Source organism: Apodemus sylvaticus, chromosome 13 (genome assembly GCF_947179515.1).
Source record: "Apodemus sylvaticus chromosome 13, mApoSyl1.1, whole genome shotgun sequence".
Classification (NCBI taxonomy): domain Eukaryota; kingdom Metazoa; phylum Chordata; class Mammalia; order Rodentia; family Muridae; genus Apodemus; species Apodemus sylvaticus.
In genome coordinates, this window is record NC_067484.1 from 3709299 (window position 1) to 3781387 (window position 72089).

Below are 72089 nucleotides of genomic sequence, written 5' to 3' on the forward strand. Positions count from 1 at the left end.
TTATAGACAATGTCCCTTGGACAACAGTTGCATAGTATTTGATATAAATGTATTGTTTAACAAAATTTGTCTTACTCTTCTACCTAGTATATTTTTTAATTCATGCTCCATAGAAGCACTCACATTTGTAAATTTTCAAATGGTTGTTTTCTTTATTTACATTTCAAATGTTATCCCCTTTCTACGTTTCCCTTCTACAAACCCCGTGCTCCCTTCCCTTTCCCCTATCTCTATGACAGTACTCCCCCCAAATGAGTCAAAATTTAGTGGTTTTTCGTTTAAGCCACATATTAGTAAGATATCAGATGCTCTCATTATTGAAAGATTGCCAGGGATGTTTTGTCTCTTGGCATCCAAGACTCCAGTAAAGTCCATCATCTCAACATTGAATCTCTATAAAGAACTGACTCAGGAAGTGTCTCAAGTACTTATATGGGGTCACATGAAAATATTGCCTAGGTGTTTGTGACACTACTTCTGTTGGACATATAGACATTTCATTTCATGGTGTATCTGTTGTACAGCAAGGATGGATGACCAGAGAATGTCCTTTACATTTCCTGTTTGGAGAAACCATGGCTCTGATGACCTCCTGAAGAAAGGGCATACATGCACACAAATAGTCAATCAGTCAGAATGTAGGAAGATTATAAAATTAATTCAAAGCTAGTCCTTGAATTCTAACAATCTATTTTTCTATATTTGGCACCAAAGGATGAAGAGAAAGAAAAGAATACAGAGCATGAGGATGACTGTTAAAATCTTTAGAAAGTGGTAGAAAAACTGAAGGCATCATTGTAATGTTCATTGTAATTGTCATAATTAGTCTCTTTGCATATTTCCAACATTAAAGTGGAGTAGATGTAAGCTATACTTAAACAGAATTTAAATTACATTAATGTGCATAGAGATTGGTAACATGAAGCATAACTCTAATTTTTATTTTACACTTGGATTAAGTCCAGTCTTGTATCAATGTTTTCTTGAACTCAATTAAGCATTCATTTTACTGATAAAAATAACTTTTTTAAAAGCACAATTATCAGAAAAGTACACATTTATTTTAATGTTTATCAATTAAATTTAATAAACACTAAATGTTATTTTATTGATTGTTAACATAGAGATTAAATTGAACAATTTTTACTTTTAAAGGCCTGATGTTATAGCTAAAGATGCATGAATTCTTAGTGGCTTTTGGCAAAAAATGTTTGGTCCACGTCCCAGTGTGTCTTTCTATTTCCCACATGTGAAATAAATGTCATTTTATTTTGGCAGGCACTTGTAATTTCTAGGCATTTGTAATGCTCTAGAAAATAAACACATAATGAAAAGAATATAAACGTGTGGGAAATATAAGCTCACACTTGTCTTAGAAAGGGTTTCTACTTATTTTAAAATAAAACTGAATACATGTTATCATATAAAATAATGGGAGGAAATTTAAGTTCCAGTTGGTGCCAGAGAGACATTGAAGTAATAGCATAGTATTAGCCTGATGCCTGCAGTTACATGCTTCCTTATTCTTCATCATCTAGATTTATAAATGAATAAATAACTAATTAAATAATTAAATAGAAAGAAAAGAAAAGAAAAGAAAAAAGAAAAGGAAAATAAAGAAAAGGAAAGAAAAAGAAATTACATATAAAACAGCAACAACAAAGCCCAGACTACTGAATGGTGCCCTACTAATGACAAATATTTGTTTTTGGAATTGCTTTTCATGCTCTAAGTATTTCACCTTTTTGTTTTCCTATAGCCAGTGTGAGGCCCACAGGAGGAAGTCTACGGCTTTCATCTTGATTTATAGAGATGATGATAAAAGTTTAGTCTCACAGCTTGGTGTCCACTGCTCTAGTAAAATGCAGCCTACAGCTTATGTTCAAAGACAGGTTAGCCATAGCTGAATGTAGTTTGATTCTAGTAAACATAGCCTACAGTAGAAACATATTGGATACAGGTTCAATGATAGAAGAAAGAAAACTAAAAAATATTCCAATAAACAGTGTGTTTTCCAATTAATGTTGCACCTTAGATCTTTTTTTTTTCTTGGTAATCCCTAGGAGATTATTCTATACTATGGTTAATGTGTAATTTAAAATAGTGATAGAGTATTTAGCCTGTTCGTACGTTCTCTACATAGTAGTCACTGTATTTGGGTAATCTCTATGCTCTCTCAAGCATTTATTAAACCAATAAACTATTGCAAAAAATAAATATGCAAGTAAAGAAACAGAATTCAATGAGAAAGTGCAGGATCTCCAAAATAACATGGCATAATTACTAAAGACTTCTCTGAGGACATGATATTTCTCTTAAAATTATGAAAGAGGAGAGTCAGCCAAGCTAGAAACAGAAGGAAGGCTGTGCCTGTCAGAAGATGGGGAACTTGAAGACACTTGGCAAAGGGGTGTGGCACTGATCAGAGATGGGAGCCAGATTGGCTAACCTTTGGAAAGTCACTGGCAAAGAAATGACACATTGATTTACATTTTCCCTTTCTCTGCTGCAGATAATGAATGCTCTCTTTTCTTGGCAAGGGTTCCAAACACAGAATCTGATTGAGCATGCACAGTGGCAAAGGAAAGGGAGAGAAGATTATGTATTATTCTGACTGTGGAAGTGAGGAGCATACCATAAAGAATATGCATAAAACTGACTGAAAAATATATTGGGATGTTGCTGTGAGAAACACCTGAGCATGGAGATTTAGAGGATGCTATTTGGTGTCAGTTTCAGAAGTTTCAATCTGAGGTACTGTCTTTGATACTGTTTCTTTAGATCTGTGGCAAGGTTGAACATGTGACTGAAATCCCCATCCTCAAAGTAACCAGGAGCTTAGACAAAGAGAAGGTCCAGGAACAAACTCCAGATGATACTGCAATAATATTCTTCCTTCTGTTAGACCTGCCTCTCAGTAATGGAATACAAATCCATTGAGTTATTACTTCATTGACTACAGCAGATTCATCAGGATACATTTCTTCCAGTAGTTATAAGCAGAACATACAACATATTGGGTATTTCATCTACGGTCCCTCCCTTTGAGTCCTGAGAGTCTTTCACCTCCCAAGTCTCTGGTACATTCTGAAGGTTCCCACCATTTCCTCCCTCCTAAGGTAGCCTCTTTCCATTCTTCTTCTGGCCCCCAGGGCTTCAGTCCTCTTCCCTACACTCAATACCTGATCAAGTTCCCCATCCTGTCCCCTTTCCCATCCAGGTCCCTCCCTCCATACCTGCTCCTGTAATTGCTTTATTCTCCCTCCGAAGTGGGACTGAGGCATCCTCACCTAAGCCCTTCAGCTTGTTAACCTTACTGAGTTCTGTGGATTGTATCTTGAGTCTTCCTTCTCCTTAAACTTCATACGGTTTATGGATCGTATCATGGGCATTCTGAGATTTTAGGCTAATATCCACTTATTAGTGGGTACATACTATGCATTCCTTTTTAGTCAGAGTCACCTCACCCAGGATGATATTTTCTAGTTTCATCCATTTGCCTGCAAAATGCAGGATGTCCTCATTCTTAATAGCTAAATAGTATTCCATTTTGTAAATGAAAGGTAAACATTTTTTATATCTATTCTTCTGTTGTGGGACATCTAGGTGGTTTCCAGCTTCTGGCTAATACAAACAAAGCTGCCATGAGTATAATGGAAAATGGTTACCTGCGGCAAGGTGGAACATCTTTTGGGTATATGCCCAAGAGTGGTATAGCATGGTCTTCAGGTAAATAGATTTCCAATTTTCTTAGGAATCTCCAGATTGATTTCCAGAGTGGTTATACCAGTTTGCAATGCCACCAGCAATGGAGGAATGTTCTTATTTCTCTACATCCTCTCAAATATGTGTTGTTGCCTGAGGTTTTGATCTTAGCCATTCTGATTGGTGTAAGGTAGAATCTCAGGGTCCTTTTGGTTAGCATTTCCATGATCACCAAGAACTTTGAACAGCCATTCAAGATTCTTCTGTTGTGAATTCTTGGTTTAATTCTGTACCCTATTTTTGATTGGGTTGTTTGCTTTTTTGGTTGTTAGTTTCTTGACTTCTTTATATATTATGAATATTAGCCCTCGATCAGATTTGGGGTTAGTGAAAATTTTTTCCCAATCTATAGGTTGGTGATTTGTTCTATTGACTATGTCCTTTCAATCCAAGTATTTGAAGTTTCACAAATTCAAACTGGATAAAGCTTGTCAAATTACCATTTAAAATCCGCTACAATCATTGAGATGAGCCTAACAAATCAACCCACACATTAATACTTCTTGTTTATGACAATTTCCTATGATCTTTATTTTGGAAGCCAACTGTTTCAGGTATTATGTTTTGTTTTTCTGTTTCATGCACTGAGGTCATTTTTTAAAAGTTTTTAATTCTACTAAAGTATTTATTGATAGTTAATCCTATTCTCTCATTTTCCTATATTTTCACTTCCACTATTGAACTGAAGTAGTCTACTTGGCTCCTGCTATTTTATTCTAATATCATGTGTATAGGTGTGTGTGTGTGTGTGTGTGTGTGTGTGTGTGTGTGTGTATGTATGTATGTGTGTGTGTGTATGTGTATACATGGATGTGAATAAGTAGATTTGCACCTATGTGTACTCTTTTGTAGTGATTCTGCAATATGTATAATGTGTAAACAATATATTTGCTATTATAATCAACCTGTTTCTTTGTGTCATTCTTTTGCATTTATCAATTTTAGATTTTTTTGAGACAAGATTTGCCTATATAGCCTTGGTTGGAATTTATCTTACACTTATCCACTTACTTGTCTCTTCCTCCAAAGGGAGGTAACCTTACCAACTTATGAATATCACAGATGACAAGAAAAAATATTTTACTAGAACAAATGCATGTACAATGGCAAAAACTTCCAAAGTATATCATTCAAAATCCAATAAAAATTCCCAAAAGTATAAGAAGCAGAAATCTATAACCTATTATGATTGGGATACTTAACCAATTAAAGTTGAACCAGAAACAACAAATTATAATTTTAGAGAACAAATAATGAACCCGGTGATCATGAAAAAATTCTCATAATGCAAGAAGATATAGAAATATTTATAATTTATTGAATAAACTTATTGCTTATTAAATAAAATTTTCATTAATGAATTTTGTAAATAAAGGATATTAGACTTAAATTGCATATTAAGTTTCCATAAAAAGATTATTTGTATTGAAAAATGGCAGTAGAAAATGTCTACATAGAAAAGATAATAATGCTAGGTAGGTTACTCAGTCAAATGTTTTACATGAAAGCAAAAAGACTTGACTTCAGATGCCCAGCAACCATATTAAAACCAAGGACTGTTAGAACTAGAACACAGAGACAGGGTGATCCCTAGAACTCTCTAACCAACTTGTCATGTAAAGTCTGTGAGTTCCAAGTGCAGTGAAAAATTCTGTTTCAAAAAAAAAAGTGAGATACCTATCAGCAATTTCTCATGGAAAACAATAGAGGAAGACATCTGTATTAATTATTTTTCTGTTGCTTTGATTAAGCTCCATGACCAAGAAAACTTATTGAAGGAAGGGCTATTTGTGCTAATGGTTCCATAGATAAACAGTTCCATTATGATAGTGGCAAACAGAAGGTACAGCAAGAGAAATGTGAAGCTGAGAGAGCCCAGATCTTCAAACACAAGTACTATAAACAAAGAATGAACTAGAAGTAGCATAAAGTTTTAACACTCAAAGCCTTCCTCCACTGATAAACATCCTTTGAACATGCATGAGGAAGGATCCTTGTCAGGAGACCAGAAATAGAAATTTATGTCCTCCAGGTTTTTATTTCCCCGTGTTGTAAATCATCAGGTACTGGCAGGTCTGTATGAAGAGTCTTGTCCCATATTTTCTTTATTATGCTACACATATAGTTCATTATCTTAATTAGCAACACTGTAGCATGTCTTAGGTTAAAAGAATGTACTTCTCACAAATTTAGAGTTCTTATTTTAAATCTTAAATACATTTATTAAGTTCTATGTTAGCTAGTTTTCTATGAAATTTAAAATCATTCAAATGCTTTCCGTTTTATTTCAACAGGATTTGATTGAAAGTGCGTTAAATCTATAATTAATTTTCCAAGAATTGGCCCACCAATTTTGAGCCTCCTGGTGCAGTGAAATGGAACATTGCTCTATTAATTTAGTCAGGGTACTAGAATTGTGAATAGAACTAGGAAGGAAGCCTTTCACCTGGCACTGTGGTCCTCACAGACACAGCTGTGTTCTCGCTCTCAGTTCAGAGTCCTGATTTGAATGCATATTTGTAGCCATTTTCTTGTCAATAGCTTTTAGGGTGATGCAAATTTCCTTTGTATTTGCTAAATTTTCACCATGTAAGTCTTCCTTCTGGGGTTTATGTCTTACCATTTCTTACTCAATTTTTAATGATATTTCCTTCTGACATATTAAATGATTGTTTCTTTGATTTAGTAATTTTACATCATCATCACCATTTATCTTCATCTTCATCTTCATTATCATCATCATGGTCATCATCATATCTTAGATGCTGTCAGTCTATTTTATGGAATGTTCTATTAAGACCTTCAGCTGCAATTACTATAATTACATTTTAGAAAAAAACACATTAATTAAAAAATTTTAGGTCGTTAAAAAGGTTGCTAACCTAATGCCAATAGATTCTCTGCATACAATAAATAATATATTCAAATAAGATAAATGAGTTTCATTTCCATCCATATGGCTTAGAAAACTGTAGACTAGGAATTATCGCTGCTTATCAGTTAGAGATTATCACTAAAAAAATACCACAGATTAAGGAGTTAATTTAATAATAATTCTTTTGTTATTTATACCCTAGAAGTCTGAGGTATTCTTGTATCAACTTGAATTTCCTGTACACATGTGATACCTATTACCTATATTTTCTTTTTGAAGAATATTGCTATTATAGGATGGAGACATTAACTTTAGGACATCATTTAAAATTAATTACCTCTTTAAATACCCCTTTCTCCAAATAGAGTACAATAAGTGTTGTAGGCAGAGGGAAATTCTATAATCTATGATATTAGTATAATACATTATAAAACTAAATAATCAATAAATGAATAAAAATTTATTTAGCCTAAAGGAGAAAATACCAGACTTAGATATGAATTTAAACAGTCAAAACATCAAACCAGTATTTGTCTTTCTCGTTGTGGTTTTAGACAGTTAAAATAGTTCAAAGAAAGCACCTGAAGAAATACTTTACTTCTGCAAACATACAACAAACAAATTAAAATAACAAAAACAAAAAAAACCCACAGCAGTCTACAGGTGCCCATTCTTGTAATAGATTTTCCTCAGTGACATTCCTGCATCAAACCTGTTTAAACTGAGGCTAATATCCACTCTTCACTCTTCAATGTGGCAACATTAATCAAATATGTTGATTTAAGTTTCATTTAAGTAAAACTATATGAAACTAAAACATAGTTCTGCCATTGATCTGGTCAATTGCATTGCTCAGTGGCCTGCAACACAAAACACAATGTATTTTATTAGACTGAAGGAAAGTTGATTCCCCCAACTTGGGGTCCATTCAATGTGCAGACACCAAGTTCTGACATTATTACTGCTGCCATGTTGTGCTTGCAGTCAGGAGCCTAGCATGGCTGACCTCTGAGAGGCTCTACAAGCAGCTGACTAAGACAGATGCAGATACTTTCTGGACTGAGGTAAGGAACCCCTATGGCAGAGTTAGAGGAGGGACTGAAGGAGCTGAAAGGAATTGCAATCCCATAGGAAGAACAAGAGTATCAACTAAACTGGATACCTCAGAGCTCCCAGAGACTAAGTAAACCAACCAAGCAGCACACATGGGCTAGCCCGTGGCCCCCAGCACATATGTTGCAGTGTACTGGCTTGTCTGGATGCCAGGGACCAGGCCCAGTGGGATGTTTCTTCTTTCATGTTGGTTCTTCTTGAGGAAGCAGAAGTCAAGTTAAACTTGCTTTTGCGATTCTGGGTTAAGACTTTGTCTTAGGAGTTTAGTTAGGGTTGCTCTATTATAAAAAAGTTTACTTATTTAAGTCTAAGTTTTACTATGCTATTGTAGCTGACCTGCCTTTTGTGTTCCTCTGGAGCCAGAGACTGCAGTCTCGGGCACTTACCACCTCATCCTAAAACAGCAGAAGATTAAGTAAAGGATTAATTGCCAGAGCCTTTTCCCTATTGTCCAGATGCCTCTTGCTTGTTGGGCTTGGGAGAAGTTTGGAGCAATAAACTTCTATTGAACCAGGAGGAGAGAATAACACTAGCAGGAAGACAAACTTTTACATAGGTGAATATAAATAATCTCACATAAATATAATTACAGCTTCATGCTTGCTCATTTATAAATTTCCATCCAAATCCAGCTGGCCCCACTTGCATGCATTCTCACAATTACATACTTATACACACACATACATATGTATACATTCTCACAATCGCATACTTACACACACATCCATACTTATATATGCACATGGAGCAACAGCCCAAGCATCAGTGCAGAAAGAACTCACTCATTCTGGATGAAAATTGAGCTCCAATTTTTACTGCATAGAGAGGGAAAAGGTTTCCACCCTCTTAATGCTAAATGACTTAAACTCATGTTTGTAAGAAAAAAGCTTTGTTTCTTTTAATAAGACTAAGGCTGCCTTGTCCTTACCATGGGGCATTTTCTGTCCCATGGTAAGGAGAGGCCTGCCTAAGGAATGGGGTCACCCACCCCTCTCAAAAAATTTAACCCAGAATTGTTCTTCTCTAAATGAAAGGCAGAGACAAAAATATTGATGATACCAAGATGTGCTTGCAGACAGGAGCCTAGTATAGCTGTCCTCTGTGAGGCTCTGCCAGGACATGACTAAGACAGATGCAGATACTGATGCTAACAACTGTACTGAGCCTGGGGTCCCCAACGGAAGAGTTAAGGGAGGGATAGAAAGAGCTGGAGGGGATTGCAACTCCATAGGAAGAACAAGAGTATCAAAGGACTAGACCCATCATAGCTCCCAGGGACTAAGCCACCAGAGAACATACATGGTTTTTCTGGAACCAGTGGGAGGGGATGTGCTTGGTCCTTTGGAGGCTTGATGTCCCAGAGAAGAAAGCTAGAGGGATGATGTGGGAGTAAGTGGGTGGGTTAACACACCCTTAGTGCAAAGGGGAGGAGGTGTGGATGTTGGAGGAGACCAGGAGGAGTGACAACATTGGAAATGTAAATAATTAAAATAATTAATGAAATTAATTAGAATATTAAAGAAGTTCAGGACAATGATAAATATATATTTTAAATAATTTTAATTTATCTTCATCAAATCTATTTTTGGTACACATTCATTTTTCCTCCATAATAGTTAACATATGTGTGTATGCATGCAGGCATCATTATCAAACATACAAACATAATGTTATCAACACTTCTTTTTTTTTCTTTTTTTGCTTTGTAAGAGCAGAATAGTGTTAATGTCATGTCTTTCAATGCAAAGGGAAGAGATCCCACACAATCACCCTCAGACTAGAACCTAATATGCTTGTCAACAAATTCAGTTTTCGTGCTGTAGAGATGATTGTATCAACAACATCCAAGCACTACTCACCTCAAAGTGGTAGATTCTAAATAGCCAAGAGTGAAGCTTAAGGAAGAAACACAAAGAATGTTGGGGAAATTATTTCATTAAGAAGACTTTATTGTACTTGAGGTACTAGCTCAGGCAATTAGACAACATAAGGAAGTTAAAGGGATACAAATTGGAAAGGAAGAACTCAAACTATCATTATTTGCAGACGACATGATAGTCTACCTAAGTGACCCAAAAAACTCCACTAGAGAGCTCCTACAGCTGATAAACAACTTCAGCAAAGCGGCAGGTTATAAAATCAACTCAAGCAAATCAGTGGCCTTCCTATACTCAAAGGATAAGCAGGCTGAGAAAGAAATTTGGAAAATGACCCCTTTCACAATAGCCACAAACTGTATAAAGTATCTTGGGGTGACTCTTACCAAACATGTGAAAGATCTGTATGACAAGAACTTCAAGACTCTGAAGAAGGAAATGGAAGAAGACCTCAAAAAATGGGAAAACCTCCCATGCTCATGGATCGGTAGAATCAATATAGTTAAAATGGCCATTTTGCCAAAAGCAATATACAGATTCATTGCAATACCCATCAAAATCCCAACTCAATTCTTCACAGAGTTAGAAAGAGCAATTATCAAATTCATCTGGAACAACAAAAAACCCAGGATAGCTAAAACTATTCTCAGCAACAAAAGAAAATCTGGGGGAATCAGTATCCCTGACCTAAAGCAATACTACAGGGCAATAGTGTTAAGAACTGCATGGTATTTGGTACAGTGACAGGCAGGCAGATCAATGGAACAGGATTGAAGATCCAGAAATGAACCCACACACCTATGGCCACTTGATCCTCGACAAAGAGGCTGAAAACATCCAATGGAAAAAAGAGAGCCTGTTCAACAAATGGTGCTGGTTCAACTGGAGGTCAGCATGCAGAAGAATGCGAATTGATCCATCCTTATCTCCTTGTACTAAGCTCAAATCCAAATGGATCAAGGACCTCCACATAAAGCCAGACACTCTGAAGCTAATAGAAAAGAAACTGGGGAAGACCCTTGAGGACATCGGTACAGGGAGAAAGTTTCTGAACAGAACAACGATAGCGTATGCTCTAAGAGCAAGAATTGACAAATGGGACCTCATAAGGTTACAGAGTTTCTGTAAGGCAAAGGACACCATCAAGAGGACAGATCGGCAACCAACAAATTGGGAAAAGATCTTCACCAATCCTACATCAGATAGAGGGCTAATATCCAATATATATAAAGAACTCAAGAAGTTAGACTCCAGAAAACCGAACAACCCTATTAAAAAATGGGGTACAGAGTTAAACAAAGAATTCTCACCTGAAGAACTTCGGATGGCGGAGAAGCATCTTAAAAAATGCTCAACTTCATTAGTCATTAGGGAAATGCAAATCAAAACAACCCTAAGATTTCATCTTACACCAGTCAGAATGGCTAAGATTAAAAATTCAGGAGACAGCAGGTGTTGGAGAGGGTGCGGAGAAAGAGGAACACTCCTCCACTGCTGGTGGGGTTGCAAATTGGTACAACCACTCTGGAAAGCAGTCTGGCGGTTCCTCCGAAAACTGGGCACCTCACTTCCAGAAGATCCTGCTATACCACTCCTGGGCATATACCCAGAGGATTCCCCACCATGTAATAAGGATACATGCTCTACTATGTTCATAGCAGCCCTATTTATAATTGCCAGATGCTGGAAAGAACCCAGGTATCCCTCAACAGAAGAGTGGATGCAAAAAATGTGGTATATCTACACAATGGAGTACTATTCAGCCATTAGAAACAATGAATTCATGAAATTCTTAGGCAAATGGATGGAGCTAGAGAACATCATACTAAGTGAGGTAACCCAGACTCAAAAGGTGAATCATGGTATGCACTCACTAATAAGTGGTTATTAACCTAGAAAACTGGAATACCCAAAACATAATCCACACATCAAATGAGATACAAGAAGAAAGCAGGAGTGGTCCCTGGTTCTGGAAAGACTCAGTGAAACAGTATTTGGCAAAACCAGAACGGGGAACTGGGAAGGGGTGGGAGGGAGGACAGGGGAAGAGAAGGGGGCTTACGGGACTTTCGGGGAGTGGGGGGGGGCTAGAAAAGGGGAAATCATTTGAAATGTAAATAAATTATATCAAATAAAAAAAAATGTTCAACTTCATTAGTCATTAGGGAAATGCAAATCAAAACAACCCTAAGATTTCATCTTACACCAGTCAGAATGGCTAAGATTAAAAATTCAGGAGACAGCAGGTGTTGGAGAGGGTGTGGAGAAACAGGAACACTCCTCCACTGCTGGTGGGGTTGCAAATTGGTACAACCACTCTGGAAATCAGTCTGGCGGTTCCTCAGAAACCTGGGCACCTCACTTCCAGAAGATCCTGCTATACCACTCCTGGGCATATATCCAGAGGATTCCCCACCATGTAATAAGGATACATGCTCTACTATGTTCATAGCAGCCCTATTTATAATTGCCAGATGCTGGAAAGAACCCAGGTATCCCTCAACAGAAGAGTGGATGCAAAAAATGTGGTATATCTACACAATGGAGTACTATTCAGCCATTAGAAACAATGAATTCATGAAATTCTTAGGCAAATGGATGGAGCTAGAGAACATCATACTAAGTGAGGTAACCCAGACTCAAAAAGTGAATCATGGTATGCACTCACTAATAAGTGGTTATTAACCTAGAAAACTGGAATACCCAAAACATAATCCATACATCAAATGAGGTACAAGAAGAAAGGAGGAGTGGCTCCTGGTTCTGGAAAGACTCAGTGAAACAGTATTCGGCAAAACCAGAAAGGGGAACTGGGAAGGGGTGGGAGGGAGGACAGGGGAAGAGAAGGGGGCTTACGGGACTTTCGGGGAGGGGGGGCTAGAAAAGGGGAAATCATTTGAAATGTAAATAAATTATATCGAATAAAAAAAATTTTAAAAAAAGAATAAAAAAAATAATGAAGTCATGAGGAAGCTTTTAGTACCAGAAATGGATTACAGCTAATTGTTTTGTTGGCCAAAGGGGTCCCAAGAGAATCTCCAAACAACCCAGACTGTTGCTAAGAGTACAGGTTGTTCTCCACAAACTGACGGCAAGGCCCCATTGCTTACAACCCCACGTACCTAACTCTTTGAACATGGAGAAGCCCAGCTAGTGCCTACATGGAGCCCTCACCCCTGCATTCTAGTGTCTTTGATACAGGATGGTATTCTGCAAGCTATCAGGAGAGAAACATAAGCATCAACCCAGCCACAAACCCTCCCATTCACCATGGTGTCCTGCCTGCCACACATAGTACAATGGTGGCACACAGCTTGTAGGCGTAACCACCTAATATCTGATTTGCCTGAAGGCCCACTCCATGAGATGGAACCCATATTCAACACTGCTGGGGTGACCATGAACCTGAGACTAGATAGCCCAGAAACCTAGGGCAACAATAAATTAATACTGGCCAAAAAAAAAAAAAAAAAAAAAAAAAAAAAAAAAAAAAAAAAAAAAAGCAAACACAAGCACAGCATAGGAACAGCTAGAGACCCCAAGCCAGACATTATTCAGAGAATGGACCTTGTTACAGTCAGCCACAGATGAGATATTTCCATCAAATCCCTCCCCCGAGGGCTCAGGAAACCCTGTGGAAGGGGAGGTAGAGAGAGTGGCCAATGGGGACAGAGGACACCAAGGAAAGAAAGCCTTCTAAACACAGCAGGACTGAGGAACCTATGAACTCAGAGACTGAAGCAGCACAGGGCCTTCACAGGTCTGCACCAGATATGGTCCTAGTGCTGAAGGAAGTGTACTCATGCCCCATCCCTAACCTGGAAGCTGTCACCAATGGAGAACCACTTGCAAATGAACATTTAGTTTTATTCAAGGGAGTCTCACTGAGGAAACAAACTTCTCTCAAGGGTAGGCTGCATGCCTAGCAGAAAGTGGCCCAGAAAACAAATTCAGTGGCACCTTGGGAGGTTCCTTGGCTCATAAAGTCATGCCAGGGCTTCTCTTTCCATATTGTTTAAAATTTATATATATTTATATTTATATATTTATATATATTTCTCTATATGCCCTACAGGTCCTTTGCATATATATCAGCTCAGTGTTTTCATGGGATTTCTGACGGTGCCAACGACTGGGTCTCTGTGTCCATATCTGTGTCTTGCACCTTTCCTTGGGCTCTTTTCTTTCTGTTTGTGCTGCCTTATTCCAATGTGTTAGTCTTTCTTTTACTTCATTATTATCCCTTAGAAGCCTGCTTGTCTTTAAACGAGAGACACAAAGGGAGTGGACATGGATGGGAAGAGGAGAGAGAGATGGTGTAGAAGTAGTAGGGGGAGGGGAGAATGTAATTAAGATGTATTATGGAGGCCGGAGCTATTTTTAACCAAAGAGGGGAAAAATATTAAAAAACTGCTGCCTAGAGGATACTATCCAGGATCTTGCCGCCTACCCCAACTCCGGTGCCTGTGAACAGAATGGATGAATACGTGTGTGTGTGTGTGTGTGTGTGTGACTCTGTGTGTGCTGGGGAGGAAACCAGTGACTGAACCAACTACACACAAGCTGACAACCTGTTTTCAGAAGTCCGTTCTGAAGATAAGACATAGTATCTGTGCTCCGTGAGTTATGAAAAGGGGTGGGGACAAGCGTGCACATGAAAATGCCACCCACATAAAATTAGCCTGGTCATGGAACAGAGCACAGAAACTTCCAGAAGTCTTTCTGCTTCATAGTCCTTTTCAAAAGAAGCCACTCTTCTACTACAGATGGTGACCATTTCAAGCTTACTTTGAACCCTTCGTTATGTTTTAAACCTGTTTATTGGCTTAGAGTTATTGATAATATGCATTCATTTTTCCAAGCTAGGAAAAAGCATGCTGTAATATTTATATGTATCCTAATCCCTTAAACATTTGTCTGTCTGACATGTCTGTCTGCCTGCTGATCTACCTACCTTCGTACCTACCTATCTACCTACCTCTGAGGCATGGCAGAGTGTGGTGTGTGTGGAGGACAGAAGACACCTTGTACGAGTCAGTTCTTTTTAGGATGTGGTTCTGGGAATGGAACTCAGTGGCAGGCATCTTTACCAGCTGAGCCATTTGCCAGCCCACCATTTTTGGCTAAATGAATAAATGAGTTTCAGAAGTAAAAAAAAAAAATAAATGGTAATAAGTAATAGGAGATGCTATGTGCTATGAAAGGACCTTATTGCAGGAAGGATAAGTGGACTACCCTTCCTCCACAGCACACATTTACTAGTGACACCCTAACCGGATGCGCAGGAATGAGGTATTCCTATTGGCCATGCAGGGGGCTTTTTATTCATTTCCATATTTTCTGTCTTTTACTGAAGTTTTATTTGTACTTTTCACACTCCAGAAAAGGACTGTATCTATTTGACAAGACTGGAATTAATACTATTAAAAAAATAACAGTGGTTAACAAATAATTTTACACTAAGTCAAAATGCAGAATGCATTCATCTCATTGGTCATAGTAAATTAGGATAAACATGTTAATTTACACAGATAGCTAGCATGACTAAGGCTAAGTGTGGCTTTGATGGGGACAGAGCAACATGGTTCCTGTCCCAAGAACAGGGCTCCAGTGTAAGCCTCCATGAGTGTGGATGGTGGCTGTGGGCATAAGGCTTGTTTGTAGAACAATGTACATATTTTTTTTGGAACCAGTACTAGCAGCAGAGGACTTTTTCCTTTCAAGGAATGTCCTCCAGGTTACTGTCAGTGACTCTAGAATAATTAGAAACAGTAGTTCAGGAGTTGAGGGTCTGGCTGTGTCTCAGGAGAAGAGCAAACACTTGTACCTCCAGGACAACCTTAAGGTTATGGAAAAGAACTCTAAATACATGAGTTCAAAAATGTGTAATTTCTCAACTATGCAATACACAAGGATGCAATGTGAATTATATGAGGGGCTTCATGAATCTCAAGCAACAAAAGCTTCTGCACTGTGAGCCAACTTGTTAAAAAAAATTGCTAAAGAAGGAGATAAAGAGATTTAGGGAGTTGTGAGATGAACAAAAGATCTATCCAGCTAAGTTTTTTGTTTATGCTTATAAAGATAGATAGATTCCTGAGTTCAGGATCAGCCTAGGACAGAGAAAGGTTAGGCTCAGGCATGGTGAAAATGGTGATTTCAGGGCAGGGTCCCACACAACTACTTCATATTCTGTGTTTAACAAAGGCAGACAGACCTCGGATTTCTTTTGCAGTGTTATGAAAAAAAAGTATATGCTTGCTGTCTTGCTGTCTCTTTAGAATCAAAGGGTTTGGGTCAAGGGATGCTGACTCATAATCAAAAGGAAAGCTGGGGTAAATAACTGCATTGATATGTAAAATAAAATTCTAGACCTGTGTTCTGCAGGAGATGAGCTATCCAGAGAATTTTTTAGGATAAAAACAGAGAACTTCTTGGATCTCTCTCTCTCTCTCTCTCTCTCTCTCTCTCTCTCTCTCTTGCATACACACACACACACACACACACACACACACACACATGCACACAAAGAGCAAGTAGGATTTGGAGAGAGAACACTAGCTTTCAGCTGAATCCATGATTTGACTCCAAGTCTTCTTTTCAAACCTCCCAGATACCCCTTCTCTCATAACCCCTCTCCATGCCAAAGTTGGTCTTTGGCAAGTTACCACATAAAACCTTATACTGGCAACTATGAGTTGTGGTTTTGAACAAAATGGACTACCAATAAGAACTTTAGCAAAAGAGCCAGAGGCGGTGGATGAGTATAATGAAGAGGGTTTTCCAAACACAACAGAGAAACTGCAAATGTGGACACAGAGAGGTTGTGACAGCATATCAAGACCTTTGAAATCTTGAGACAAATATATTTTCAGAATGGAGGAGGTGGATACGAGAGCTAGTTGAAGAACTGAGAAGTTAATGGAAATTGATAGTTACTTAATGAGAGAAAAGAGAAGAACAAAGGGAGAGAGAAGAAAGACATACTCACACACACACACACACACACACACACACACACACACAAACACACACACACACAGACAGAGAGAGAGAGAGAGAGAGAGAGAGCACTTTTTAAGGCTATAAGCCCCAAAAGATCCAATATGTTCTAGCATACCACCCTTCAACCAAGAGTATATAGGCCATACTGACGGTACTCAATGAATTTCTTTTTAAATGAATAAAGTCTCTGTGCGATGGATGCCCTTAATCTTAGCACTTGGGAGGCAGAAGAAGATGGATCTATGAGTTTGAGGCCAGCCTTGTCTATAGAGTGAGTTTCAGGATAACCAAAGCTATACATAGAAACGCTGTCTTTAGAATGAGGCACGTGAAACTTGAGGAAGATAGTGATGACAAATGAACATGACCAAAATACAATGCATGAAATTCTCAAATAATTTTTATTTGTGTTTTAACAGTAGTGTGTGGTTTTGTGTGAGGTCTGTGGGTAATCTAGCCTCTGGTTTTTGGTTACTCATACAGTGTTGAATTTGTGCTTCTTCTCATAGAGTGGACTTATGTCAAATCAGACACTGGTTGGCCACTCCCACAAGTTCTGTGCCACCATTGCCCTAGCATAATTTGCATGCAGGACAGATTGCAGGTTGAATGTTTTGTGGCAAGCTTATAGCCTGTAAAGTAGCCTCCTAGATGAAAAATGTCTATTTATCTAAGGCTTCATGTAGGTAGCAACTCAACTTCTTCAGTGTGTTGTCTGGGTGCTTTCCGAGGCAATGGGGTCCTGATTTCACTTTGTGGAAAGCAACCCTTTGTCCAGGCAAAAGTGTGGAATGTTAGGAAATTCCCATGGAACCCCCTTGGTCAACCACTCAATTGAAGGTAACCTTGTCCCACCCCTGGAAGTCTTGCCTGGGAACAAATGATGGCCAGCTGAGATGATTAAAATAGTTATTATTGGTATTGTGCTATACTCATAGATCAGCAATGTTATCCAGTAATTTACAGAAAAGGCCTCCTCTCATAGCAGATGTGAGCAGATGTAGAGGCCCACAGTCAGAAATTAGTAAAGAGTGTTTAAATGGGTTATTTTAATCAAAGCCCTTCCCTCAGAATTCAGAAAATGACCAAGCCATCTCAATTAATCAACAGGGTCTCAAGCTAGAGAGTGAGCATTGAAAAAGAAAAATGGTTATACAAAATTATTACATGACTCAAGATCATACTGAGGCTTGAAGCAGCTTTATTTCTATTCTGTCTGCTTCTATATCTTTCTAGGTATATCCAAAAAACATGATCAGTTCTTAGATCAAAGACAAAATAATCAAGCGAAGTAGTAAAAAATAAAATCATATAAAATAGGAATTAAGTAAAGTAGTAAGCAAAAGGATCACACAAGGTAATAATTAAGTAAAGTAGTAAGCAAGAATATCATATAAGATTCAGCAAAATAGTAAGCAAAGCTCCTCCCATGGTCACTGTTTCTAATATTCTTATCTGAGCCTACTTCCTTGTCCGAGTCCGGTAAAAAAAAAATGTCAAACTCTTAGTAGTAGCACCCACAAGAAGACATCATGGAAAAGGAGGCAAAAAGATTGTAAGAGCCAAAGGTGATTGAGAACACCAGGATTCCAAGATCCTCTGAATCAGTTAAGCAATTGCATATAAGCATACAGAGACTGAAGCAGCAAGCAGAAGACAGGTCCTCTGCATATACGTTATAGCTATTAGCTCAGTATTTTTATGGAGCTCCTGACTGTGAGAACAAGTGGGTCCCTGATTCCTTTGCCTGCTTTTGGAACTGTCCTCCTCTTGTTGGGTTGCCATGTCCAACTATGATATAGTTTTTGCCTTGTTCATTTACATTTTATTTTGTCATGTTTCATTGTTATCTCTTAGAAGCCAATTCTTTTCTAAGGAGAGTCCAAAAGGGAGGTACATCCTGAGAAGAGTGGAGGTGGGGAGCAATTGGGAAGAGCAGAGGGAAGGAAAACTGGAATGAAGATTTATTGGATGATAAAAAGAATCTATTTTCAATAAAGGGGGAAATAGATAAAATGAAAGAAAAAATCTTAAAGAGTTAACAAAAACTTATTGAGCAAAACAAAGTTTTATCATTTTAATGAGAAGAAAGATGAGGGGAAAGCTCTGTAGATAACTTTGATATGATTTAAAATAAATGTTTGATTTCTCTAGATTTGGCAGACTGACTGTTGTCTTCTTTTTGGAGTGATGTGCCCTAGAAATGCCATCAACTTTCCTAAATTGTAAAGACGATTACACAACAAAAATAGTAAAGATAATAGGAAACATAGCAATGAGTGATAGTTTCTTACTCTAACTTACATCCAAGTCAACAATGTAACAGGATTACAGCATGTTAAAGTATGATATCCCAAGTGAATGGACAAATGCCAGACCTTATTAGAAATTCCATAATTATATCTCATACTGTAGCTGTAGTCTCTAAAACTGTTGCTGGAAGTGCATTGACATGTCTTTTAATGAACTTCATAGAATTTACACAAAGCCGAATGGTTCACTGCTAATGGACTGGCACCTTTAACACATATAATAACTTGTCTTTAAATTTGTTTCAAATGTGTGTGTGTGTGTGTGTGTGATTTATACGTGTTCATTATTATCAATGCCTGCAGAGATCAGAAAAAGGTATCAGATTCCCCTAGATCTAGAGTTATCAGCATTTGGGAGTGCCTGGTATATGTGCAGATTCCAAACTCTAGTTCCCTGAAGAAAAAAAAAAAAAACAAGCGCCTGAAACTGCTGAGCCATCTCTCCAGCTGCCCTTTCTATGCATATTTTAAAATCTCAATCATTTACTTCCATTAGTCATACAACAACAAAAAGATAATCATGATAGATAATTTCAAAAGTGTTGATTTTTCACTTAAACTGGAAACATTAAGAAATTTAAGTGTCTTCAGTGGATGGCCAAATACCAGTTTTTAAAGAAATAGTTGTTTAATGGTGTTGATGGATAAGAGCGATTACTCTGAAATTGACCGTACAATTGAATATTAGAAATATTTGTACAGTCCAGGGACTAAGTGTACTGCTGCAACCACTCCTCTTTATTCCCCGTGTGAGCCACTAAGTGTCATCTCTTTAGAGCACCATTGATTAACCAATTAAGCCATCTGGTTTTTTAAAAGACCGAGTGTGATGCCCCTGTGAAATTAATTGATTTTTTCCTAGTAACTCAGACAAATAGAAGCTCATAAAAACATACGCTATACATGCATACATTTGAGTTGATGTTTACCTTTCTTGTACCATTCGTATGGATATATGTCTTCCCAAATTCCTGTTCATGAATAAGATGCAGTATATTGCTCTCCTCTTATTAAATAAAAATAGAATTAACAATAAAAGCCATTTTTACATCATAAACAATTCTTTAAAATACCAGAAATATTTTATTAACATGCTATTCTTGGGGAAGTACAAGATATATAAAAATGTTTTCCTAAGAAGCTTATATCAGAGCATCAGAAACGGTGGAGAAAGAAGGCTGGTTGATATATGTGATGAACACTGTCAGGAACAAAATATCTTAAGGATACACAGAATACTTCAAAGGAATGCTATTCCCTATTAATGCTATCCTCCATCTCTAAGGATCTGCAGAGCTATTCTCTGTATACTGTACATTATATAGATGGGATAACTAGCTATTAGAACCTTAGGGGAGGTAATAGCATGTGCACAAAGGGTAGGAGGCCAGTTGTATTTAAACTTCCACCACTGGTAGGGAGCAATGGGGATGGGGGAAATCTCCATTTACATGAAGTACCTATATTTAAGGTGAGTTTTGGTGTGTGTATAGTTTTCTGGCATATAATCAGATCAGAAGTAGGTTGGATGCTCAGGTCAGCTAGTGAGCAGAGAGGAAAACAGACTATAAGTATGCAAGTGTAGACATTTTCAGATGCTTGGTTAAAGTTCAGTCAGTCCTGCTGAAAGGGTAGGATCACAGGGGATGCCAGTGGGGGGTGGAACTCTCGTCATCTTAATAGTCTTAGATTATTACTGTGAAAATGCCCCAAGCCAGGTGTGGTGGTACACGCCTGTAATCTCAGCACTCTAGGAAGCAGAGGCAGGCAGATTTCTGAGTTCAAGGCCAGCCTGGTCTACAGAGAGAGTTTCAGGACAGCCAGGGCTACACAGAGAAACCCTGTCTCAAAAAAAAAAAAAAAAAAAAAAAGAAAAGAAAAAGAAAGAAAGAAAGAAAAAGGAAAAAGAAAAAAGAAAGAAAGAAAGAAAATGCCCCAATGAAGACCAGGTGTGTTTCTTGATACACTTATGACTCTTTCTCCAGACTGCTCTCTTAATTTCCAAATATGCTTGAGTTTTGGTGACAAGATTTAGGCAACCTCATTTCTGTACTTAAGAAAGCTTAATTGAGGAGAAACTACATTTTAGCACACATGCATTCCCAGAAACTTTCCTTAATTGGTATTAGAGAAATTTACATATTTACTAGTTACTGCTTGTGGAATTTCATAATAATATCATTGGATGAATCTGAATCCTTGGGTACCTTTTACAGATATTAAACTATTGCTCCCCAGTGGAAATAAATGGATCAGGACTCATGGTTAAAATAGAAGGGACAGTTTTTGTCTTCCTTAAAGAAGCGAAAGGTACATTGAAGAATTGTAGTAAGCTGGTGAGTTCAAGAAAAGAAATGTGCTCACAACATTCTGAGACTTCTGACACAGAACTATAGGTCAGCGACATAGCATTCATTTTTCTCATGCTTATCTCAGGTTTCTGAGGGTGTGGGATGTTCTATTCTATTTCTTGTATGTAGCCCTAATGGGGAAAGGGATTTTAGTCTACCTTCCAACTCTTTCATATGTTAGTCCTTTGAATTTTCTCCTGTAGTTCCCCTCCTCCACAAGGGCAAAGCTAATTATTGTTGGTGTATTTGTTTTCCAATTTTATTTTATTCTATTCCCTCTACTGACAAACCTTATTGTAACACTTCAACACTAAGAAAGAGAAAGAAGGTTAGAGAGCAAAGGAGGTAGAATTAGGAGCAATGGGTTCCTTGGGGCAATTCCAACCTTCATAGTCAGGATATCTCCAGCTTCTTCTTTTGTCTTTGCCTATAACTACTTGATAAACCACAGCAGCAACCAGGAGCAGCTGCCTCTTCTTCAGAATCCTAGCCACTTTAAGCCCCACCACTACTGGCACCTGGCATTTTTACCAGAATCCTCAGAATTAAAGTATCTTTGGCTGGCAGAATCACACCCCTGCCACACTCAAGAGCAAATAGTTCACTGCTATGGATAATCTGAAGCATTCTCATATCCCACATCTAGGAATAAAACAAAAACATGTTTACATAACATAACTTGGGTTTTTGTTTTGGTTTTTTGTTTTGTTTTGTTTGTTTTGTTTTAAGAAACCCAAACTCTCACCACAACCAGTAGCACATCTTCTTTGTAGGAACGAGATATCAGCAGACACTTAATTCTGAAAAACCACTGAGATGAAGATGCACATCACAGTCTTTGATTTCAGGACTGAAACATTACAGAGGGCAATTCCTTCTTCCAAACTTGTCCCCATCCTTTCTTACCCGAGTGGAAAAGCAGTTCCTTTATTTACTTCTCATTATCTGTTTCCCAAGTTGGGATCAAAATCCATTTAAATTTTTGTAATACTCTGTGCATTTATGAAAACTCATGGTATATCCTGGGTTGGATCCAGTGTCCACTGAAAATGCAAACATTGCATAGTTACCTGGCAGAGCAGGAAAGCTCGCCAAGAAGCTGGGGAATCTCTCAGGCTGCCCAAGCAAGTATTAAATACTGAGTCAGTCAGTAGAGAAGAAATTAGGGAAGGGAAAAAAAAAGTGTGAAGGTTGTGTTGGAACACAGTTGTAAGCAGCATGTAGTAACTGTGAATGGTTGAGAAATCACAGCCATTTAATAGACCTGCTGGGCATATGCAAGGAGAGAAGCATGCTTTTTTCTTTGAATAGAGTTGTTACCTAGGTCTGTCTGCACTGTGGGAGCTGGGGGATAAGACTGAAGACCAAAATAACTATTCCGAGCCTGTTTTGGATGAAAAAGACTGCTACTTTTTATTGTTAGTTTCATCCACAAATAACAATCATAGGACTAACAATAACAAGAAGAAAAATAATTGCCCATAAGCATCATATTACGTAATTTGAGGATGCAGTTCTCTGGGTCTTATTACATATTATTAATAGAAAAGGAAACATGTCACTAAAAAGCACAGAATCCAGAGTAGCTTATCCAAGAGGGAGTATGTATTGCTTTGTGTGAATTAAACACTTCAGATATGGCTCATTCAGGGAGGTTAGTCACTCTCAATAAATATCAACAATGGCTCAGACTTTCTTCTCCTTAGGGTCCCCTGTTTCTTTTCAGCCAAGCAGAAGCTGGAAACTGCTCCAGATCCTAAGAATGTCTGTTTTTGAGTTCTAATCAGAGTTTAATTTGAGTTCTAATCTTTTCCTATTTTTTAAACACCCAAAGAACTTCAGGGACTACTACTACCTTTTATCTACCACCCTCGTTAATTGAAAATAAATTCTTTTCTTATACAGTATATACTGATTTCCCCTTACCATATGCTTCCCAGTTCCTCCCCTCCCCAGACCCTTCCCCAGACCCACTTCAGTTTTTTTATTTCATTACAAAAGAGCAGGCTTCTAAGAGATAACAAAACAAAACAACAACATCACATCAAAATTGGACAAGTCACTCCAACAGAATGAAAATGGCCAATAAGAGAAATCACGAGAATCAGAGACCCACTCCTTCACACATAGAGGAGTCTCATGAAAATACTAAGCTAAAAGTGTGTGTGTGTGTGTGTGTGTGTGTGTGTGTGCAGTGGACCTGCTGCAGACTAGTGAGTATAGGTGCTGTGCTTGCTATTTCAGTCTCTGTGAGTTCATTTGAGCTTGGCTCAGTTGATTTAGAGGGCCTTGTTCTCCTGACATCCTCCATACCTTACAGCTTTTACACAATTAGCAAATATACTTCCTGAAAGTTCCTGATCTCTGAGGGGAAGGAGCTGATGGAGTCACGCCCTTTAAAGTTGAGTGTTCCGATATGGCTATATGCAATGTTTGGCTGTGGCTGTCTGTATTTGTTCCCATCAGCTTCAGGAGGAGGACATTTTGATGATGGCTAAATAAACAAGGCTCTGATCTGTGAATTTAGCAGAGTATCACTTGGAGTCATTTATTTTTACTTTTTGTTTTTAGACCAGAAGTGTAGTCTCTGGTTTTCTTCACTCATGTAGTATTTGGTATGGGTTCCATCTTGTGGATTGGGTCTTAAGTTATATCATATCGGTCACTCCCACAAGCTTTGTGCCACTGTTTCCCTAACTTATTCTGCAGACATCACTTTTCTTAACTCACTTGTGCTGTTTGTCACTGAGATGTGGACAGTTGGACAAGGAAAGCTTGCCTTGTGTGGAATGAGAAGGAGTTGTAGTGTGTCATAGCAGCCTTATTTATAACAGCCAGAAGCTGGGAAAAAAACCTAGATGTCCCTCAACAGAGAAATGGATACAGAAAATGTGGTACATTTATACAATGGAGTACTACTCAGCTATTGAAATCAGTGACTTCATGAAATTTTTGGCAAGTCAATGGAACTTGATAATATCATCCTGAGTGAATTAACCCAGTCACAAAATAAGACACATGGTATATGCTCACTGCTAAGTGGATGTTAGCTCAAAAGCTTAGAATACTCAAGATAAAATTCACAGATTATATGAAGCTCAAGAAGAAGGACAAGAAGTGTGGATGCTTCAGTCCTTCTTGGAAGGGAGAACCAAAACCTCACAGAAGGAAATATGGGTGGCAAAATATGGAGCAGAGACTGAAGAAAAGGCCATCCAGACAATGTCCCACCTGGGGATCCTTCCCATCCAGACACTATTGCTCATGTCAAGAACTGCTTGATAACAGAAGGTTTTAGCTATCCCATGAGAGGTTGTGCCAGAGCCTGACCAACACAAATGTGGATGCATGCACCAACCATCAGACTGAGCATGGGAACTGCAATGGAGAATTTAGGCAAAGGAGTGAAGAAGCTAAAGGGGTTCACAAGCCCAAAGGAAGAGTAATACTATCAACCACCCAGAACTCCAGAGCTCCTAGGGACTAAACCACCAACTAAAGAGTACACATGGAGGGGCCCATGGCTTCAGCTGTTTATGTAGCAGAAGATGGCCTGATCTGGCATCAAAAGGAGGACAGGCCCTTGGTCCTGTGAAGGCTTGATGCCCCAGTATAGGGGAATGCCAGGACAGCGAGGTGGGAGTGGATGGGTGCATGAGGAAGCACCCTCATAGAAGCAGGGGGAGGGGGATGGGATAGAGGTCTCAGGAGGCGGAAACTGGGAAAGTGGACAACATTAGGGAAATGTAAATAAATAAAAATATCAAATAAAAAAAAAGAAGCTGCTCTGTAGGCTCCATGAGTGATGACTAATGCAAATAGATATCCCTAGCTCATTTATATTGGGGGTTGAAAAGGTGGTTTTGCTAAGGTAGAAGTATCTATCTAAAGGACTCTAGCCATGGACAAAGAAATACAGTCAATTAGTGATCAATGAGAGAAGGGATGATAGTCTTTCTTATTGGTGAACCTTATCATTTCTTACCCAATACCAAGTGTTCAGCCTTGAAATCATATTAAAAACAAACAGTGCTAAGCAATCTCAGCACACTGCATTTATATACTTATACATATATATGGAAAAATAACAATCAAAGAAAATGAGGCAATGAATCTAAGAGGCAAGGGGGTTGGAGTGAGAACCAGAGGGGTTAGAGTGAGTAAAGAAAAGAAAATAATATAATAATAGTTTAGATAAATGTTTTCTTTTCTTTTTGATTTAAAAAGAAAAAGATTGAGGCTTCGTCTAGAAGGATGAAAAATCTAAACCAGAACCAAGGCTTTCAATACCAATATGTGAGCAGGTCAACATGTTGTTGTCATAGAGAGCAAAGCTGAAAAACATAATCCCGTAAGAGTTGTATGTTTTATGTGTCATAAACTAATTTAGTGATTTCCACTGGTCTAGAAGGAAAGAAGCATGAACATTTTAGAAGTATATTTATTAAAAAAACCTAAGATAAAATATGAATGCACAAAATATTTTCCACGATTTTGTAAGCAACATCTTCCAGTAGTTCACTGTATGCAGGTTAAGAAGGGAGGTAGGAAAAGAACAGATGTATAATACAGAGTTCTACTTTTTTACCTTATAAATTTATTTTTATTAATTTTGGTTACCATAAAAAAATCAGGTTTCACTGTGAAATGTTCAGACATATATAACATATCTGATACCCAACCAACCCCATCCTGCCGTTGCCTCTCTTTTCTGCTTGCTACATAGACCTTATACTCATTTCAGAGGTAAAAGACCTCATCATGGGAGAAGCAACATATGGTCCCTAATGTCCTATGAAAGAACAGGAATTAGATTTCAGGTTTACCTTTTCTAAAGGAATTTCTAGACGAGAACCAGCCACTGCCATTCACTGATACTGGATAGTAAGAAAGAGATGAGTAAAGACATTACATTAAACATAGATGGTTCCTAATGTCATTTTTATTCTTTTATTTTCCATTAAAAAAAAAAAAACTGTCAAGAGGATGTTACCAGAGTCAGGCACCTAACATGTTGATCAATGTACACTGCTCATGAAGATGTAGTTCAGGCAAAGATATCATCAGTTTGTAGTCTAAAGAGACTAAAACTACTAGCTGACAGTTAGGGATATGTTTACATTTGTACAAACTAACATATTGGTAGAAAGAAGAAGAAATGCAAGGTTTTTTAACAGTTTTCATATGGAAGATGACCAATTTTCCTCCACATATTGCCTCAAGTGCTATACACTGAGTAGTTAATGTGAACCCTGACGAGTGGCTGTTTAGGAAAAGCCAGCAATACAATTGTTCAGAAGGTGAATGTGCTGCCTTGTATTGCTCTATATTCAACATCGCTTCTCTCCCCACTTTTTTTGTGACTAATGTGAATGAACATGTCAAATAAGAAAAATAACCTTATTTTTCTACCCTTGACAGTGCAACCATATGGCTCCAGCATTTGATTCCATCCTTCCCACCTTCCTACTATTTACTTATTTTAATCACACTTTATAAGTGGTTTAAAGGAGCTTTTGGAAGGTTGATTCCTGGCTCATTCTCACTCACAGCTTGGACTCAGATCATTCAGTTTCTACTCTCGGCAAGGGTCTGCCATTTTTAAGGGAGCACAGTGTTGTTCATCTATCGAATGAAATAGTTACAAATGATATAGTTTCTTTTACTTTTAAGAGGATTCCTATTATTGGCATTTTTTTTCCTCATAAAGTTCCAGAACCATCTGTGCTTTCCCATTCATGGCCAAGACTTTTTTTTTCCTTCAAGTTCCAAATTTGCTTAGAACTGACAAAACCCAAAACATCTGGAAATCATCTGGATTTCAATTCAAGAAGGAGGGCTCATTTGAAAGCTTTTTTAATGCCCCTGGACCACAATGAGATCAAACTGAAGAAGAGTTTTTATGAACTGAGTGCAAATGAATTAGAAGCATGTGGATTAAATTTCTCTTAAATCTCCAAGGGAATTTAAATATTAAGGAAAAGTGCTTTGTGAATGGCTTCATGGCTCCTGACAAAGTCAGAACACTTGGGAAAAAAAGAAGGGGTGGGGGTGGTGGCGTTAACTCTCACATCCAAAATGTGCTCAGGCTTCTTTTTTCACAAAGGAAAGGGACATTTTGATCTTTGCATTAAAAAAAAAAAAAGATTAGAAATAGGGCTTGCATGTGGCTTAAGAGGATTCCTATTATTGGCATTTTTTTCCATTTTTTTCTGCTTTTAATTCGAAAATAAACATGCTTGTAGATTTGAGTCTTTCTTTTTATAAGAGGATGTTGCTGTTTGGTCAGGAGTAGTTAAAAATATTTACGAGGAGGACATGATGGATTACATAATGCAACCCCCTAGTCATTGCATGTATTATATTTTAGATATCAGAGAAAGTGATTAATACATATTGATTTTACACTTTTAATGTATGTCCATTGTCAATCTTAGTTTTGCTTCAATTTAAAAAGTTTTTGTGACAAATGAAACTCCATACCTCCACATCTCAATATAAATGATACAGATTTCAAGACCAGTAGTATCCAAACATTCATGAATGTGTGTGAGTGTGGGGGGGGGAGGGGTGTTATGGAAGCATATAGCAGACATCCAAAAGTGAAATATAGTATTAATTCTTCAGCTCAGTATATCTGACTTTGAGGGTTCTATGCACATTAAGTAATCCTACTTATCTACATAAGTAAGTCTACTATGACTGTAGACCCCAGGACAGTCCCTGCGGATGACAACCCTAAAGAAGACAGGCAAGGTCAACAGTCACCAATGCACGAGCTACAATTTCACCAGGTGCCTGAGCTGGCAACAACTTCCAGTGATCTCTGCTGGTAACCACAAATGTTAGCGGTGACAAGGAGCAATTCCTTTTTTCTTTCCATTGTTTCCTCTGAGAGCCTTGATCTATGCTTATCCTGAGGGTAACCAATGTCTCGACATGTCTGCACCCTTCCTTATCATCATTGCTAATAACTGACTCCTGCCTGGAGACAGAGCTTCAGGGACAATTTTTAAATAGTCTCTTCTGGCACAAAATGATTTAGTGAAGCAGCCCCCACAGTTCAGGCAAATACTTGCAAATGTCATAGCAATAACTCCAGAAGTGACTTGATATACATGTAAAATGTTATTAGTGACAAGTTTCCTGCCCACCCCTGCTCCATCTTGCATTGTAACACTATACCTTCAGATTCATTCTTCTATTACCACTGAGAATTACGCTAAAATGCAGCTTTTTAATCCAAGTGAAAAAAATCACTCCTATTCTCTGAGAGTAGAAGGAGGGTAGCTGTGGCTAGTTGAAGAGAAATGAGTGAGCAAGCCAGTCACAAATTGGAGGAAGAAGAGGGTGATATCCTCAGAATATAGAGAGTTAATTTTCTTCACAACAATATTGATATTAGATATCCTTCGATAAAAGACTAGTCTTACATAATGAATGTTTCCACTGGGAAATAAGACAAAATCTCTAAAGGAGACAAAAATTCTCATCCTCTCAGTTGGCTAGAACACATTGGAATAAATGCTTACTAGAGTGAGCCAATCCAAATGGTGTACCATGTGACAGGTCTCCTAATTCTCTGAGACATCAGAAGCAGGCATATGTCAAGAAAACAGTTTCGCAGGGAATTATGTCACTATATAGAACCAAGCAAGTGAAAACACACCACTCTTGGGTAGAAAAACTCATTGTCATAATAACTTGCTAAAAGTTCATGTTAAAGCATAAATTATTAATGAATAGAATAACATCTCATACTTTATTTCTCTAGGATATTTCCACATCTCTACAAACTGATGGGTGATGTGTTATTTCTCAGCTGGTGAAATTAGTCAATTCAAGATAGATTTGAGTATCTAAAAGCAGGTTTATTGGAAAGCCACTCTCCGGCAGGTTCACTGGTCCTAAAAATGAGGAGAGGGATGTCACCATGGGGAGGAAGACAGAGGAGAGCTAGAAGAGAAAGAGAAAGTGGGAACACTGAGAGAGAAGAAAGAAGGGAGAGACCAAATTGTCTGTATTATATAGAAAAGTGCCTCCAGAGGAGGGGAATCATAGCTCTTAGGCTGCAAAATTCAGGATGGAGGTCAGAGTGCACCAGGTAGGGACTGACTGATGCTGAAAGAATCTGGAGGCCAGGTCTACTATGTTATGCTAAGTATGCGCCTCATTTGTCACTGATCTAAATACCAGCAATGGGCAGCCATTATTTCCTAAGAGGCTATTCCTCTCTTCAAGGTTCTATATGCGTCTTCATTTCTCTTTACTTTCTTTTTCAATTTAACAAACTAGTAAGTCATGAAATCTCATACCCTGATTGTTAAGCATTATGAATTCATAGTCTTAGTAAATGTCTGAATATGTTGTGAACAGTTCCTAAAATGTCACATTGGTTGGAGAGACAAAAAGAAGAGCAAAATTGGTTAAACGAAAAAAAAAATACACAGCTAATATTTGTTTATCATATTCTACCTGTGTGCTGGTTAGCATTTCCAACTAAAAGGATTTAGAATAAAAAGCTTCCAGGAACACCTGTGAGGGATAAATTAGTCTCTAGGTATGCCCTAAAGAACTGCCTTGATTATGGTAATTTAGGTGAGAAGATTCATCTGTTGTACATGTCAGGATTCCCTGGACTGGCATCCTGGAATACATATATCAAAATGCAGTGAGCACAGGGATTAATTGTTCTATTCTTCCTGATTACAGATGTCTTGTCACCGACTGCTTCATAATTCTCCTGCCTTTACTATGTCTTGAACTATGAACTGAGGTCAACCTCCTGCCTTTATGTTGCTTCTATCAGAGCATTTTTTTCCAGCAGCAGAAATGTAACTAAGACTGCCTGACAAACATTGAGACATCTGATATTCAAGGATTATCTTTTCCTACTGTTCTAACACTGCTTTGTAGGAAACATATTTATTCTACACAGGAAGAATAGAAGACCTATAAAAAGAGACTGAATGACTTGCTTAAGATAGGCTCTCGCTTCAGAAGCCATAAGTCTCATGTGAAGCAAAGGAGTCTAAATCCCAACCACTGGATGTTTTCTGGCTGGCACCTTGTAGCAGGAATGGTAGGGCACCTCTGTGCAAATCCTGGGGGGTGGGGCACTCAGCCACAACAGCATCTTCTTTAGGAGGACCAAACAAGGACTGCCTGAGAGACCAAGGAGTTTTGGTACAGAGAATGCCATCCAATCAGGAACTGCTGTTTAGAAGAGACACTTTCTTGGAAGAAATGGGGTATGAGTAGAGGGTAATTATACAGCAGAGAGCTTGCTGCAGCATTTCTTACCTGTTCTCAGAGTCTGAATCTTTGATTTTGAGCCACTGAACCTCCAAATCCCAAGGACAGGTAGGGTGAGGTGGCAAGTAAGCCACACGCTCTTTTTTTTTTTTTTTTTTTGTCTAAACTTAATGGACAGGCTTAAATAAACCAAAGATAAGGTTCACCCACAAAGATATTTTTTAAATAACAAAAATGTGAAGAAGACAGTTATGACTGAACAAACACAAACCAGAATATAGACTTCCTAGTGGAGAGATGAAGTCATCAACAATATCTCTTCTCTACACCTATTCTCATCATAAAGTTTTACAGCAAGGGTTATACTAATGTCTGACCCAAAGCCAAGTGAGACATGGGGACAATACCCAGAAGGTCACAATATTTGCTACATCCTCGAGCTATAGCTGGACTCTACAATATACTAATCATGAACACAAATGAATATTAACTTTCAAATAATACTAAAATTGAAATCAGTTATTCTCCTTTGGCACATTGTAAGTACTTAATCATTAAATTGAGCTAGTGACTCACAGAAAGACAATAGACATGGTGATTTTTGCATTGTAGAAATCTGTAATGGTACCGTTGCTATAAAAACATTTAAACAGAGAGATAAGATTTAAAATCCAAATCTTGAATGGAATGCAGAGCCTTATTATATATCTGCGGCATAGTATCTCTCTATATAAACAAAATATTATTATAGCTCTTTTTTTTTTAACTTTTTTTTTTATTATAGCTCTTATCTTTTAGAGTCACTGAAAAGATTAGGTAGTCAAAACATCATGACTACCTGATTGGTTCAGATTTTTTTTTCTGAGACAGGGTTTCTCTGTATAGCCCTGGCTGTCCTGGAGCTCACGCTGTAGACCAGGCTGGACTCGAACTCAAAAATCCACCTGTCTCTGCCTCCCAGAGTGCTGGGATTATAGCCATGTGCCACCACCGCCCAGCTAATATTGGTTGATTTTAAAGTTAATAAATATATATTACAACTGAAATTATTTAAATATTATAAAATTCAGGATTTGCTATGATATAAAGGGCTTTATCACTGATGCATTCTCAACTATATTTACCACTTAATGTTCTAGTTACAAACAGCACATAAACTTGAGGTTATACAAATATCTGTAATAAATTCTCCTTTCTGGCAGACTCCAGAAAAAGAGATAATGCATACTGTAGGGTCTTTGATAAAGTTTTGTAGAGGCAGAATCCTTTTATCAATGTAAAAGGATTCATAGGTAATTCATTAAGTAAAGTTGTGGGAATCTTGAAAACAATAATATAAATCGAAAAATTAGAATTCGCTTAGGGATAGAGAAAAGTGGTGAGGTATTGCACTGAGTTGTAATTTAAAAACTGAAATACCATAAATTTTCTAATAACAGTTATTTTACCTTCATAAACTATTCAAGTATTAACACTAAATATATGCAATCTTGTAACTTATAGCAATAAGAGTAATCATGAAGCGCTGTATACACGTTCTTTCCCAAGCATTTTCAACTTATAAGTACTTGTAATATTAGTATGTTACAAAGTTTCAGTTTCAACATTTGAGATATTAATTCACCATGAACCCAAGTTTGAGACCTCCAGGGATTACATAGGAAATTAAAGAGCAGCCTAACACATTTAGCAAGAATCTATCTCAAAATACTGATACAAATAAAAACAAAACAAAACACGGTATAAAACCAGTATATCAACTTGATTCTGCTACTTGTCAATATGGCTAGAGTACTAGTATAAATTTTTCTTAATATGCTTATATTAGAAGTGTGTGCTCTCCCATTTTTATTTTCCAGCAGTGAATAAATAAAATGAATAACATGTTAAGTGAAAAAAGTAAAGAAGTTAAAATGAAAAGCTATCAAAATGATACCAATCAAAGTTTTTAAATATTTAATACTTAAATACTTTTTAAGTATTTGCTTAGGTCTATAAGATCTTGTTCTACCTTTAACACAGTTCTAAACATGTTTATGACCCAATATTAAAAACATTTTAATTTTTTTAAATAAATAAAGGGTAAATGGAAAATTTTCTGTTTCTGAGCTTAAATTTTCTTTTGTATTTGAATCTGAGCCTTTAGCTTCTACAGCTGTATCCAAGCGTTTTCATCACTCTTTTGTTTTTAACCCATTAATCTTGCCACAATGAGCATACCTAACATGTACTGCTTTAGCCATCCAGAGCCTATGTCAGCTCTTAACTTGTGATGTTTTGCCCTACTACAAGCAAACTCCATTCTACTCAGGGGGTGGGGGGGAAACCTTAGAGTTGTTTAACTTTTTCTTTTATGCTCCACATTGAATTGCTCAATGCTATCTGTCAGTTCTAGAGTCAGGGTATCTGATATTTTTTAACTGATTTCCAGTCTTCTCCATTTCTTTCCTTCACTTATTCTATCACTTTATTTAATCTATTAATGTAGCCAGAGTCACTTTACCACCCTTGGAACAAAACAAGCCAAAGTTCTTAGAATAATTGCACAGTTCTTTATCTTTGAAACATATTCTCATTATTTTATCTATGTCTTCCAACTGAAGATCTAAGCACTTACAGTCTTTCCAGTATACTCATTTCAATATTCCATCAACATTTCAAGAACAGTTCTTAATAAGAGCCATTCATGGACTGATTCTAGTACAGTTGTAGATAACCCATCCATCTGAGTCTCCAGCACGCTCGAATTTAAAACTTTTCCAAGTATTACTCCACACCTTCTCATTTACTCTTTCTTTGATGTAAATTTTCACCTTCTATACATATATACATTTTTATCCTTCTTTTCCATGTTATTCTTCATAATATGTGAAAATATCCTTTGAAGATAGTACAATACTTGACATGCATTAATATTTATTCTCTACCTGTCTTTGCTGGAATTTAACATTCATGAGACATAAAATTATATCTGCTTTACTAATGATTTTATGTAGAGTAACTGGAACAACGACTCCAATGTATTTGTGTAGCAATTTCTTCTGAATTAAAAATATCATGATTGAGGGAAGTTCATTAAGTTATGGAAATAAATGAGACTCATTAGGCTTAGGAAGCAAGGAACTTACAAATTTCATTAGCTACTGGAAGTTTACAAACTTCACTATGTCTTAAGGTTATATACAAAGTAACAATTACCTTAGCGAGGAGAACCTCCAATCATCAGAGTTGACTGAAATTTGTGCTAGGAGACCTAAAGGTATAGCTGAAATATTATACATCTTGATTATACTACATTGGAGTGTGATAAGACCGTTCATAACCTATTTGTGCATGATTCAAGCACCTCGAGTATCATGTATGCATGATGACCAACGATCATGCATTTATTGCCTCGCACTAATGACCATTTCCAAAGAGGAAGACAGGTTAATTTAGGATAATTGCAGGCATGTCTGAACCTGAGAAAAATTGAGAAATTAAAGAGAAGTAAGGAAAACTCCCTGGGAGTCAAATGGATTTTCAAGAGCGAACAAGGAAATTGAACTTTATTAGCCAGAGGTTTTAGGTTTATATACTGCCATGGCAGAAACTGGACAAATACCAAGGAAACTGCTATGAAATTGGCCACTTATGTTGGCTATCATTTCTCAAGATATTAACGAGCCCACATTCTCTATGTAGCGTCCCTGAGACAATCATGGACATAACAATGTTCTGTTCAGGTACTGGACACTTGCTTAGGGATATGTGAGGAGTCTTCTGTTCATTTATTATTTCTGGATTGTTAGGTACTCTTTAGAACATATGGACTCAACTTTACAGGTTTCTTGTCTGTGGTTTATTGAACTACAGTCTCTTTGTTCTCATATTTACATGATGAGTTTATAGCTTTGCCATGGTGGAAAGTTAGCCTTATCATAGCTACCAAAATACACACAAGTTATTTCTATTTGTCCCATTTTTATTTCTTTGTCTATGGTGTTATTGGTGGTGGGCTTTTAGAGAGAACCTTCTTGTTGAAAGCCTCTCCTTCAATTTAGTTTGTAACAATAAACTTTATTAGAAGCAAGGATTTAAGGAAGGCCTATCCCACTTTAACTGTGTTCCTCAAGAGCTTGGAGTAGTGATGCTTATAGGAGCTGGCCTTCTGTCACTGGTCAAGAGCCTTGACCTTTCCCTTGTCAGTTTAGCTTGGTCACATTACATGTATCTCCAAACATTTATCATCATCATTATTAATTATTTTCTCACATCTTAACTCCTCAATTTTTCTTTATATCCAAATTTCTACTCCCACTACAAAAACCATAAACAACTTGCAGTTTTCTGCACAAGATCTTTTCTTTTACTACCTAGTAAGAACTGGCTTCTGTACTACTTAGAATGGAACTTGCACTAATGTAACTGTCTTTGATTTGTTCATGCTCCCATTAGTTATCTTTGGCCATCCTAGGTAAATAAGACCAATTAACTCATTGGATCACCAGTTGGACTTCACTGTCATCATAATGTTAATCTATCATTCCTGGCTTACCTAGATGAGGAGATAGTTGCTTATCAAAAAAGTCCCACAGCAGAGTGTATGTGTTTAATTCATACTTCTTTGGGTAACAAATAATATGTATGCATGAAGACCATAGGCACCTGAATAGCAGTGGTATATACTTATTTCTCTACTTCTCTACTGCTTACATGAATAATATATGTATGTACATATATGTATGTATAGATAGATAGATAGATGTATAATTTAAATGGTATGTTTTCTCATAGTAGTTTTTCTTTTTGAATTTCCATCATCACTGTGCCTATAATATTTCATTTCTCTCATTTTGATCTTAGGCACTTGGCTTTTTGTGAATATTTGAAAATTTTTAAATTATCCACAATTTGAACACTTTTTTTTTAAAAAAAATTACCGTAATCACTAATGTTTTCTAATAGCAGAAGAAAAATAATAAGAACAATCCATCCTTGAAGAACTTTTAGGAAATGTAAACTGTGGTGTTTGTTTGTTTGTTTGTTTGTTTGTTTTGTGTGTGTGTGTGTGTGTGTGTGTGTGTGTGTGTGTAGGTTTTCTTGATTTTTAAGTAGTCATAGAAGGGCTATATATGGAACAGTTATAGAAACTGAGGTTCAGAAACATCACCAAATGTTTTCTCAAGTTCAGAAATCTAGTAATTAAAACTTTACTTTTATTGTATATAACTCACAGCATCTTTACTTTCAACAAACGAAACCATATTATACACTAATATATTGACCAATATATACTGCCTGATACCGGTGATTTCCATATGGGCTGAATATAATCAGAAGGGTTATGTTATCTTGTTTTAGTAAAACATAGTTTTAAAAATAAATCATAGCTCTCAACTAAACTTCCATCTCTAGAGTTAACAATGTCTTATTTTTGTGTGCATTTTTTTCTGTCTTTAAAGGTTCTATCAGATAAGCAAGTGACTCTTTACACAGCCTGACTTTCCTTTGGAAGAATGCTCTTGCTGCCTTGAAAAGGAGTCATAATCACTCCGTTACCTTTCCTTAGATATGTTTGCTGGACTCCTTGGGGAGTCTTTGAAATCCTGACACTCCATGTAAGTGCACTGTGTTTGGCAGAATATATTCTTTGTTGGGAAGCCGAGGATTTCTTTATTTACTTATGGACCCAGCACGGTTTACAGCCTCCCAGAGTGAGGAAATGGTAAAAAAGAAAATGGCAAAACAAAATAGAAACCAGCTACTTGGTAAAATAACCACTGTTTGTACAAAACGACATAGAGAAACTTGAAGAAATGGAAGAGGTAATCAGAGTAATTGAGGGAGGAATGTTCTTTAGTAAGGACCCACTGTGCACTGATACTGTGCAAAGTGCCTGTATTTAATACCTTGAATCCTGTTCAATAGTAACCTGTTATTTTTTATGTTTCTTGCTTTTATTGTGGCAATAATATCTAGAAAAATTTGAAGAACTCATTCAATTTAGAATGCCAGATATTTTGTAATCTTGAAAATAATTAACCTTTAAAGTCTCTATATCTAGAGAATAATCTGTTGAAATATGGTTCATTCTTCATTCTTTTTCTCAATTTCAGTAGATATTCTGTCTTTATTCTTATCCTTCCTAACATATTACTCTAGAAACTTGAAGGGGAGAAATTTCCTTGTTGTTAAAGTAACACTGACAATTTTTTCTAGCTAGTTATACATTCAATACTTGCTTAATAATGCTACATTTTCCATTAAGTCTCTAAATCATGAATATCGAAGCTTATTTTTTAATAAAAGGCAATGTTATGATGCAAAAGAAATCGCCAAATCTATAATTTTCCACCAAACATGCAAAATCTGTGAAATAATTGAACTAAACATACAACAACATACAACACAAAAACTTGAGAGGTGCGTGATCTCTATGATTCCTCAGAGTTATAGCCTATGGAATATATATATATATATATATATATATATATATATATATACACAAACACACAATTGTACTGTGAGTGCAAACCCAGCTAGAATTCACCCATCTCCTTGATTCATAAGAAACGAGGGTGAATCTGATGACTTTGATAACAGTTTTGCGACTCAGATTCAGTATTAAGTGAACCATTTATAAGTATTTCAACAAAACTTCAACACAGCCTCCTATTCTAAGCATGTAAATAAGGTTCATTGACTGAAAGACACTCATTATCAAGTGGTCAGCACATGGACACAGCTTATGTGTAAAAAATCAAGATCCCATGTGATTATGCCAAGAAGCCAGTGGCATCTTTATGTGACAATGAAAAATCATTGGAAATTTTTGGTAGTGTACCCTAGTTGTTAACAGTAGAAGTTAGTAACATCATTCCAAGTTTAATGCCCAAGACAGTGTGGAGTATATATGATTGTCACACAGCTGCCATTGTCATTATTCCATTGTTAAATGACATGTATACTTCTAGGCCCATTTTACTTGTGTGGAAATATTTTACTTCATGTTGATTTAATCAGAAGAATCCAAAAGGTATAACAAGTATATAGGGTAATAAAGTCGAAAGGAGTGGGTTACAGTGGAAAATTTTTGTAGATCAGAATAAGAGCTCCCTAGAGTCATCATTTTATCATGATACTGACACATGCATGAGAGAGAACTGATTGGCACAATTATAGAAGTATACAAGAAGTGAAGGCCTTGCTCACCAGAAAACGAACAGAATTTAGAAACTGATGCTCTCTTGCAGGGTCACATAAGAGATGTGATTAGTAAAGGACAAGCTTAGTTTCTGTTGGTTTCATATCACCTAGAGCAATGGACAAGACTACGGTAATTTGATCAAACCTAGTATCACAAACAATTAGCAATTACAAAGCAAAGAAGCAGAGACCAGAGCTTTATAAATCTAGCAAACCATGATCAAGAGGGAACAAAATATCAACCAATAGAAGCAAAATCATACATAACAAGTTGGACATCTACACTAAGCCACTAAGGGAATAGGAATTATAAGAACAAAAATATCTGCTCAGTATCTGTCACCCTTTTGTTCTTTGTAAAGGTCAATTTATTGTGTAGAATTATTGTGATATCTGTAATATATTTACATGCTAAATGGTGACTATAATACAAGGTTGATATCACATCAGTGGAAATGCACTGTCATAAAACTCTGCATTCTCTATAATATATCGCAATGGTATTGAACTTACAAGATAAACATATGTCATAAAGATGATAAGGATATTTTAGAAAATGAGGTAATTTACAGAGGCCTCATTCTAGAATCTTCTACGTATTGAAAGATATAGTGAATTCATACCATAATGGAATAGTGAGTCATGAGTCTACCATAATAGAATAAATAGATTTGAAAAAGTGAATAAATAAGAAAAAACTTTTTATTTTGTTGTAAGCCTAAATTTCATAGTTTAAAAATACATAGATAAATTTTTGTCACACCCATAAAAAGTGCAACATTTCATAAATTCTATTTTCTCTCATTTTTTATTCCGATTATAAACAGATTGATTTAACTACAAAGACTACTTGACGGAAGTCATGAAATAAAACTATGCATATTTTGACATGCTATATTATTGCCTCTATAGATTTAAAGCAGTCTTATTTTTAAAAATCTTGATTATGTATTTCTCACACATTTCTTTAGAATCTTGATGATGAGTTTTATCTTATAATATACTTGAACAAGTTCATAACTAAAAAAATGCATATAACATTTAAAAAGAAGCAACTCAATTGGCACTTCAAGGTTCTAAATATACCTGTGTGCTGATTGTATATACCTTGTTACTACTAAAGCTGATTTATTTTTTTTCGTCTAAAATGTGTGAAAGCACCTCCTGTTTTGTCTTTTACATGTAGTTTAAAAAAAATGGTGTTTGGTGTTTCTTATCTAAATAAAATTAACTGCTATGTTTTTATAAATAGTTCCAGAAATCATATAGAAAAGCTTTGTTACTCTTCTGGAGGGACTTACCAAATAATATAAAAATCACACACAAAAAATAGCAATTTAATGAAATAATAAATACACTGGACAATGGAACCTTATCGCACAGGGAGATATAATAAACGTCAGGTTTGTGGAAATAGAAAAAAATCTAATTCAAATATGAAATAATAGAGGAAATTCCATTTCTCTTGTTGTGAGCTAATATCGCCAGTGTCTTTTGCACATCATCAATATAAAATTCTTGCACAAAGTGTTATCCAGATAGCCCCATGTTGCAAGGAAATCATGCCTTCTTCTTAAAATAAATCTATAATGATTTGTAGACTATAATGTAGTTGATTGGAATGATAATTCGTAAATAATATTATTGTTAGGGACTGGTAAGGTAGCTTAGTGGTTAAGAGGACTGGCTGCTCTTCAAAAAGAAAAGGGGTTTTTTAATTGGCATAAACATGGCAGTTCACAATACTCTGCTAACTCCTATTCCAGGAGATTCAAGACCCTCTTCTAACTGCTGTGGGCACAAGGCATGTCAGTGCTACCTAGACATACATGTAGATAAATGCACTCATGCATCAACTTCTTTTAAAAAGAGAGAGCATTATGAAAACAAGACAGAATGTCTTTGTGTAGATATTTTAATAAATACCAATCCCAAGACTTATTTACAAGCTATTAGGCATGCCTTTGAAAATGAGCTCCAGGTAATAAAAATAATTCCTTCGAAAGAATTATTACTAATCTTTATCCCCTTAGGAAAGAAATTAAGTAGCATTAAATCTCTAGATAAAATAGTTTTATCTCTAGATAGAGTAGAAACTGAATTGCAAAGGGGAAAGGAATATTGTCATCTTCTACAAAGAGATGGGACTGTTAGTGAGATACAGACTCCCTTTGTAGGATAGTAGTAGTTCAGGGTAACTTCAAACTCATGATCCTTCGGCCTCTAGCTCCTCTTACAGTACCTACCTGATTTGGAAATTTTTTATCAAGTTTGAAGTTAAAATTAATGATAGGTTTTGCCACAAAAAAAGTAAACAAAAAAATCTACAACTGTATGATATATAAACAGAAAAGCGGGTATGTTTTCTTTTCGTTCTTCCCTACTTTCTTTAATCCTTTCACCATAAATCATTTGAATTATCAATCTCTCAAACTCTTTCTCTCTGTGTTTCTCTCTCTCTCTCTCTCTCTCTCTCTCTCTCTCTCTCACACACACACACACACACACACACACACACACAAACATGCACACACACATACACACACACACACACACACACACACACACACACACACACCAAGTGTTCTAATATAAACACTCATAAAATCTTTCGAAAAGATTATATTTTAAGATGTAGAAACATGAAAAAATGATCCATCATAGTCACAATCCTGAGTAACATTGGGACATCACAGGTAAAATATATTGAGGTTGTCTAGTCATTATTGTCTTCTAAACCTCACTTTGTTCCTATAAACATAAGGCTTACACTTTAAGGATTGGGACACCAAGCCAGCCACAAAACCTTGGCCGTGCAATTTGTCCTGTTTGCAAGATGTGCTTGGGAAAATGGCACAGAACTTATGTGAGTAGTCAGTCAATGACTTTTCCAATTTGAGACCCATGCCATTCAAGGGATCTCATGCCTGACTCCAGGCAGGAGATGAAACAATGGTCAAAATGCAATATATGAGAGAATAAATAACTTAATAGTTTGATTTATTTGACAACTGTCTTAAAGACTCTATCAGTACTTTAATGTTATAGAAGTGAAATTTAGGACAGCCATAAAACAACTGATCCAAAAATTTCTGACTAATATTGAAGATGACATCTTTCTCAGCTGGTCTTCGGTATATATCAGAATTCTAAAGACTGAGGTTCTAAAACCAATAAAGGAATGCCTCAGACATTGCCATTGACAGTGAGGGTAAGCAGGCAAAATTCCAGTGCTGTTTTGCTTCAGTGTACTTTATGTAGACTGACTGTTATTAAAAGGTGTAATTCACCCTGGATCTGGGTCAACATTAAATGATCCAATCGAGAAAAGTCCCTTGCAGTTGTGTCCTGATGCTCAGAGATGCTGGTACCATGGAATAACCAATAAGTGCAATGGGGATAATGGGGGTGTGGCTTGTTAAATTCTCAAGGGATGAATCAACTGGGATCACAAGATCCCAGAAGTTCTGAAGTATAATGGTTGGTTTTCTGGGACAATGGATGTTGATCAGCTAAATTAGACAAATTACCACTGATTAAGGAATCAGGATCATTGAGATCTTTTGAGAAGTGTTTATTGAGAGTTGGCACACAAAAGCTCTGTTCTCAAGGTGACTAAAGTTGAACAAGTTGCTGACTTGGTTGTGCAAGAGTCACCCAACTGGTAATGTTTTGAAGGCATGAAGGAGACCTGGAAAGGAGTTGAGAATGGATATTGTGTGACAGGGCTGAAATTTAAGAAGAAAGCAAGGAGAGGCTATTGGTGAAACAACACCCCTGTTTTTATGTTACTTTCAAGCTTCCATCCAAAACCTCACAATCCATAACCCCAATATTTACATTGGTCTTGGTGATTGTCCCACAGTACCTGTATCTTCAAGAAGATGGGCACAACTGGGAGGAATTCTTTTTTTGATTGGATTATTTGATGCTGATCCAGATTTAGGCTAGGCCACACCTTATAATGGGATAATGCAGAATTTTGCAGATGCCATGGGATGAAAACAAACAAAAAATGCACATTATGGACTCCTGGTGTTGTGAATTTTTAATATTGGGGGTGTAGTTATAACAGATCTGACCATGTGGTTTGGGGAGGTTTAAGGAAGAAATTTAGAATTTTTCGATAAAAAAGCTAATAAGGGTTGAGAATTCTGTGGGCTCTTCTGTTGGAGCCTTAGAGATAAGAATGTTGACAACAAGCTATTAGGCATTCATTCATGACCTGTGCCTCAGCTCCTGCCTCCGGGTTTCTACCCTGATTGAATTCCGACCTTGGAACCCTTTAATGGATGGTGTGATTCCATCTGTGTAAGCCAAATGACCCTTTTTTTTTTGCCCAAGTCGCTTTTGGTTATGGTGTTTCATTATAGCAGTAGAAAAGTAACAGCAATACAGATAAAACAGAAGAAAACTGTTGAAATAAAGATGCCTTGTAAGTGGCAAGTAGGAAAAATTTGAAAACATGCCAAAAGATAGTAAATCAAATCCAGAAATTGATCTTGCTCTATGATTAAGTATATTTAATGTTATTAAATTTCTAAACACCCATTTGGGAAAACAGATCTTGATTTAAGACCCCATCTTAGAGAAATGGGCCTAAGGCTTAACTTATTGCAAGCCAGCACCTAGCAGCAATTTTAAGGATCTTAAAACCAAGAGCCACAGAGTCACAAGAGCCTGACTACTGAGTGGACTGACCTGTAAGCTATAGCAGGCAGAACAATAGACTTTGCTACCTCCTTTGCACACAGGTAGAGAAGAGGGGCCCTGCTGCCAAGATTGTGTGTGTTTGTGTGTGTGTGTGTGTGTGTGTGTGTGTGTGTGTGTACAGAATCTTGAGTGATATGATAGGCAGATTATTCTAATTTTGCAAACTAATGTTCTCAATACGAAGCACTGGACTCGTTCAGAATGAAAATAATGCTATTGATAAGCGTTTACTGAAGCAATGATTAATTTTCTAAGTTGTTTATTTTATTGATATCAATCATTTCTTTCAGCTCAATTTTTTGTTTTTTGATATGCTAACCTTTGGAGCATCTTTTTGTGTCAGAATTTTGAAATTCATTTATTTCACTGGGTGTTTTGCCCTTACCATCCCATCTACAGCCTCCAGGGTATCTCCCATGGCAGGAACTATTCCCTATAGGCTTTGTTCATTAATTCCTCATAATCATCAGTACATAATATTATACCCTCTGAACGTATTTTTCATTCTCATAACTCCTCTGCTCTCATTTCAAATGTATTGGTTTTGAGAGAACACACTCAGTATTTCATTGAACAGAGTCTATAATCAACTCTGAGTAGGTAACCAACAGCTGTTAATTGAATATTATTCTTGGTCTACAAAAATGTTTGCTAAAAATAGACCTTTCAAAATATATCCCAAGACACTTGTTGTGAGGAAATATTTAGTATAACTGTTTAAATACATCTATATGTACTGGGTTCACAAAATTTCATTGCTTTCCAACTCAATAAGAAATAGAATGTCTATTCTAGCTGGAAACAGACTGCACATAATTTAAATAAATAGTCCCTCCTCCTGGTGCTTCTCTTTCTCCATGTCTTCCTTTGCTTTCTTCTCCCCTTTCTCTGTATCACATTTTCTTTCACCTCCTTTTACTTTCTGTTTCCCTCTCTTTCCCACTGCTTTCTTTTTCTTCTACAAAGTGTCCAAAAATGTTTCAAGGAATCTTTCTGGGAGATAAATTGTTGAAGGTGGGTTAGATAAAGAAGCTGTACCAAGCCAGGCATGAGCACAGCAAGACTGTTAAGTGGCAGTCAGGAGAATAGGACTTCCACAAACATTTTGTGGAGTTAGATTCAAAAATCACACAGGTGATGTCACTAGTTTCCCAAGATTGTCTGACCTAAAATAACATTAATCATTCAATTTGTTCATCTAGAGTAAAGGACAATGGCCAATACATTTAATGAGGGCAGGGATGGGAAGAGACAGAGGGTTTTCATGTTACAGACACAAAAAAGTGGCATTTTCTCAGTGTGTGGTTCATGACACACCTATATATAAGTGACAAGGGATGGAGGTTTAAAATGAATATTTCTGGGCTGAAATCCAAGAGCATCAGAATATCTGGAAGTAAGCTTAGACATTTTAATTTTAAAAGTGCTCAAGATTACTTTGAAGCACACGAAAATTAAGCACAGAATTAATAATTGCTTGGGCAGTCTAAATTTATTGAATCACAGTTCCTTATATTGAGCTTGTGGATGGCCATGTCTGCCTTTCCACCAAGACTTCAGACAACTGAGACTCAAACATCTAAAGACAGTACCAAGATGCCAACGTACTATTTTGGGGGGGGGGGATTATTTCTTTTTATATGGTAGTCAAGTAACCACACTGAACCAATGGAGGATTTACAAAGAAGCGATTCTGGAAATTTGAACTACAGAAATACTGATAGAAGACAAAAATAAATACAAAATGATACCTCTACCCTAATTTGTTTGTAGATAAAGAGATCTTGAATTGAGTCACCTCACTTCTCTTTCTTGTCCTGAATAATGACCATGAATATATTCTCTATTTCCTGATCCTCGGTCCTAAAATTCTTACTGATCAACTAATATTTAATACACTACATTCTAAGTATTCAAACTGTGTCTAGTAGTAACATTTCTCTATTATTTTTGTTTACAAGTAAGCTGTTGAATAATTTTCATCACTTAGAAAACTCCAACACCTTTGTAATTAGAATAATGCAAGACTTTTAGATTTTTAAATTAATTCATTAAATCATTTGTATAAATTAAGATTTATTTGCACACTTAAGTAATAATTAGTTGTATAAATTAAGAGTAACTTTCACACTGAGGAAATAAAGATGATTAAGACTTGGTTTTTGTTTCATGGGCCACAACTTAAGACATGAGGCAAATATATAAGTTAACTTTAAATTAATAAATCATGTGCCCCAATTTCAAATTTTGAAGTGTGTATGCATGTGTGTATTTCTGCCCCATTTACTTGGCAGATAATGATGATCTCTATAGGATCGAAACAGAAGAAATTACTATACAGAACCTAGTTCTACATAAGATATTTGGAGAGGGAGCACAAATTTAAAACTAGCTTCAAATTTGGGTAGGTGACATATACCACTGGGAACCTTATTTTAGCAATGGAGAGGTAAAGGGCCCGTAATGATCAGCTCTGTGAATAGACCGTGCTCCTTAAATAGTCACTATGTGACATGCTTTTCCCATCTAATAACCAAATTAACTGTGACATGGTAGGATTCAGGGCATGGGTGAGAGAGGAAGGAGAGTTCCTCACTTGGAACAGAAATAGGACTAAAGTACAGAGTTCGCTGGCCCCACCCACTAGAGATATGTCATTTGTGAATGAAAGTGCCCATCAAAGCATTGTCAGTATAGACTCCTGGGTGTCCTCTGTCATCACTCCTTCTCCTAGCCCTGGCAGGATTCTCAGAAACTAATTGCCACCATGGATTCTTAGATTTACACACAGTGCACTATGGCATAATGCATGGGAAAGGCAGAGAGATTGCAGAAAACAAATCTCTTCAGTGCAGCTCTGATGGGAAAGATAAGCAAATTTAAAAACGAAGCTGACATCTTTCCCTTTAATTGATTTAAATTAAGAATGCCTCTAACTTCCCAACGGTTTTCTAATTAAGTTCCATATAAATGATGCCCAGGCTTGCAGGTACTTGAAAAGTGGGTGTGCTACAATAATAACAGAGTAAACATGTGATCTAGTTTTGCAGCAGAGTAAGCCATACTATTCATGTGACATCGCCAATGTTTTGGGGGCAGTGACGTTGACTAGTTTATTTCACCATTTAAACTAAAGATTGTGTACTCTCAAATGGCCTGCGAGACAATAAGTTCATTTCAAAATTAATTTTAAGGGGATTTTTTTCTTTAAATAGTGATAATAAGTGCTCATGTGAATATATTTAGGATATAGAAAATATCAGAAAAAAGAATAAATTGAAATGATTATTAAGAATCATACTTCATGCTTATGCTTTTATTTTATGCGATTCTAATATCATGATAAATTCACAAGTATATGTATTTTCATGAGAATGAAAGATTTGTAATTCCATGAATCTGCAATGTTATATAAAGATCAGTCATCTTCCTAAGAATAGTTAAAAAAAAATAAAGAAAAAGTTTAGTTTCTTTTCCCTCTCCCTGTTTCTCAAATTCATTTTTCTCTCTCCTCTCTGCAGATGGCTCACCACTTAAGTAAAATAATTGATACTGCATATTTTATTTGGCATTAGAGTGGACCCTTCCTCATAAGGTTGGCTTAAAGGCTCTGAGCACACAAAGTCTTTGTCATCTTTATCCTTTACTGTCCACCCAATAGCTGAAACAATGGAACAATTCAATAACACTTTTTTCCCTGACTTCTTCTAAAAATGTTGAAATTAGAGAACTTTTAATGTTCAGAAAGGGAAAATATTTAGAAGGTAGGAAAAAAACAGATTACTGGCTAGAGAATGTCTGCTTTACAATTAATTCAACCAAGGTAAGCAAATATACAAAATTAAAATAAATGAGATAAACTACAGTTGCTGCAGACATAATATTGAAAATTCAACAAGAACAGATTTTCACATCTTTATTTTCTTGATCAATTCTTAACTAAGTTTTCTATTAAAATTTGAAAAGTATTTGTTTTGATATCCCTATTGCTGAGTGCTCATTGATTTAAAAAAAGCAAAAAAAAAAAAAATAACATAAAACAATGAATTTTCTTTACGGGTAAAAGTGCACATTCAAACTACTACAACAAAAATTGTTTTAAGTCTTTGTAAGAACTAGTCACTCATATGATACACATGTGTACATGGAGGAACACACACACACACACACACACACATACACACTTAACATTAAAAATTTTAAAAATATGTCTTTTTGCCAAACTATAATTTAAATTTGAAATATTGTAAGGAAATTGAATTAACTTGATTAAAAAGGAGACCTAAATTGTTTTCAAATTCATACTAATGTGAAAATATAATACATAAAATAAATTTTAAGTCTGAACATTAGCATTTTTTTTGGTAGAAAGTGAAAACATGCAATGCTTCCTCCGTTGAGCTCCTTGTCAATTAGTATTGTTCATAGGAGGGATTTTTAATTCCAAAATCCTGACTTTATTTTTTTTTCAAAGGTAGGGTTGATGTTTTCACTTCCTCTCTACCTTTGTGGGGGTTTCAAGAGTTAAATGTAAATTAAAACCACAATGACTAGCATTTTGGAAAATGTTTATAAAAATGTACATTTATCAGGTATTCTTTGTTTTATATACTTTGAATTATCTACATTGTAATCCAGAGTTTTTCCATCTTATGACTTGGGCAATGGGATCTAATTTTACTTTTCTATACATTCCTTGCTAATTTAGACAACTTTATTCCTTCCAGCTATTTGCCCCTGGCCTTCTTGGCTTTCACCCAGGCCTGGATATTTCATTCAGGTTAGGTGCCTTCTACAAGTATGGATGGAGTGGAAAAAAAGGTGAAAAAAGGGATACTCATGGCCATTTTGTGGGTAATGGTGAAGTTGCTGAAACAGTTGAAAAATATAGAGATAAAGTGTTTTAAAATGGGACATATTGCCTTATACAGTATTCATCATTTTACGATAGGCAATTGATTGTTTTATACTGGCAAAATAAATCAAGTGACTTATTAAATACATCTTGCTAGCATGATTACCATCTCTGGCTACTTTGGGGGAAAGGTGGCTGTGAGACGGCTTTGGAAAGCATTGTATTTGTAATATAATTAACATTTATGGCTTCCATGTGACATATTCAGACATTTAACCTCAGGATGATAATAACCTCACTTCATGAAGTAACTTCTTTGATCACAAACCCATGAGCTAGTAGGCATAGCTTGTAATCTAGGCACTTTGGGAGGGAGCAGGATAATCTACATGTAAGTTCAACTGAGTTACAGATCATTCAAAGACACATTATATTACATGTGATTTTGTCAAAAAAAAATAAAATCAAACAAAGGAAAACATCATATTAATGTGGGCAAATATATCCTGAAGTTCTTGACTTCATGATTTATAACTTGTTAGTTGCTTACTAATAAATACTAAAAACAATGTGAAACTTGCTTTTTTCTTTTAATATACCTAGAGCTTTTTAGTCATAGGCTCTAATAATGCCTCAGATGCAGTCCAAAGGAAAACGATGGTCCATAGATACAAACAACAGAAAACTCTGAAGTGTTCTGAGATGATTAAGAAATAGAACTGCAGCAGCCTTTCTTCAGAAGACATGTGCTACCAAATATGAAATCAATGTAAGAGAATAAACATAACAGAAGATTCTAGAATAATATTATTTTTGATTCCTCTTTGTGACAAACCACAGGATTAAGAGTTTGGTGCCCAGTTACTCACTGCAAAGTTTGGGAAATTCACTAAGTACGCTTATAACATTATTTCATAAGGGGAAATCATTTGAAATGTAAATAAAAATTTATTGAAGAAAAAATAAGAAAAAATGATTAAGCAAAAAAAATATAGTTTGCTAAAACAGAAAAAAAAAGAGAGATAGTTCTTGGACTGGAGAGATGGCTTAGCGGTTAAGAGCAATGACTGCTCTTCTAGAGGTCCTGAGTTCAATTCCCAGCAACCACATAGTGGCTCACAATCATCTGTAATGGGATCCGATGCCCTCTTCTGGTGTGTCTGAAGACAGCTACATATTTATATACATAAAATAAACAAATAGATCTTTGAAAAAAGAAATACATTAAAAAAGAGAGAGATAGTTCTTATTGTACTTGATCTTTTTAATGACGTGGAATCTTTCAAATGATAGGCATATATTTCAGCAGTATGGAAACTTCACTTGGAGACATGTTAATCCTATAACTACAGAAATTGGAACTTCATTTTTTATGCTTGTTAATATTTTTTATTTTTGCATGTATTAACTTTCTCAAATTTTGAAGAAAACATTGAGGAATTACACCAACCTATTTATGATATATATTGCTTCTGCCAACTTTATTTTTAGCTTTATGAAACTACACTGTGGGCTTCACTTACACTTTCATGGTTATGCTCTTTATTATATTTATGTTATAAATTTTATACACACACACACACACATATATATGTATATATGTATATAGTACAACCTGTCTTAAATGCCCATATATTTTGAAGCGGTTCAATGAATCTGAATAACAATATATGCAGTATCACACATATTTATCATATCATGTTTGTGATGCAAATAATTCTATCAAACCTGCTATCAATTTGTAAGTCACTGTCTTGTACTATCATCCTCTTGTACTCACTTTTGCAACAAAGCAATGTCATACAAGGACCAAAGTATTTTGTAATGTAGCAAACTGCAAAATCACACACACACACACACACACACACATGAACACAAACACAAAGTAGTATTTAGTATATAACAATATTCTACTTGAAAGAGAAATTTAAAAAAATCTCATTTGCAACATGGATTTATTTCTTCATTTACAAAAAGCAGTTGTAACAACCTAATGACCTATAGCATGAATAAAATGCTTATATATTCAATGCAAGCATCTTTTCAGGACCTGAAAGATACTTAACAAATGTTTGTTCATAAGTGTTTTGCTTTCTCTTCTGTCCATTAAATACATTGTTCCAAGCTCTGAACCTCTTCCAATGTTTTCTAAAGTAAAGCATTATGTGTCAGTGTCACTTGAATGTGTTGTCACATACATGGCTTTCAGGCATTGATTCCTCCCCTGCTTCTCATGTGGAATCTATCAATACCAAGGGAAGTTTGAGAATTTTTCCTCACTGTGCAAACTACAAACTATAAGAAACAATACCAGTACAAACTATAAGAAGCAGTACTTATAGACTAAACAAATTACACTTTGGGGATAATTTGTAAATGATGGAATTCATCACAGTAACAAAGACTGTCTTACATGCCACAGACATTGAGTTTAAGTTTAACAGATAAAGGAGAAACTATTAATATTTAACTTTAATTTCCTGGCAGAAAGAATGTTGGAAATTGCTTTTGAAAATTTTGTTGGAGAAGAGTAAATTTTGAATATGTTAATCTTAGTTAAGGCAAGGTTAAAAAACTGAAAAAGGGTACAAGAATACTGTGAATAGAAGTTCTTGTGATGAACATACATGTGTCTAATATAACAGTGACTTAGAAGCCTGCTAGTACTGTGAAAGTCCTATTCTGAAAGTGAACACACTTAATTTTTCTAGATCTTTTAATTTGTAATTCTATTTATATATTTCAATATGGTATGGTGACAGAATTATTGTAAATGTTCTGATGAAAAGAGAAAGAAACATAGGCATACATGTAAGAGAGAGAGAGAGAGAGAGAGAGAGAGAGAGAGAGAGAGAGAGAGAGAGAGAGAGAGAATCATGGGCATACATGGTCCATATATGAAGAAGATGCAGTAATTCACATCAAATATTGATAATGCTGTAGATACAGTTGAAAGAACTGGGCTTTAGGAGATAGGTGACAAATTTCCCAGTGTAACAGAGACAATAGATACAGGGTCAGAAATATTAGAAGGTAAATCTATTTCACGTACCATGCTTTCTTCCTGGCATTTTTTTTTTTTTTTTTGGTGGGGAGCTTTGGTTAGATGATTCTATGACTTACTGTCTCTGCTACTCTGCTACTCCCTCATAATGATCTAAGTGAACACATCAAAGACATGAGGCATTACTAAACACCTAACCAGAAAACACTCTTGTCTTTAATGTCCAATCAATAAATGTACCAATCAAATAGGCTCTAGTAAGCCCAGGGAAAATGCACTATAAAGAGGTGGGCAGAACTGAATTGAATCAAATGCTTTGCCCATCTTAAATTCCACTGTGGGGCCAAACGTCTCACATCAAAAGTCTTATGCTCTTGCTCGTTTTTATACCAAGACTGTTAACCAAATTCTGAAATATGTTTCCGCACAATCAGCCGTATTCCTAAGAAGAAAAATGTAGAAACCCACTTTTTGATGCCAAGGTTATTTAATTTGGGGCTTTTATTTGCAAATAATTGGGGGTCATTATTGTAGAAATGCAACCCAACAAGTAATAATCCACATTGTTTTAAATGTGTATGTATAAAGTGCAAAGTATTGAGATCTTATAAGTGCATGGTTTTATATTTACTTTGAGTAAGGAAACAATTTTTTATATAAATATATCCTGCATACTTAACAGGTTAAAAAAATTCTAAAGATCACCCTTCTACTTAAAAAGATTTAAAAGGTTCTATTGTGCTTTATCTGTGGAAATAGCAAAACAACAGAGATAATCTATTAGAATGTTCTGTAGTAATTATATATAAATAGTGTGGCCAGCATTTTCAATCAACCTATATTTTATTTTAAAATTATAGCGTTATATAAAATCAGTGCCTTTCTGAGATGCAGGTGTGTAGGAGGTGGCTCTGAATAAAACTCATAGATAATTTGTATAGTTTTAATTAGTGATCCTCTCAGAACAATTGGAAATAGCTCACACTACAGCTGCTCCCATGCCCCTGGCTGATTTGGAATTCTATTTTTGTTGATCTTAGCAGTAAAGTGGCGAAGTTTGCAGATGACTGTCATTGCAAACATGAACATATATAATCAATATTACCATAGTAGTGGTTACATGATTTTTATCCAAGAATAGAAACTATTTCTGGTGAAGATTAATTTTAATAGGAATCAATGGCTCCTTAGGTCAATTCTTGTTGACAAGCAACACGTTCTGAGACATTTATTTTCAGTTTGGTATTTGTAACTAGTAGCAATGTCTGTATATTTTTATTCCTTTTACTTATTAATTTCCTCATATTTTATTTAAATAGCCATTTATATCTACTGCAGATTTACATAAAATTGCATTGAGTGACTCTATATGCAAGACACTATTCTATGTAGTTGACACTTTTCAATCAAAATTTCCATTGTTGCTGTGGAAGAGAAACTATTCCCCTTATTTTCTTTTAGAGAAAATGAAAAATTTCAAAGGCTTTAAAAGTCTCTGCAGGATGCATGAATATGCCGAGCACTGGAAAGAATCTTACAAAAGTAACTATTATTTTTTGTTTATCTGTCATATGCCAGGTGTTTCATAAGGGGCTAATCATTTCATCTCTCCAAACCTGTATGGAGAGATATGTTTTTAATTAAATGGAATTTACCTCCATTATTCTTTATACACACAAAATTCATCAGATAATTATCAGCATATAATATTGTGTTATGCTATGATAATTCAACAGCCGAGTGTGGAGTGTGGGAGGGAATGGATACTTCTCAGTCCTTTTGTTTTTTGCAGAGATATTAACATTCATAGCTTTTATAGCTGATCACAATTTAGCATTTGAAAACTTCTTATGCTCAGAGTAGTTTATCATAAGCAGACATTTTGCAAGGTCCCTGTAGGCACACAAGAGTGCTTCTGGTGAATCAGAACCAACTATATTTGCATGTATCCTAAATTTTTTTCCAATTTAAGTGACAGAAAAATTGTCAAGGCATATATAAAAGTCAGCCATGCACTAGTTGCTGATCTTCATTGGAAATATGTTCCTAATTTAGTAACTAGAAACTTATGTTGTGTTATTTTTGTTATTATTTTGTTTATCTGGTTTAACAAAATTTCAGATTTCAGTTAAGCCCTCAACCAAGAAAAGAAACACGCTCTGTGTATATACACATGGTCAGTTCACTGTGGGTGAGCTTGGATAAGGTCTCATCTAGAGTCCCAGGACAGCATTCAAGTATGACTTTGAATGTGAGTGACAGTTCCACTGAAAGGTCAGAGTTCTGTCTACTTAACAGTCAGTCTTCTTCATTGTATTCATTCAGCTCCACTGAGCACAGTGAGGTTCATTTCTTTACCTCTTTGATTTCTTTTCTTAGTACCAAACACCATTTATTCGCATGCATATAGGATTATGGAGCACTGCATACTCCAACCTATAAGCATTCTCTCTTTTGAGATAGGATCTGACTATGTAGTCCAGGCCAGCCAGCTGTAAGTTTCAAATACCTAGTCTTCCTCCTGCCTCAGTTTCCAGAGTGCTTAAATTATAGTTGTGTGTTAACATGATTTCTTTAGCATTTTATTTTAAACTAATCTTTTATTTATTTATTTAATATTGTTATTTTTTTAAAGCTTTGTCTCTTTTTTTGATATATTCTATATTTACATTTCAAAAGTTATCCCCTTTTCTGGTCCCCTTACCTCTGCCCAGAACACCCCTATCCCAGATTACCTCCCCCTGTTTCTTGAAGGTGTTCCCTCACCCACCTCACTCCTATCTTTGATTCCCCTACGCTGGGGCATCTATCGAGCCTTCATAGGACCAAGGACCCATTGATGCTTGACCAGGTAATCCTTGTGCTTGATGCTTACAGATATTAATCTTCTAAACGGGAGAATAAACCCACTTTTTAGAAAGCTTTCCAATGAAATTGACCTTCATGCAGACATTTTATCAGCAGCATATAGTAGAATGATAATTCTTTTGATAATTTACATATATATGTGATAGGTATTTCATACATATAATTCAAAACTATCACAGAGTGCAATTTTAATCTTGGTTAATGACAAAGGATAACTCATCTTCTTGTAGTAGTAAATTTAGTTAAATAATCACCCCACATTCTATAGCATTGAATTTGTCATTTGAATACAATCCAAGTTATTTACTAAAAACATGTTCCAGTTCACACGGTAAACTAAACTAGCAAAATGGCAAACATTTGAAAAGGCATCAAAATTTAAAAAAAAAATGTTGAATAGACAAGAAGGGTTTTCAATTCTTTAGAGCTCAAATATTCTTTTGTAAAGTTGGTAACATTGTATTTATAAAATAATAATCTCCAAAAGAATTCATATCCTCTCTCTTGGTCTGTCTCTTTCTCTGTCTCTCTCTCCTTTTCTTTCTCTCTCTCTCTCTCTCTCTCCTCTCTCTCTCTCTCTCTCTCTCTCTCTCTCTCTCTCTCTTAACCACATACACACACACACGCACCTCACATTACTTTATCTCTGTCTTTGTGGTTACTGCATATAATTTAGAGTGTCTCTTGTAATGTCAGCTTCCTATCTAGAAAAATTGAATTATCTGGCAGATGATGGCAGATGATAGTTAAGGTTTTCTTACACAAGGTTGCTCATTAACTGTTATCAGTCCTTCAGGTGCTCAAAATACTGTTATTCATGAATTGAATCAAAAAGATCTCCTTAGCCTCTATAGGTCCACGGTCATCCAGTCAGAAAAGTGAGTGTGGTGAAATGTAGATCATAGTATTTGTACTCTGAATCTAGGTTTGGATTGTGAATAAGGTCCTGCTTCAATATCCCTCCTTGTTACAGTTATGGTGATGCTGGCTAATACATATTTAGTAATGTTTCCCTTTTGAGGGTACCCTTTTTGTATTGTGATTTCTTAAAACAATAAACATAGAACAGAGAGGTGCTTGATAAAGTCCAGTGTTTGTACCATATTTCTAATGAAATCATAAAACAAAAATAGTAAGATAGAGGAAGTAATCAACAAGAAAAGGAATGGCACTAGAAATTATGCTACAAAAATAAAATTATACTCTAAGTAAATGTAATCTATGTGGGTAGCACTGCCATTATCAACTAATAATATAAAAATTTCAAAGGATAATAAATCTATATAGAACATTCTCCAGATAAATACTGATAACTAATAAATCTTATTTTTATGTGTTCTGATTCAGCCCACTATGCTCTTTCTTTTAAAAATAGACTAGCAAATGAAAATACTAATATAAATATCCCTTAAAGTAAATTGAATCTTGTTAAATTTAGGAGATCTTATTAATATCTCAAAACAACCTTATCGACAGCCTATATTTGCTTTCAAATGATCTCACAGTGCAGCAGTATTCCTGTTGCACCCAGTCATTTATCATGTATTGTTTTCCCTGAATTTTCATCCTACACAGTATCATTGTCTACTGCTTTCTGCTTCTTCCCATTTCTCTGTTGTTGGGTCTTCTGTCTCCTATATTATAAACTTCATATTATGCATATTCCTCAAAATCATGTTAAAGATTAACCCACCCAGAGATATATGACATAAAAAATCTTATTTATTTATTTATTTAACTTACTAATACTACAAACCCAGGAAGGTACCACACATTCTCAGCAAATGCTCCAAGAAGGACCTATGCTTTCTACATCTTCTTAGCTTTTATATTTGAACTATAGTCTCACCCAATTGCACAGGCTGATCTGAATTCATTTTGTACCTCAGACTGGTCCTGATGGCACAGGCTAGCATTTAGAACACTAGCATTTAGAACACTGGCACAAAAAATACCAGTTTGAAACAACATTTGACTGCATAGTCAAATCCTAATTCAAAAGAAAAGAAAATTTATAAAAATGTTATAAAATAGTCCTTTTTATTATATATGTATATATACACATATATTTTTCTCTATTTTGGGGTGTTGCCTTTTAATTTTATTTGTAGTGACCTTTGGTGAATAAACATTGATAATTTTGATATACTCAACTGTAACTATTTATAAAATGTTTTTGTTCTTTTAAAACCAGGACAGTTCAGTGCAAAACACTATAGTGTGATGATTTATGTGTATATTTTAAGATGTTTTAGTGCTTTACTCTCTTACTTTAAGACACTTATCCCATTTTGAATTAGTTCATAGTATCTGAGAAAATAATAATAAATTATAGGATGTGCACTCACTGATAAGTGGCTATTATCCCAGAAGCTTGGAGTACCCAAGACACAATTCACATGTCAAACGATGCCCAAGAAGAAGGAAAAACAAAGTATGGATCCTCTGGTCCTTCTTAAAAGAGGGAACAAAATATCCACAGAAAGAGATACAGAGACAAAGTGTGGAGCAGAGATTGAGGGAAAGACTATCTAGAGACTACCCCACCTAGGGATTGATCCCCAAAACCCAATTTTATATATATAAAATTTTATATGGGAACTACATCAAGATTTTTATTGGATCCTAAAAGATTTATCTACAATAGTATACTAAAAGGTCACTTTTCCACAGAATACATTAAAATAGCCAGGAAGCATGAAGCAAGGTGTGCCTTATTATTGTTTGTGAGAGAAAATTATGTCTATAATAAAAAAATCACTCAGTAATATGTTAGACAGGAAGCGAGACAGGCAAAACATTCATGCACTATTTCTGAAAATGAAATATAGTACAGTCAATTTCAAAAACTTCCTGGAAGTTTCTTCAATAGTTAAACATACAATTAGTAAAAGTTATTGTGATTTTTCTTCCTAGGTATTTCTCCATGTGGTATGAAAGGAAACAAATGTTCTTACTAAACTTACAGTGTTTTATGCTGTTTTATACCTAATGTGAAAAGATGGAAACCCCCCAATTATGCAATGACAAATGAATAAAATTAATGTATTTACAAAATCTGGAGGGTCCAAAATGTATTTTATGCTACTTAACCATAAAAAGAATTATATATAAATGCAAAAATCAATCAAGATAAATATAAGAATCAATGAGTGAAGTTTGGAAACCAGGTAAGATAAGGCATACCCTATGTGTCCACACTTATATGAAATCTCTAGAGCAGGAATCTGTACAGGGACCAGAAGTTGATTAATGGTTAGATAGGGAAGGAGAAAATGAGAAAGAAGAAATAAAAATTATAAATTATGTAGAATGCTGACAGAGTAGGCTGACTACATTTCATCACAAAAACAATAAGGCCTTGCTCAGTGAAACAAACTGGCCCAGGAAAGATACATGAAGCCAATAATAATCTAGAGAAATCACCTAGAGTGTACAAAGTTAGATTTTTCAGGGAAAAATAACCTTCTGGGGATACTGCCTACCACAGCACAAATATTGGTAGGCAATTATATACAAAGCAGAGAGATGGTGAACTTACCACAGTTCCTCAGTGCTTAGTCTTCAGGTGATTCAGCACCCATTTCTATAGAAAATATCAAAAGCACCTATAACAGGCATTTACTTGTCACATTATAATGACAGTCATTGTGTGGTTGTCATTATTGTGACATATGTGACATATGTTTTAATTGACTGCTTTGAACAAAATTTAAATAAACAAGGAAGAAAGGAGAAATAGATTCCCCTGAAAAAGATCATGAGTAATTATTTAAAAATATTTATAACACAGAAAATGATAGAAAGCTTAAGAGAAGCACTAAACAGAATGGAATAAGAAGAAAAATTGCAGAGAGCTTTTATTAATCATTCAAAAGATAAATCATAATCTGTTAAGTCTAAGAGAGAACTTGAGGAAAGCATATCAAAGCCTGCATTGGCACTTACAGATGATATAGCAGGTATATAAAACAGCATGATATTTGATGAGTAGATAAAGCATACTTGCCTTACACAGTAATTCAGAGAGCTCTTTAGCAACCACAATTCAACCAAAATCAAGTGGCATGGTTATTATATCAAGTGCCAAGTTCAGGAAGAAAGAAAGCAGCCTTAGATTAATGGAGATGGGAGATGTGAATAGCCCCTGATAGAAAATGGCATGGATAAATATTTACCGGTATCATATTTCTAGAAGTTTATTCTACCATGGAAGACGGCAAGACTCAACTCTGCCCAAAATTATTCCTACATTAATGACAGAGAAATACAGAATTCATCTTTTCTACATGTGAAAAATCTTCCACCCCTAGAGAGTCTATCATTTTTTCTGAGCATCATTCTCGTTTCTTCTATACGCATGTAAAGTATTATCTTCACTCACTCTTGGAACAGCCTGGTGCCTTCCCTGAAGCAGTTGATTAATTACCAAGAACCATCAAGATTTGCATGACATTCCCTAGGCATGGTTTCTCTTGCAGTCTGAAATGACAATCTGGGTGAAGGTCTGGGACACTCCATGTTCTTTGACATTGCTAGCTGCAGGGATCGTTTGCCTGGAGCCCCTTCTGGGGAAAGTGGGTTGATTTTAACAAACAAGACACTACTTCCCACCAGCCTGCCTGCTGTTGCTGTTCTTCCTGATTATCCCAAGGCAGGATCCTCCATATGTTCACCTACCTCGGCCCAGGACAGAAATGAATGAGTGAACAAGCCAAAGGAATGAACAGGGACCAAGGGAACTTAAGAAGAGATCTGGCATTGAGCCTGGTAAGGCAACAGTAAAAGGCAAATGCTAAGCCACAGAGGAATTGAATTCACATCCTTGAATGCTACTATGTTGGCAACTGAATTTCTTTTTTGTTCTGTTAAGGCAATGATACAAAGTTGATAATAGAAACAGCTTTAGCTGGATCACTGGCTATCCACAAAACTGTTGCTTATCCATGGGGTATGTTCTAGCTGGGATGCCTTGTCTGGCCTCAATGGGAGTGGATGTGCCTAGTCCCACAGAGACTTGATGTGACAGTATGCTAGAATAACCAGGAGGGGACCCACCCACTCAGAAGAGAAGGGGAGAGGAGAATGATGGGAAGGATTGTTGGTGAGCAGGGAGCCCAGGAGCAGGGCAGTGAAGTATCTATAAAAAAGAGAAAGAAACACAGCTTCTCCATATAATAATTCTATTAATTTGTGATCTACAATCTCATGGACCTCATATGGATACTCAGAGCTAAAGACACTATTGTATGGTAACCAGCAGGTGATCCAGCAACAGGTAAAACTGTTTTAGCTTTGACAGTCACCTTTGACCTCTAGGGAACAATATCACAATTGTGCTACAGTCTAAGGGTCATACTGACATTGAGACCCAACCTTGGGTTTTTCTCTGTAATCAGAGATACAGCCAAACTTTCACTCTACTTTGAAGACTCTTCAAATTTCTCCTGATTCTTCACCTAATAGCTTTAACATGTGTGGACACTTGTATCTTGTCTGCTTCCTACGGATGCAAACATTTTAGAATACTTAGCATTTGGGTATTATAAAAATATAAATACACATTCGATTGTACAATGGTCATTTTAATGATTACAAATTATACCTCATTGATATGATATCTTGAACAAGTAAAATATTACAAGTAGGCTCATACATAATGCATTTATGTATAGTCATTGGTAAGAGAGATGGTGATTGATATTCCTTTAGTTTATCAAACAACCAAACTACAGGTGCAGGTAGCACTACATTGTGCTACACAGCACATGAAAAGGAAAGCTGTTTTTTTTTTTTTCTATAATCCCTCAGAAAGAAAATTGTTGCTAGAAATGGTAGTCTGGATCCTGTATCAAATACCACACTTGATATATTCTCCTGGGACTTAAACATGGATGCATTTTAAACTCTAGACACATTAAGGGCAAAACCATATTATGATTCATTATTTCCAGATCTCAAAGAGGTGCTAGATGAACTGTAGTTTGTTATTTGGATAAATTTCAAGGAACTAACATAGTTGAAGCAGTATTATACTTTTCTCAAACTTTCATATTATGCCCCTGATGCTATGTGAAGCAACCATAAATTAAAATTATGAAAAAAAGAAAAAATTAAGACGTAGGTAGGTAGATTGATCAAATCCAAACATTTAATTATTGCAATAATGAATTATCACTAGCCATTTAATAAATTCGTTTTGTTAGAAAACCATCTTGTAAGTTTTTAATTGACTTCTTGTTCCCATCAACTAATTAACAATTCATATACTTATTATATAGTATTTATTGGAGACTGAGTATTTATTGTATATTGAGTTAAGAGAGGAAAATTAAAACTATTTATAAATTCATATATGTTATAAATAATCCAAATGTGGTTTAGGTTTCCTGTATATTTATGGCCTCTTCAGGATGTGGTCCTATACAATGTGAATTCAGAAAATACCAAATAGACTGAGAACATAAAAATTACAGTTTATATATTTTTTAAAGTATAGGAAGTTGGGAATGTGAGGACAAATCGGAGATCCAGGAAGAGCTGAAGAAGGAAAAGACAATTGCATATGACCAAATTCAATTTTTATGCATTTGATGTAACATATATGTACATATATGTATACATGTGTATATATATATATATATATGTATGTATGTATATATATCCATCCATACATATATGTATATATTAACAAGCCACAGATTTATTTGCTAAGTAGCACTGAAGAAAATGATAAAAATCTGTTAGGGATACTGTGAGAGAAATAAGTTAAAGAACAGCCTAAAAATATTTCATTTAACATTTGCAACCACAGTATGTGGTTAAAACTGGAAGAACACTGGATTATTGTTCATTATTTTTGAAGCAAATTCTAGCATCTCATGATGCATATTGTAAAAGATCACACATACTTCTTTTGATTCTCACATTCTACATAATGGTCCAAACAACCTGTTCATTATTACTATTTATTATTATTGTTGTTGTTGTTGTTTTTATTATTATTTATTACTATTATTATACTTTTTAATTCAAGCAAGCTAATAAGGTTTTCTTCACTGAATTTACTGATAAAACTCATGATAGAAGATTTCACTTGGTATTACCACCTGCATTTGCCCAATCTGGGGCTCTATACACTGGGTATTAGAAGCATTAGAATTGATTCTGCCTCAGTCTTACAGCACTAATCTACGTTTCATATTTCAATAATTCTTGAATAATTCTGTCTTGAGGATAAACAGCAGGCCTTTTATCATGGTAGATAAACTACTCATGTGTCCGTGTTTTACAGTCACAATCAGTTCACTGCAGAATTGGCAACTGGCATCCCATCCTTCTGTCTCTCTCATTCTTCTCTCCTGCTTTTTACTTCTGACCCTTGCACATGCTATACAACATAGAACATAGAACGAATGTCTCTTCTCTTCTTTCTTCATTGTGAGTATACTGGAACAGTCCAAAATAATCTCCATGTAAAGCAAACACTCTTTGCTTCTACATATACCTGTATACGCATCAGCCTCCTGACTTCTGGGAAAGAAATATGGGCCTCCCACCCAGCTCTAAGTAATAGTATTTCCTGTCTGCTTCCATAAGCTTTTTTGTTCTACTATGGAAAGATCCATTTTATTATGTGTTTCCTTTCCGTCCCTATGTATGGATACATACATGCTTGTGGAATAAATACTTAAGGCTTTGTAAACTTAATAAAAATCTATACATCATATAGAAGAAGGGTTAGTAAGTACTTAACTTTAAGATCCTTTATCTTAAAGCAAATATTTTGCTTAATTAGGCATTGCCTTTAGCAGTTTTACTGAACATAAAACATTTATGTGTTTGAGATGGGCAGGATGGCACATGCCTTTAATCCCAGCACTCAGGAGGCAGAACAGAGCAGATCTCTGAGTTCAAGTCCAGTTTAATCTACAAGAAAAATTCCAGCAGACCCAGGAAATCTTGACCCGCACAACAAAAAAACAACAAATAAACATTAAATGTTTGAATGGCTACTGCTAATAATTTTATATGAAACACTTTATTTAAATGTGGTGATACTTTTAAATTAAAATTAAACAGCCATAGCTGTACAATTAAAAGAATTATTAAATGCAAAGTTACTGATTTTTTTCCCAGAAATACTTAGTTCTAGAAAGGACAGTATATGTGGTAACCAAAAAAGAGATTGATTTGGTTCATTAAAGATTATTGAAGATATGGGACTGGAGAAATGGCTCAATGGTTAAGAGCAGTGGCTACTCTTCTAGAAAGCCTAGGTTTGATTCACAGCATGCATGTGGCAGCACACACCCACATGTACCTGAAGTCCTATGATATCTGATGTTCTATCTCTTCTGATTCCATATGTACAGGACATGGGAGATACATGGATACATGCTGGCAAACACCTATGTAATTATTATTGAACATTTTAAAACAACATGCATTGTTAATTATTATAGGGAGTCCTCATACACTGATAATAAAAATGTACTTCATGAAATTTAAAGTTGATTACTTAACCAAACCCACATAACTATTCAGTATATCCCAAGGTACTTGGACGATAACACAAACCTCAGGAAATGTGTAAATTAGCATTGCAAAACCCCAACACCATTTTACACTAGTGAATTTACAGGTCAACCTGATCACTACATCCTTTGTTCTCATATCATTTGTTCTAACCAAGTTTCAACAAATGTCTTTACACAATTCAAGCTCCTTTTCAAGTGTGATTAGGGTTGCAAAGTCAAAACCTAACCACTAGGTTAAAGATTCCCAACTGAAGTGTCTTTTATACCTGCTGGAAGAAAGAAAATCAGTTTACTCCAATGGAGTAACATAGGGTACCTCAACCATTGTGTGTGCGTGCTTGTGTGTTTGTGTGTGTGTGTGTGTGTGTGTGTGTATGTGTATGTATTTAATTGGCTACAGTTTCGTGATGGGTTGGTTTAGAGTTTGTTTGCTTCTTTCTTTTTGGGTGGAGGTTTACTGTTTTCTACATTGTAGTTTTTTGTTTTGTTTTGTTTTATAAAAAATGAAAGTGGAGTGGCTAGAAATGGGCAAAGATCTGGAAGGACTTTGGAGAGAAGATAAATGTGTCCAAAATATACTTAAATTTAAAATTTATTTTAAATAGTAAACTATAATTAAAATGAAAAAACTAATATGCTAAAATAAGTCAACATCCTTAAGAAATGTGCTTGTCAAACTATCAGTGCTGTTTTTTGTATACATGATGAGTGCTCAGAGTGGAACTTTCGCAGTCCATTTTGAAATGAATTTATTCTTTTGGCATTACTGGTACTATGGAAAATATCCAAAAGCCATTTGGTTTCAATTTGTATATATTAATAGGCTAAAGCGTTGTCTCTTTAAGTGACTTCTTCTCATATAGATGGTTATTAGTTCAGAGAAAGGACAATAATACAATTATGAAATATTTCTCTTATATGTCAGAGTTGTTAATACAATCAATAAAAATTTAGAAAGGTGTTAATGTGTAATAAAATAAGTCATTTTTCTATAAGCAGCTTCCATCTGACTTTTACTGAATCTTTTATACATAAGCCCACACACATTCATTTATTTTGTTTACATTGTTTAACTTAACCAGATTCTGTCAAGCACAGGTAAACATTTTCCTCTATTTCTAGGTTCTTGTAATTCTAACCATAAAACAGCCAAACCTGTTCTTGCTAAAATTGTGCAATTTTCTAACAATATGCTATTTAGTTTTCCCACTAAAAATAAAAGTAATAGACACATTTGATAATATAGCATGACTACACAGAATGAATGACATTTGGAAAGTAATTAGCATTATTTTCACAGTTTAGAATTGTTTCCTACATCATGAGGAGCAAGCTTTTTGATCTGTCCCCATGTTATGTGTCATTCCTATTTTATAACAGATGTTTCAGATGTTTCATCATCTTGAAACTATTTTCAAATATCTGACTTTTACAGTTCAAATTATACATTTCAAATAGAGCTTGTAAATCAGTCACTGTGTATTTTTCTTGAAGACTTAGTCATGCTTTTTATGTCTAGAAATCAGATAATGTAGTCATCATGCTCAGTGGTTATTTTAAAACAAATAGCATTACCATTATAGCAAAAAATAACCCTGGTAATTTCTCAATTTTCATATCTAATTTCACATGTTACTGTCTGGTTCCTTTTGAATAATTTACAAAGATTCTATTATCTGCTAATAATGGAACCTGTAATTTTCCACATTTGATAGATATCATTCAATTTCAACTATTATGGAGCAAAGATCTTTCTATTGCCTTCTGTTCTTTAAATAATTTATGTTATAATTGATTTTTGGTCATATTTGAAAGGAAAAGATGAACATTTTTCCATATACTGCTATATAATCTATAAACAATTTGAACAACATTCACTCATGGGAATTCTCTCTCTTTTTGTGTTTGTAAGTGTGTGTGTGTGTGTGTGTGTGTGTGAGAGAGAGAGAGAGAGAGAGAGAGAGAGAGAGAGAGTGTGTGTGTATGTGTGTGTGTGTGTGCATATGCAATTTATCTATTGAACCATCGCCTATGTCTACAAATTTCAAACTAATCAGAGGTGGTCAGGACACTGTGATCTTTCTACAACAAAACAAATTAGCTCCCTATTCCAATATGTATTGTATACTCATAAGGCACAAAATACCTAGTTACAAATAGTAAAATTTTATCTGAAAAATAGATACCTTTAAAAAACACAAGCCCTATATTAAGTGAAAATGATAGAGAATATGTCTCAGATACCATCCAATTAAGAATAACTCATAAACACTCTGGCTGAGAGAAAAAGTATTCATAGATTATGAAGCTAACAAGTGTCTTATCAGAAGCCACTTTAGACTGCACAGTGAAAATATAATGACAGAAAATTGACTTGAAATATGAGCCAAGGTCAGAAAACAAAAGATCTTGTAGGTGTTCAATAAAGTCTTCTTTTTTTCTTTTTTTTTATTTGATATATTTTTTATTTACATTTCAAATGATGTCCCCTTTTCTAGACCCCCACTCCCCGAAAGTCCCATCAGCCCCCTTCCCTCCCTCTGTTTTCCCACCCAACCCTTCCCCCACTTCCCTGTTCTGGTTTTGCCCTATACTGCTTCACTGAGTCTTTCCAGAACAAGGGGCCACTCCTCCATTCTTCTTATACCTCATTTGATGTGTAGATTATGTTTTTGGTATTCCAGTTTTCTAGGTTAATATCCACTTATTAGTGAGTGCATACCATGATTCATCTTTTGAGTCTGGGCTACCTCACTTAGTATGATGTCCTCCAGCTCCATCCATTTGCCTAAGAATGTCACGGATTCATTGTTTCTAATGGCTGAATAGTCCTCCATTGTGTCTATATACCACATTTTTTTGCATCCACTCTTCTGTTGAGGGATACCTGGGTTCTTTCCAGCTTCTGGCAATTATAAATAGGGCTGCTATGAACATAGTGGAACATGTATCCTTATTACATGCTGGGGAATCTTCTGGGTATATGCCCAGGAGTGGTATAGCAGGATCTTCTGGAAGTGAGGTGCCCAGTTTTTGGAGGAACCGCCAGACTGATTTCCAGAGTGGTTGTACCAATTTGCAACCCCACCAGCAGTGGAGGAGTGTTCCTCTTTCTCCACATCCTCGCCAACATCTGCTGTCTCCTGAAATTTTAACCTTAGCCATTCTGGCTGGTGTAAGGTAAAATCTCAGGGTTGTTTTGATTTGCATTTCCCTAATGACTGATGAAGTTGAGCATTTTCTAATATGCTTCTCTGCCATCTGAAGTTCTTCAGGTGAAAATTCTTTGTTTAACTCTGTACTCCATTTTTTAATAGGGTTATTTAGTTTTCTGGAGTCTAACTTCTTGAATTCTTTATATATATTGGATATTAGCCCTCTATCTGATGTAGGGTTGGTGAAGATCTTTTCCCAATTTGATGGTTGCCGATTTGCCCTTTTGATGGTGTCCTTTGCCTTACAGAAACTTTGTAATTTTATGATGTCCCATTTGTCAATTCTTGATCTTAGAGCATAAGCTATTGGTGTTCTGTTCAGGAACTTTCCCCCTGTACCGATGTCCTCAAGGGTCTTCCCCAGTTTCTTTTCTATTAGCTTCAGAGTGTCTGGCTTTACGTGGAGGTCCTTGATCCATTTGGAGTTGAGCTTAGTACAAGGAGACAAGGATGGATCAATTCACATTCTTCTGCATGCTGACCTCCAGTTGAACCAGCATCATTTGTTGAAAAGGCTATCTCTTTTCCATTGGATGTTTTCAGCCCCTTTGTCAAGGATCAAGTGGCCATAGTGTGTGGGTTCATTTCTGGATCTTCAATCCTGTTCCATTGATCTGCCTGCCTGTAAATGTACCAATATCACGCAGTTTTTAACACTATTGCTCTGTAGTATTGCTTGAGGTCAGGGATACTGATTCCCCCAGACTTTCTTTTGTTGCTGAGAATAGTTTTAGCTGTCCTGGGTTTTTTGTTATTCCCGATGAATTTGAGGGTTGCTCTTTCTAACTCTGTGAAGAATTGAGTTGTGATTTTGATGGGTATTGCGTTGAATCTGTATATTGCTTTTGGCAAAATGGCCATTTTAACTGTATTAATCCTGCCAATCCATGAGCATGAGAGGTTTTTCCATTTTTTGAGGTCTTCTTCCATTTCCTTCTTCAGAGTCTTGAAGTTCTTGTCATACAGATCTTTCGCACATTTGCTAAGAGTCACCCCAAGGTACTTCATACTGTTTGTGGCTATTGTGAAGGGGGTCATTTCCCTAATTTCTTTCTCAGCCTGCTTATCCTTTGAGTATAGGAAGGCTACTGATTTGCTTGAGTTGATTTTATAACCTGCCACTTTGCTGAAGTTGTTTATCAGCTGTAGGAGTTCTCTAGTGGAGTTTTTTTGGGTCACTTAGGTAGACTATCACATCATCTGCAAATAATGATGGTTTGACTTCTTCCTTACCAATTTGTATCCCTTTGACTTCCTTATGTTGTCTAATTGCCCGAGCTAGTACCTCAAGTACAATAAAGTCTTCTTAATGAAATAATTTCCCCAAAATTCTTAGTGTTTCTTCCTTAAGCTTCACTCTTGGCTATTTATAATCTACCACTTTGAGGTGAGTAGTGCTTGGATGTTGTTGATACAATCATCTCTACAGCACGAAAACTGAGATTGTTGACAAGCATATTAGGTTCTAGTCTCAGGGTGATTGTGTGGGATCTCTTCCCTTTGCACTGAAAGACATGACATTAACACCATTCTGCTCTTAAAAAGCAAAATAAATAAATAAATAAATAAAAAACCGCTCTGAAGAAGTGTTGATAACATTATGTTTGTATGTTTGATAATGATAGCTGCATGCATACACACATATGTTAACTATTATGGAGGAAAAATGAATGTGTACCAGAAATAGATTCGATGAAGATAAATTAAAATTATTTAAAATATATATTTATCATTGTCCTGAACTTCTTTAATATTCATATTAATTTCATTAATTATTTTAATTATTTACATTTCCAATGTTGTCACTCCTCCTGGTCTCCTCCAACATCCACACCTCCTCCCCTTTGCACTAAGGGGGTGTTAACCCACCCACTTACTCCCACATCATCCCTCTAGCTTTCTTCTCTGGGACATCAAGCCTCCATAGGACCAAGCACATCCCCTCCCACTGACTCCAGAAAAAAAATGTATGTTGTCTCGTGGCTTAGTCCCTGGGAACTATGATGGGTCTAGTCCGTTGATACTCTTGTTCTTCCTATGGAGTTGCAATCCCCTCCAGCTCTTTCAATCCCTCCCTTAACTCTTCCATTGGAGACCCCAGGCTCAGTACAGTTGTTAGCATCAGTATCTGCATCTGTCTTAGTCATGTCCTGGCAGAGCCTCACAGAGGACAGCTATACTAGGCTCCTGTCTGCAAGCACATCTTGGTATCATCAATATTTTTGTCTCCGCCTTTCATTTAGAGAAGAACAATTCTGGGTTAAATTTTTTGAGAGGGGTGGGTGACCCCATTCCTTAGGCAGGCCTCTCCTTACCATGGGACAGAAAATGCCCCATGGTAAGGACAAGGCAACCTTAGTCTTATTAAAAGGAACAAAGCTTTTTTCTTTTTTTTTTTTTTTTTCTTTTTTTTTCTTTTTTTTTTATTATTCGATATAATTTATTTACATTTCAAATGATTTCCCCTTTTCTAGCCCCCCCACTCCCCGAAAGTCCCGCAAACCCCCTTCTCTTCCCCTGTCCTCCCACCCACCCCTTCCCACTTCCCCGTTCTGGTTTTGCTGAATACTGTTTCACTGAGTCTTTCCAGAACCAGGGGCCACTCCTCCTTTCTTCTTGTACCTCATTTGATGTGTGGATTATGTTTTGGGTATTCCAGTTTTCTAGGTTAATATCCACTTATTAGTGAGTGCATACCATGATTCACCTTTTGAGTCTGAGTTACCTCACTTAGTATGATATTCTCTAGCTCCATCCATTTGCCTAAGAATTTCATGAATTCATTGTTTCTAATGGCTGAATAGTACTCCATTGTGTAGATATACCACATTTTTTGCATCCACTCTTCTGTTGAGGGATACCTGGGTTCTTTCCAGCATCTGGCAATTACAAATAGGGCTGCTATGAACATAGTAGAACATGTATCCTTATTACATGGTGGGGAGTCTTCTGGGTATATGCCCAGGAGTGGTATAGCAGGATCTTCTGGAAGTAAGGTGCCCAGTTTTCGGAGGAACCGCCAGACTGATTTCCAGAGTGGTTGTACCAATTTGCAACCCCACCAGCAGTGGAGGAGTGTTCCTCTTTCTCCACACCCTCTCCAACACCTGCTGTCTCCTGAATTTTTAATCTTAGCCATTCTGACTGGTGTAAGATGAAATCTTAGGGTTGTTTTGATTTGCATTTCCCTAATGACTAATGAAGTTGAGCATTTTTTAAGATGCTTCTCTGCCATCCGAAGTTCTTCAGGTGAGAATTCTTTGTTTAACTCTGTACCCCATTTTTTAATAGGGTTGTTTGGTTTTCTGGAGTCTAACTTCTTGAGTTCTTTATATATATTGGATATTAGCCCTCTATCTGATGTAGGATTGGTGAAGATCTTTTCCCAATTTGTTGGTTGCCGATTTGTCCTCTTGATGGTGTCCTTTGCCTTACAGAAACTTTGTAATTTTATGAGGTCCCATTTGTCAATTCTTGCTCTTAGAGCATACGCTATTGGTGTTCTGTTCAGAAACTTTCTCCCTGTACCGATGTCCTCAATGGTCTTCCCCAGTTTTTTTTCTATTAGCTTCAGAGTGTCTGGCTTTATGTGGAGGTCCTTGATCCATTTGGATTTGAGCTTAGTACAAGGAGACAAGGATGGATCAATTCGCATTCTTCTGCATGCTGACCTCCAGTTGAACCAGCACCATTTGATTAGTGTTGCCACATTGAAGAGTGAAGAGTGGATATTAGCCTCAGTTTAAACAGGTTTGATGCAGGAATGTCACTGAGGAAAATCTATTACAAGAATGGGCACCTGTAGCCTGCTGTGCTTTTTTGTTTGTTTTTGTTATTTTAATTTGTTTGTTGTATGTTTGTAGAAGTAAAGTGTTTCTTCAGGTGCTTTCTTTGAACTATTTTAACTGTCTAAAACCACAACGAGAATGACAAATACTGTTTTGATGTTTTGACTGTTTAAATACATATCTAAGTCTGGTATTTTATCCTTTAGGCTAAATAAATTTTTATTCATTTATTGATTATTTAGTTTTATAATGTATTATACTAATATCATAGATTATAGAATTTCCCTCTGCCTACAACACTTATTGTACTCTATTTGGAGAAAGGGGTATTTAAAGGGGTAATTAATTTTAAATGATGTCCTAAAGCTAATGTCTCCATCCTATAATAGCAATATTTTTCAAAAAGAAAATATAGGTAATAGGTATCACATGTGTACAGGAAATTCAAGTTGATACAAGAATACCTCAGACTTCTAGGGTATAAATAGCAAAAGAATTATTATTAAATTAACTCCTTAATCTGTGGTATTTTTTTAGTGATAATCTCTAACTGATAAGCAGCGATAATTCCTAGTCTACAGTTTTCTAAGTCATATGGATGGAATTGAAACTCATTTATCTTATTTGAATATATTATTTATTGTATGCAGAGTATCTATTGGCATTAGGTTAGCAACCTTTTTAAAGACCTAAAATTTTTTAATTAATGTGTTTTTTTCTAAAATGTAATTATAGTAATTGCAGCAGAAGGTCTTAATAGAACATTCCATAAAATAGACTGACAGCATCTAAGATACGATGATGACCATGATGATGATAATGAAGATGAAGATGAAGATAAATGGTGATGATGATATAAAATTACTAAATCAAAGAAACAATCATTTAATATGTCAGAAGGAAGTATCATTAAAAATTGAGTAAGAAATGGTAAGACATAAACCCCAGAAAGAAGACTTACATGGTGAAAATTTAGCAAATACAAAGGAACTTTGCATCACCCTAAAAGCTATTGACAAGAAAATGGCTACAAATATGCATTCAAATCAGGACTCTTAACTGAGAGTGAGAACACAGCTGTGTCTGTGAGGACCACAGTGCCAGGTGAAAGGCTTCCTTCCTAGTTCTATTCACAATTCTAGTACGCTGACTAAATTAATAGAGCAATGTTCCATTTCACTGCACCAGGAGGCTCAAAATTGGTGGGCCAATTCTTGGAAAATTAATTATAGATTTAATGCACTTTCAATCAAATCCTGTTGAAATAAAACGGAAAGCATTTGAATGATTTTAAATTTCATAGAAAACTTGCTAACATAGAACTTAAGAAATGTATTTAAGATTTAAAATAAGAACTCTAAATTTGTGAGAAGTACATTCTTTTAACCTAAGACATGCTACAGTGTTGCTAATTAAGATAATGAACTATTTGTGTAGCATAATAAAGAAAATAAGGGACAAGACTCTTCATACAGACCTGCCAGTACCTGATGATTTACAACACGGGGAAATAAAAACCTGGAGGACATAAATTTCTATTTCTGGTCTCCTGACAAGGATCCTTCCTCATGCAAGTTCAAAGGATGTTTATCAGTGGAGGAAGGCTTTGAGTGTTAGAACTTTATGCTACTTCTAGTTCATTCTTTGTTTATAGTACTTGTGTTTGAAGATCTGGGCTCTCTCAGCTTCACATTTCTCTTGCTGTACCTTCTGTTTGCCACTATCATAATGGAAGAAGTCAAGAAACTAACCACCAAAAAAGCAAACAACCCAATCAAAAATAGGGTACAGAATTAAACCAAGAATTCACAACAGAAGAATCTTGAATGGCTGTTCAAAGTTCTTGGTTATCATGGAAATGCAAACCAAAAGGACCCTGAGATTCTACCTTACACCAATCAGAATGGCTAAGATCAAAACCTCAGGCAACAACACATATTTGAGAGGATGTAGAGAAATAAGAACACTCCTCCATTGCTGGTGGCATTGCAAACTGGTATAACCACTCTGGAAAATCAATCTGGAGATTCTTAAGAAAATTGGAAATCTATTTACCTGAAGACCATGCTATACCACTCCTGGGCATATACCCAAAAGATGTTCCACCTTGCTGCAGGGAACCATTTTCCATTATATTCATGGCAGCTTTGTTTGTATTAGCCAGAAGCTGGAAACCACCTAGATGTTCCACAACAGAAGAATAGATATAAAAAATGTTTAGCTTTCATTTACAAAATGGAATACTATTTAGCTATTAAGAATGAGGACATCCTTACAGAAACTTTGTAATTTTATGAGGTCCCATTTGTCAATTCTTGCTCTTAGAGCATATGCTATTGGTGTTCTGTTCAGAAACTTTGTCCCTGTACCGATGTCCTGAAGGGTCTTCCCCAGTTTCTTTTCTATTAGCTTCAGAGTGTCTGGCTTTATGTGGAGGTCCTTGATCCATTTGGATTTGAGCTTAGTACAAGGAGACAAGGATGGATCAATTCACATTCTTCTGCATGCTGACCTCCAGTTGAACCTGCACCATTTGTTGAAAAGGCTATCTTTTTTCCATTGGATGTTTTCAGCCTCTTTGTCGAGGATCAAGTGGCCATAGGTGTGTGGGTTCATTTCTGGATCTTCAATCCTGTTCCATTGATCCTCCTGCCTGTCACTGTACCAATACCATGCAGTTTTTAACACTATTGCTCTGTAGTATTGCTTGAGGTCAGGAATACTGATACCCCCAGACTTTCTTTTGTTGCTGAGAATAGTTTTAGCTGATCTGGGTTTTTTGTTGTTCCAGATGAATTTGATAATTGCTCTTTCTAACTCTGTGAAGAATTGAGTTGGGATTTTGATGGGTATTGCATTGAATCTGTATATTGTTTTTGGCAAAATGGCCATTTTAACTATATTGATTCTACCGATCTATGAGCATGGGAGGTTTTCGATTTTTTGAGGTCTTCTTCCATTTCCTTCTTCAGAGTCTTGAAGTTTTTGTCATACAGATCTTTCACATGTTTGGTAAGAGTCACCCCAAGATACTTTATACTGTTTGTGGCTATTGTGAAGGGGGTCATTTCCCTAATTTCTTTCTCAGCCTGCTTATCCTTTGAGTATAGGAAGGCCACTGATTTGCTTGAGTTGATTTTATAACCTGCCACTTTGCTGAAGTTGTTTATCAGCTGTAGGAGCTCTCTAGTGGAGTTTTTTGGGTCACTTAGGTAGACTATCATGTCGTCTGCAAATAATGATAGTTTGACTTCTTCCTTTCCAATTTGTATCCCTTTGACCTCCTTATGTTGTCAAATTTCCCGAGCTAGTACCTCGAGTACAATATTGAAAAGATAAGGAGAAAGGGGGCAGCCTTGTCTGGT